The 63617-nt window shown below is 38.0% G+C and overlaps 2 protein-coding genes across 4 annotated transcripts; one reads left to right on the top strand and one right to left on the bottom strand.

The window, feature by feature from the left end:
* Window positions 1-22051: 22051 nt before the first annotated feature.
* Window positions 22052-25048, bottom strand: tmigd1 (transmembrane and immunoglobulin domain containing 1). Of its 3 annotated transcripts, none has more exons than XM_052588218.1 (6): window positions 24873-25048; window positions 24363-24442; window positions 23830-24024; window positions 23064-23348; window positions 22849-22952; window positions 22052-22697 (listed from the first exon to the last, which is right to left on the bottom strand). In XM_052588218.1, exons 2-6 carry the CDS (start codon window positions 24418-24420, stop codon window positions 22680-22682), a joined length of 660 nt encoding a protein of 219 aa, XP_052444178.1. In that variant the 5' UTR covers window positions 24421-24442; window positions 24873-25048; the 3' UTR covers window positions 22052-22679. The 3 variants fall into 3 exon arrangements, with proteins under 3 accessions (XP_052444178.1, XP_052444177.1, XP_052444176.1); XM_052588217.1 differs by having other exon boundaries at window positions 23830-24114; window positions 24873-25047; XM_052588216.1 differs by having other exon boundaries at window positions 23830-24117; window positions 24873-25040.
* A 94-nt stretch (window positions 25049-25142) lies between these two features.
* Window positions 25143-59591, top strand: slc47a1 (solute carrier family 47 member 1). The gene is made up of 17 exons (XM_052588236.1): window positions 25143-28019; window positions 34186-34287; window positions 41440-41508; window positions 42239-42387; window positions 42980-43022; window positions 43993-44037; window positions 44130-44227; window positions 44351-44448; window positions 45400-45513; window positions 46394-46461; window positions 46852-46960; window positions 47072-47147; window positions 47357-47426; window positions 50162-50294; window positions 51421-51515; window positions 51609-51785; window positions 58993-59591. Exons 1-17 carry the CDS (start codon window positions 27849-27851, stop codon window positions 59296-59298), a joined length of 1923 nt encoding a protein of 640 aa, XP_052444196.1. The 5' UTR covers window positions 25143-27848; the 3' UTR covers window positions 59299-59591.
* Window positions 59592-63617: the final 4026 nt, after the last annotated feature.

Genomic DNA, 63617 nt, shown 5'->3' with positions numbered 1-63617 from the left:
AATCAGTCAGCGGGCTAGCAGTATCCGAAAAATTAGGTACAAACTTTCTATAATAACCTGCCAGCCCCAGGAACTGTCTAACCTACTTTTTGGTCTTAGGACTTGGACATGTTGCAACTGCTGCAGTCTTATCAATTTGGGGACGCACCTGTCCATGACCCAAGTGGAAACCCAGATATCTCACTTCCACCCGCCCAATTGCACACTTCTTCAGATTAGCCGTAAGCCCAGCCCTCCTCAGCGTCTTCAGGACCGCTCGCAAATGCTGCATATGTCGCTGCCAATCCCCACTGTAGATGATGATGTCATCCAGGTAGGCGGCAGCATATGCAGCAAGCAGACAGAGAATTTTTTCCATCAGACGCTGAAAAGTGGCTGGAGCCCCGAATAACCCGAACGGAAGATAACTATAGGATACATAGTCATGTCTAGTATTGACATAATCGATTTTTCTTGCTTGATATTGTCCTGACAATCATTTATTTGTAAGATATATCATAATCATGTTATAGGAATCATGTCCAAAATTAGACCCTGTGAGGCAAGAACCACATGGTTGGTAAGATAAACAAATGATTTATGATACCCCAGACTCAAGACCATATCTGATTGGTCAAGGCAACATTTGAGGGGTGGCCAACAAGGAAGTTTAAATACGTTGGACCCCATGAAATTTTGCTTTTAGTCTAGCATTGCTTGTGCTATCAGTCATGCTATTAGTCATGCCTGCTCTTAGCTTTTAGCTTGTAGCTTTGCTACGTAGCTTTAGCTTGTAGCATCTAGCCATGCGGTTAGTCATCATTGTTCTTTGAGCGCGGTTCCAGCGTGCCTGCCTGCTGCTACTATGCCACAATGAGAAGGAACACAACCTAGTCTCGTCAAACTTTATTTCTTTTCTTTTCCGTTTGAGAGTTTCGTGTTCTGAGTTAAGTTTTGTAGCGTCGACCTCGTCTGCGCGTTTGAACTCCAACCAGCCACACAACTCCAGCTTCAGCCAACGCCCAAGCACGGGCTCCCCAAGACGTCACTTCAGCCACTACTGAACTTCCAGCCAATCAGCGACACCGGGATACCCCTTTCAACAGGAGTCCCTTTCACAGCAAAGGAAGGCAACGTATTCCCAGATATTTGTTGTGCTGGTGTATCTAATATTATTTTAACCCCATTGAGGAACTCAATGCGAGCGCTAATTACGTGATTGATGGTTGTTCATGTCTATGCAATTTAACGTATTGCTGTAAACTTGGGATTCCATATTTCCATTCTCTTAAACTCATATTTTCCTAACTTTAGATCTTCCGGCAACTTGTGTGAATGTGTGAGTGCGTGCGTTTATGTGTTAGATTCGTTTATATGTCTTAGATTTATCTAATAAATCCTTATTCATATTGAAAAGAGAAGTATCTTGTGTTTTTGTGCTTACAAGTTAATGTCTTAAACTGCCGATCTTATTACTGTGCTAATTGATAGTGTTTCACTATAGTTTGGATATTAGTATCCAGCGCAGATTTGATGTTAAACGGCTCGTTCACTGAACCGCAGGCGCGTCTCCGTGAACAGCCGTGAAACAGTGATTCTGTTCAAATTTCCTTTAAAATCTTAAATGATTCCCTTTGAGCTAAATTGACCTGTTTCCCTTACATTGAATGGTGGAGAAAATGCGGGCAGTTTAATCTAAATTGTGAGCATAAACCAAGTTATTTAATCTTTGATTTTGCTAAAGGAATGACGGATGAAAAGCTTCCGAGACCTGAGTATGTGTGTGTGTTTGTGTGACGCGTGACGTAAGCAGCGCGCGCCCTCCCGCTTGAATGAAAGGAGCTAGAAGAGACTTTAACTCAAGTCCGTCTCTTCAATGTTAACAGCAGTAAGTGAACTTAAAAGTAAACATCTGAGATCGTACAATAAGGTAGAAATTGAGCGTGTTCCTCATTTGTGTAATGCCTTGTTTTATAGCTGATTTGATTTCACTGCGTGTTCCAGTGTCTCAAACGCTATCTCAGTCACTGTTTGCTGAACGGAGCTAAACTGTTAGTGTTTCAAAAGGGATATAAATCGGTGAATAAAGAATAGTTTTGAGCGGGTTCCTCAATCTATTTATCAAAGTCCCCGTATTCATATTTCATATAGTTTGATTGCCAGTGCGTGTTCCACTGCCGAATCAAATTTGATATTCGACTCCCCTAAGTTAACGTTAAACATTAGAGAACAATGTTTGTCCATTTGTATCCGTTCACAAAGTGAATGCAATCTCGCGTAACACTGCGTGTGTCCGAGAGTAATTTGAATGGGATTGTTTTAAAAGCTTGATCAAGTAAATTTTAACTGTGTACCAACAGCGAAGGAAAACTTTTATGTTTGTGTCCAGAAAAACTGGCACGGAGAATCAAATTGCTGAGATTGATATAATAACTACAGCAGGAAGCTGCTATTTGAATTAAGATAAATTTAACTCTATAAAAACTGAGAGTTTAAGTGCCACATCGCAAAACCAACTGAAAGGCGGTGTTGTTATTTGTACAGTGTTGAAATGAGCCGACATTTCATGTAACATGCTTATCTGTATTTGCAACAATGCAACGATTCATGTGCTAATCCACTAGAATGTGTTTTGGTTGCCATAGTGACGACCGTGACCCGGAAGCCTAACGTACTTCAGGAGCAACTCTGAACTGTGCACGCGCAGTGCACAAACTCCGCGGTGTCGCTAAGCTAACGAAACCATTGCATTTACATTGAAGTCTATACTAAAGCCACTAGCCTCAAAGGTTAGCCGTTAGTATTACCATCCAGTGGTAGAATAATGTGTGTTTGGGCAACGCTGACGTGATTTAACCATTTTAAACATCTTAACTAACACTTGTTAGTCTCTTTCTTTTTATCACTCTCTTTTCTCACTAGACCACTTATTTTCATTTTACTAGAAAGGGAAATACTGACTCACAATTATTAATTGTCAAATTGAAATTTAATTGAAACATTAAATTTATTTGGAAACATTTAAAATTTCCCTCTCAGATCATTTCATATGATCTTTTATTTCTAGTATTCTCTTTTGGGCCTAATTATTTTAGGAATGAATAAGCCTTGAACTTTGGAAGTTAAGTAAACTTATTCTTCCTAATTTATTTATTACCCATCTGAATATATGCTATTCAGACCTTTACTTATTTGAATGCGTTTTACCCCTCTTCCTGTTTTGGTTATACACTTAACCACTATTGTTTTACGTATTGATTTCCTCTTTTTAATTTCATTTTTGCATATTTTGCCCATTTATTAATTTTTTTAATTTTCCTATTTCTTACCATTTCTTTTGTGTATCCTAGCCTGGGAACGACAAACCTGAGCCCTAAAAGGAGACATTGTTATCCCTCACTACGAGTTCAAATAAATTAGAAAGACAACTCTCTTTCACTTAAAGTTTATTTTGTTTGATAAGTTGTGCAGCAACTAACACAACGCTCACCTTGTAGTTCAGATAACCGCTACTGAGACTTACCATCTCCGTCCTCTCTCTCCTTTACTTTCCTCTTCTCTTTTTACATTTGTAGGACATGTAAGAACCATCAATCAATTCTAAGTGAAGTAAATACACAATCGTGCCAAAGACGACGAATCATTCTTATGAATTTGATTGTAATCATCCTCTCATTTGTTCTTCCTAACCTCCCTACATTTGGAAACGCAATCCAAGTTTTAGCATCTCATCCGACGTTGAGATCAATTTAATAGAGATACGTGTTGAGCAACTGTCGCCTTCGCTGACTCCCTGGTGAGCGGTCCAACTGAAAGGTGTACGGTGTCAATCCTGTCAGACTAAGAAAAGAGATATCAGAATTATTATTGTATACTTTTGTCCAAAGCAAGAAATATAATAATATTGTTTACGTTTTTGATAACATTTAATTGGAAAAAATAATTTTCCTCATTTGAAAAACAGAAATTTTGCTTGTCATTTGAATTTGTTTTTCACCTCTGTCTCTCTTTTCCTCTTCCTCATTAGAGTGACAAAGTCTTCGCATCTCTAGTCTACTTAGACACCCTGAGACCAACACAGTCATCACCACATTTCACTAGTGGTTCACAATCACTGATACAACACTTAGTTGTCCCACCACACATAGGCTTTTACTCCACACAGATCTGTGTCAGTCTCTCTTCTCCCCAGCGTGCCAACATGCCGTAGACTGCAGACCCCATTTCCCATGGGGAAGATGTGAACATTTGGCTGAGAGGCATAACAGACAGCCTCACTCCAAAGACATTTGAACTGTTATTATTTTTAATAATAATCCTAATCCTGAGAAGATTCCTGACACAAGATTCAAGCCAGAACAACAACCACGAGGAGCTAGTCAAGATCACGAGCTCACTAAGCTATGCCTTCACAACCCAGCTGAAACTGAGCGACAAGCACATCACCCACCTTCAAGAGGAGCTGACACGTGCTCAACGTCACATAGACAAGCTGGAAGTGAAAGTTCAAAATCAACTCAAAGCACCCAGCGAGAGGGAGCAGGATACAACAGAACAAGTTATGAAGCTCCAAGCAGCCCTGGCAGCAGCTCAGCTCGACCAGCAACATACAACGGCTGCTCAGAAAGACCTGGTAAACAGACTCCAGTATGCCGAACAGCTACTAGAGAAAGCCAAGCTAGACATCAGAAACAAGAACTCTGAAATCAGTGCTTTGAAAGACCACCTTGAAAGGTACAGAACTGAAATGGACAATCTGACCCAACAACTAGATGATACCAACGATGAGCTCTACATGGTCAGAAAAGAACTCCAAAATGCTTACAAGCACAAACTAGAGCCAAGGAAAGAGAAACCTCTCTTAGCCTCATCACTGCTGAGCAGAGCAGAGTCCCACGTCCAAGAACTGGCATATGACGAAAGGAGCGAAGGGCCACAACCCAAAACCTCACCTGCCTTCGCCACACAACCCTTTCCTGCCAACGAAAGAAAACCTCCCATCCAAGGCCTTGAAGCTGCACACGGGATGACAATCAAAGACCTCAACAAGCTGTCTAAAAACATCAGCAGATTCAACCCGAACTCCACAGAGAGCCCCGACATCCAAGCTTACCTGCGAGATATCGAATTTCACCTGGAAGTGAGACCTCATGTGACTGACAGAGACTGGTTATACCTCCTTAGAGCCACGTCCAGTCACGAGGTACGAAACTTTCTAGATCGACAGCCCAGTCAAACCAAGTCAAACTACCAGCGACTTCGTGAGGTCCTGATTAAAGAGTTTACAGACCCAGAGTCTGAACATGGACTGTTAACTGCCTTGGAAACCAAACACGGTCGTCAAGAGACTCCACAAGCTTATTACAACCGACTCCGACAAGCCTACTTTGGTGCACACAACAGCCCTGACCTTGAAGAGGATGTGAACTTCAAAAGCCTCTTCCTAAGAAATCTGCACCCTGGAGTCAGTCACCATCTAGGTGTCATGGCCTGTCCGAACTCCATGACCATCCAACAGTTGCGTGACCTAACACAGAAGGCCTATAACAAGCAGAAGGTGGCCTCAAAGAGAGGTAACAAAACATCCACACTCTTGAACTCTGTCAACAAAGACTCAAGCCTTGCACTGGATGACACCCAGTGGCATCACAACACCAGAGTCTTCCATCAAGAGCACAGAGAACGTGACGCCCATATCGACGACCGCTTTCAGCCCAACTGCTGGAAAAATTCATGGGACAAGCCACGCTTCTCAAGAAACCAAAAGGATAAGAACATCTGGAAACCTAACCAGATATCCAAAGGTAATCAGCTGACTCATCCAAGAGCAACTCGTGTGTGTAAGCGACAACAAAACCCACCTCAGCATCACTCAGACATGCACAGTGCTGAGTATGCACAAGAACATGACCGCTTACCATTAGAAGACACGGAACAAGTCATGGAACAACTAAGAGAGTTCCTTCAAGACAATTTACATGCAGGTGACCACAAATTTGAGTCATGCTCGCTGTGACCAGCGACAGAACGGAAGGCCGGTGATCACCTGGTGCACCACATCAGAGATGACAAGCACCTGTTCAACAACGACCCAGAACGAACAAGTCTTTCACGGCCAACTGCTGGTGAAAAATCTGAGGTACTAAAGGACATCACCTCAGACACCTAACACAGTCACTAACAAACTGTCAAATTAACTCCAACTCCAAGTACCAAACTCCCTGTCTGTGCAACAGCAACCACCAGAGCACAGAAGGTCAGAAAGTCTGCTACAGCCAGAAGGCATCACAAGAAAAATGCAACATAGGAGACAAAGTTTTGAAACTCAGCTTCACACAGCCATGCCAAACTGCCTCCGACTGTCTGCTAAAGAACTTCCTGCCTTGCTGGACTGACCCTCATTAGACCATGGACACGCCCTCATCCAAGCCAAGGATGCTGAGAGCCAGTCTTCAGTGACATGATAGAAAAAGGGGGAGACAACACAGACTTGAACAGATCTGACCACACATGCACTACACCAGTAACACACAACATTACCTACACCCAGAGGTAAACACATCTACTGATAACACAGTCAACAAACATATTCTTCCCACAGGTAGAATATCCAACTTTTAGCGTAACAAAGTTACACATACCCACCATGAAGAAACGTGCAGCCATCCTCACAATAGGTAGAACACCTGACACTAAGTTAAGGTTCACGACACACTAGCTGCACCTGACATCCTAGCTCAATAGTAGTTGTAACACATGCTAGGAAAACCACAGCAGCCTTGTTTTGTTTTGTTCTTCTTTTACCTATCCTTCTCCTTCCCCTCTTTCCTGAGTAGGTGAAACGCCTAGACACCCTGCGAGGGTCGAAGGTCTGATATTAGGATTGACTCGCAACACCTAATATCCGCCAGCCACTCTAAACTGAATGGAAGCCAGAGAGCTCCATGCATGATAGGTCAATCCATTGAATTGAAAATGAAATTACTAGAAAACTAATGGTAAACATGTAAAGTAAGACATCCTAGAAGAACCAAACAAAGTTAACCACAAATTTGATTGATGAATCAAAATAAAAACAATTTCCAAGACGATCTAAACTATCCTCAATGTGCTAAACTACATTGACTAATTGAACTTAACCACGTGTACCTAAATAACCTGATGCCTGCACCAGTACAGTAACTGTCATGGAGGTGTTGTCTTGCTGTTTGCTGTGTTTGTCTGCTTCTTCTGCCTTTGTTTCTCCAGCGATCGACGATGTCTTCACCTAAACACCTCGCCGATCGAAAGGGGGATATATGTAGCAGAAATGAGTCGAACCAGACAAATTAAAGAGTCTATCAGAGCTGTGTGCATTGAAACGAGAGCCGAACTCCTCAGGAAGTCATAAATCAGTTCTAGTGCCACAAGAACCAAGCAAGATAACCAACCAACCAACTTGTTCACACAACAGCTTTCAACATTAACACCAATATAACAATTATTGACAATTTTAATTCGAAGAAGAGATTGTCAAATTTATTGTTCGTGATTGGAATGCAACGCTGGACATCACATGTAAACCCAGGAGATCAAGTTAAATACTTGCATTGACTTCCCCCCAGCCAGTGAAACCAGACTGAAATTCCTAAGGGGGAAGGGCTTTAAACCTTTGTCTTCACAGAAAAGTCCCTTTGCCAGAGAATGGCAAAGAAACTGCTTTTTATACATTATATATGGACCAGAATGAACTCAAAAAGACTTGTAAATGAATCGTTCCATTGCTTAACTCCATATTCATTTATGTGTAACCCACACATTTGACTATCATGTATAATCACTTATTGTGTATGTCTTTTGATAACTATAGGATACATAGTCATGTCTAGTATTGACATAATCGAATTTTCTTGCTTGATATTGTCCTGACAATCATTTATTTGTAAAATATATCATAATCATGTTATAGGAATCATGTCCAAAATTAGACCCTGTGAGGCAAGAACCACATGGTTGGTAAGATAAACAAATGATTTATGATACCCCAGACTCAAGACCATATCTGATTGGTCAAGGCAACATTTGAGGGGTGGCCAACAAGGAAGTTTAAATACGTTTGACCCCATGAAATTTTGCTTTTAGTCTAGCATTGCTTGTGCTATCAGTCATGCGGGCTTTTAGTCTGCTTTTAGTTCCAGCCTTGCTCGTGCTATCAGTCATGCTATTAGTCATGCCTGCTCTTAGCTTTTAGCTTGTAGCTTTGCTACCTAGCTTTAGCTTGTAGCATCTAGCCATGCGGTTAGTCATCATTGTTCTTTGAGCGCGGTTCCAGCGTGCCTGCCTGCTGCTACTATGCCACAATGAGAAGGAACACAACCTAGTCTCGTCAAACTTTATTTCTTTTCTTTTCCGTTTGAGAGTTTCGTGTTCTGAGTTAAGTTTTGTAACGTCGACCTTGTCTGCGCGTTTGAACTCCAACCAGCCACACAACTCCAGCTTCAGCCAACGCCCAAGCACGGGCTCCCCAAGACGTCACTTCAGCCATTACTGAACTTCCAGCCAATCAGCGACACCGGGATACCCCTTTCAACGGGAGTCCCTTTCACAGCAAACGAAGGCAACGTATTCCCAGATATTTGTTGTGCTGGTGTATCTAATAAAATTTTAACCCCATTGAGGAACTCAATGCAAGCGCTAATTACGTGATTATTGGTTGTTCATGTCTATGCAATTGAACGTATTGCTGTAAACTTGGGATTCCATATTTCCATTCTCTTAAACTCATATTTTCCTAACTTTAGATCTTCCTGCAACTTGTGTGAATGTGTGAGTGCGTGCGTTTATGTGTTAGATTAGTTTATATGTCTTAGATTTATCTAATAAATCCTTAATCATATTGAAAAGAGAAGTATCTTGTGTTTTTGTGCTTACAAGTTAATGTCTTAAACTGCCGATCTTGTTACTGTGCTAATTGATAGTGTTTCACTATAGTTTGGATATTAGTATCCAGCGCAGATTTGATGTTAAACAGCTCGTTCACTGAACCGCAGCGCGTCTCCGTGAACAGCCGTGAAACAGTGATTCTGTTCAAATTCCCTTTAAAATCTTAAATGATTCCCTTTGAGCTAAATTGACCTGTTTCCCTTACACATACACTACACACATGTACATGCCGAAGCATGTACATATATATTCAAAGTAAAGAAATGTAAGAACAAATAAGTAAAAAAAATAATAATAATAAAAAATAAATAAATAAATAAATAATAAATAAATAAATTATAAAAGGATTCACATTCTTTGGGTACCTGGTTGAGAGTCCGTTACTCAGTTCGTGTAGGCCATAGAATTACCACACGCAAGTGTCCAACTTAATGTTTTTACGTTTAATGCTACTCCAGTGATGATGATTTTTTTGCTGTTGATAAACCTCTCCACTGCCTGTGGGTCGGCGAAAGACATTTTGGAACCATCGGTTGTAATCTCCAGCCTGGCCGGGAAAAACATTCTGTACTGGATTCCAGCATCACGTAGTTTGGCTTTCACTTGATTAAAGGCTGCTCGTTGTCATCCTACTTCTGGGCTCATATCAGGGAAGATATGAACCTGTGCTCCCTCGAAGGACAGCTTGCCTTTGGACCGGGACAACGACATGATCTTTTCTTTATCCGAGTAGTAGTGAAGCCGGGCGATTATGGGTCGGGGCCGTTCACCCTTACGTGGTTTTGGGGCAAGGCTTCTGTGGGCACGATCAATAAGGATGGGGCCGTCAAAGTTTTCTTCACCAAGCACTTTAGACAAAAACTTGGCCACAAACGCAGTTGGTGTGTTGTTTTCGGACTCCTCTGGTATGTTTAGTATCCTGATGTTTGGCGGCGGCTCCTGTTCTCCATTTTTCCTGAAATTTCTTATGATCAGCAGCAAGAGATTGGCAAGAATTCTCTAGAGCCATGAGCCTGTCAGAAGTGTCGCTGAGGGATTGCTCCATGTCCGCTTTGGTTGTCTCCCGCAAGGATGAGATCTCGTTTCTGTTTTAAGAAATGATCGCATGGTATCTCCGTACGAGTTAAATTCTGATCTCAGCTCAGCCAGCAAACTGCCTAGTGAGATTGGGCTTTCTTCTGTTAGCCCCGTGGCTCCACTAGCTTTAGCACCATCGCTTTTTTCTGCGGTGGCGGCGTGGGACTCGACCTCCAGAGTCGTCTGCGTGTATTGTCTGCCTTTCCTTTGAGACATTTTAATATCACGGACGTTGTGGCTCAGTTTGTTTGAAATTAGATGGACTGGAAAATCAAATTTAAAGAGCCACACAGATGGCAAATCAAAAATTACCTGTATTACAGTGTATGATGTTGCTGTCCATCTGTGTAAACAATGTGCAAATAATTAAACCAAAAAGTACACGATTTATAAAGTTATTGGCTTCTAAAGTAAGGAGTCGACTCTGAATCGCTGAAACGAGTCGTTATAGATTTCAAATCTTTTGCCCATCTCTATGTACTTCACTAGGAGCACTTTGCATAATAATCTCCGCCTACCGTGTTGGGAGAAACGGAACTATGACCTGCCCCACCCCCACACACAGACGCTCTGTTTGGTGTGAGAGCATCATGTCGAGGAGACCGTTTGTTTTATTTTCACTGCCAAAGAATGAAGATCAGAAGAACCAATGGCTAAAATTCATTTTCACCACAATACCAGAGCAGTACAACAAATTCCTTTTGTTGTGTTCACAACATTTCACTGATGACTGCTTTTCTAATCTCGGTGAGTACAGCGGGATTTTCAAAGCGTTTGGCCATAAAAGATGGTTCATTACCATCTTTATTTAGAACAACGAGCATCTCCGAATCACAACGCGAAGTATGATTATGAAGTTATGTGTCTGTTTTCTCCCGAGTGTCTTATCAGTATGTGTGCTTCTGCAGCCTTTGTTTGTGCTGTCATTAAAATGAAGTGTAAATCTGTGAATACTCAACGAAGAGACATGAGAGAGATATCCATAGAAAGCTTGACATGTCTACTTTAAAACTAAACAAGTGCTGCTAACAGATACTCTGTGATAAAGTAATCCATATGAAAACAACGCGATGTCTGTTTTTCATGTCTCCCTTCATTATATCCAATGTGACCACGCCCCCGCGCTGAACGCGCTATTCAGATTCAAACTGCGGCTTGAATACACCCACACAGAAGAAAAAGCAGTGAGGCTGTTCAAGTTTTTTATTTTACTGTTTGCTTCGCGATGAGAGGAATAAGACATAATCCACCCCAAACAGATGCTAACGCATAGTTTACCGTGGAGGTGTGTGCAGAACAACCAATCCAAACTGGTTATGTTAGTTGACCAATCAGAACACAGTATGCTACCGAAAGGTGGGGTTTAAGGAAACTGAATCTTTTGAACAGCTTCGCACGAACCGTTTGGGGATCTCTGAGAATTGAGATAATTTTAAAATGATATTTTGACAAAATGACAATGTTTTTTAACCTTAGATGGATTTAAACCTAATGTACAGGACTTATAAACAGTGATAGGAAGCTTAGAATTTTCATCTTACTGGCTCTTTAATACAATTTACACGGAGCTGGTCCTTCGCTCTGCTCACGCCATACGACCGGAAGCGGAAGTCTTTACCAGACACTTTTATTCAAAGCGACTTACAGTGCAATCAGGCTATAATTTTTTTTTCAGTATGTGTGATTCCAGTATGAGAATTGAACCCAAAAACCTTTGGTGCTGCTAAGGCAGTGCTCTACCACTGAGCCGCAGGAACACATGGGGGATGAGTTAGGTCTGGTGTCACTGAGCGTGAGATCAGTGGCGGTTCGTAGATCTTTCAGAACTTCTGGATCATAACCACCCTCTTCAGTGCAGGTTCTTCAGTGCCTTAGCCTGGTGCACCTGCAGTAATGCCGTAGCATGTAAGGCGGAGGCAGCTTCTCCACAGGACATATAAGCATTGTCGGACAGGCCAGATGTGTAACTGCACACCCCGAGAAACCAGCCTCGAAGGCTCAGGACACGTTGGAGGTTTCCACTAATGCACTAAGTTCATGGCGGGCTGGAAAAGCATAGCTGTCATCTCTAGATCCAATTCAGGCATTGTCACTGTCCTGGAGGGGGGCAGTGGAGCCAAATATTCCTCAGAGAGCTCTTCATCAGATGCAGCGATTGACCTCCATTGGCTCCCTATCAAACATCGTATAGATTTTAAAATATTGCTTATTACTTATAACGCCCTGAATGGTTTAGCACCTCAGTATTTCAATGAGCTCCTTTTACATTATAATCCTCTACGTCCGCTACATTCTCAAAAATCAGGCAATTTGATAATACCTAGAATATCAAAATCAACTGTGGGCAGCAGATCCTTTTCCTGTTTGGTGCCTAAACTCTGGAATAATCTACCTAACATTGTTCAGGAGGCAGACACACTCTTGCAGTTTAAATCTAGATTAAAGACCCATCTCTTTAACCTGGCTTACACATAACATACTAATATGCTTTTAATATCCAAATCCGTTAAAGGATTTTTAGGCTGCATTTATTAGGTAAACCAGAACCGCAAACACTTCCCATAACAGCCTATGTACTTGCTACATCATTAGAAGAATAGCATCTATGCTGATATTTGTCTGTTTCTCTCTTATTCCGAGGTCACCGTAGCCACCAGATCCAGTCTGTATCCAGATCAGAGGGTCACTGCAGTCACCCGGATCCAGTACGTATCCAGACCAGATGGTGGATCAGCACCTAGAAAGGACCTCTACTGCCCTGAAAGACAGCGGAGACCAGGACAACTAGAGCCCCAGATACAGACCCCTGTAAAGACCTTGTCTCAGATGGCCACCAGGACAAGACCACAGGAAACAGATGATTCTTCTGCACAATCTGACTTTGCTGCAGCCTGGAATTAAACTACTGGTTTCGTCTGGTCAGAGGATAACTGCCCCCCCCCCAACTGAGCCTGGTTTCTCCCAAGGTTTTTTTCTCCATTCTGTCACCGATGGAGTTTCAGTTCCTTGCCGCTGTTGCCTCTGGCTTGCTTAGTTGGGGTCACTTCATCTACAGCGATGTTGTTGACTTGATTGCAAATATATGCACAGACACTATTTAACTGAACAGAGATGACATCACTCAATTAAATGATGAACTGCCTTTAACTATCATTTTGCATTATTGACACACTGTTTTCCTAATGAATGTTGTTCAGTTGCTTTGACGCAATGTATTTTGTTTAAAGCGCTATATAAATAAAGGTGACTTGACTTGACTTGACATCTGTTCATGGGTAGGAGCACTTAAGGACTTATCCACGAATGCCACCTGAGCTGGTTTAACAAAGCTTAATGCTATATCCGTGAGCTCGCTGACGTCAGATAAACTTACCTGAAACATGTCCCAGTCTACTTCATCAATAGCCATCTGTAACATGGATTCTGAGTGGGTGGACCAATGCGTCACCACTCTCTGCACCAGGAATCTTGAACAAGCCTTTGTTTATATTCCGGTATGAGGAAAATAGCGGCATGGTCCGATTTGCCGAAAGCCGGTAGTGAGCGAGCTTTGTAGGCATTCTTAAACTGAGTGTAGCAATGATCTAGTGTTTTCGGTCCTCTGGTTGGACAGGATACATGTTGATAAAAATTAGGCATAACCTACCTGTGGTTGGCTTTGTTCAAGTCCCCAGCAACGATAATAGCAGTGTCAGGATGTTTGTTGATGTTACCATTAAGCGCATCGTGAAGCTCAGACAAAGCCAAACTGGTGTCTGCTTGTGGTGGGATATAAACAGTGATGATGATCGATGAAAACTCCAGGGGCAGATAGAATGAGCGGCAAATAATTGATAAATGTTCCAGATGAGGACAAGCAGGAGCACAACAGAGTGGAGATATTCCTGGGGTCACACCGTTTCTTTTTGATCATGAAACACACTCCTCCACCTTTGGATTTACCGGCCTCAGTTGTTCTGTCCATCTGTAAAACAGAGAGGTTTTCAGATGGCATTACAGCAGCGTTGGGAAATGAGGTTGTGAGCCATGTTTCAGACAAACAAAGGATGTTACAGTCCCTAATGTCCCATTGGAAACTTATCCTGGCTCTAAGATGATCCATCTTATTCTCCAAAGTCTGGACATTGACGAGCAGAATTCTCGGCAGAGGAGGGCTGTGTGCTCTTTTCCTTAGTCTGTTGCGAATCCCAGCGCGTTTCCCGCTGTGTTTCTTGATCCGTCGCCTCGGGTGGTTATTCAGGTGGCCATTGTTCATCTCGGTGTTGGAAACAGTAAGGCGGTTCACTCTAAAAAACTTACGCCGGGGGCTCAGCTAGAATATTTTAAGCTCACTTGTGAAAGGGTTAATAAAAGTAACATGGCATCACTGACAAGTTTATGGACTTCTGAATGTTAGATTTTGCACAGCGGAATCTCAGATATGTGTGTGTGTGTGTGAGAGAGCACATTCATCAATTAAAGCCACACATTAACAGATTAAACTGAACCGTTGTAATGCATTGGCACAGTGGTTAACAAGAAAATTGCAAATGGCTGGGCGTGCCAAAAAGGTTGCTGACCCCTGCCCTACAGTAAGACAATGAATGATATGTCTTCTCTTGTTTGGTGGGTGTGTCCATCATGTCAGCACAATCAGCAGTAACATTGGTCTCACAGAATTCAGTGTAGACTATGCAGTATTAAAGAGACAGCTCGCACAATGTATTTAACATCAAACTTTTGAATTTCAAAAGAGTCAAAATTCAACCTTGCTAAAGTATTCGTACTCCTCCTTTTTTTTGGGTTGCTGCCTTTTGTTAAACTGCTTTAAATTACTTTTTTTTTTACATCAGTCTACACTCCATACACCATAATAGTAAAGCCAAAACAGAACTGTCACAACTTTGTAAACAAAGCATTGCTATAAAGCCTAGATCTGTGGAGTGTTGCAGTGATGTGTGTCCAGGGACGTACTGGGACTGAAATTCAGCCCGGGACTTTAAGACGGAGAGGCCTTTTACGCGAGTGCCCTTGTAGCACGAGCAGGATTTTTTGCAGTTATTTTCATTCTAATAGTGTTTTTATGGTATAAAGACAATCAGATTACCTGAAGACCTTCAAGAAACTTTAGGATAACACCTGCCTCCTCAGGTTGTATAAGCAAGTCCACTGCACTGAACACAACCAGGTCAGCAAAACCTAATCTCAGACACATAAGTCACACAGTATACTGCGAACTACCAGCATGTCATGTGTACAGTCAGTCGGAGTGATAAAATAGTTACAAATACTCACACCCACTCATACTCAAAAACTACAATGCAGTCCCATACAATAGAGAGTGTGTGTGTGTGTGTGTGTGTGTGTGTACTCACTTTCAACTCTCCCTGCCTCAGCTTCCCCTGTGCTGGACCCTGTCTCTGCTTACTGATTGTACAGCTACATAACATATGCATGAGAAGAACATGAGTAATAAATATGACAAAGAATAATACATTTTCTAATTCAATCTGTGCTTCAGTCAGGTTATTATCTAGTATGTGGAACTATTGGCATTTTATCCTTTATGTAAATATGTAACATTGTGCTGTATTTTTCTATTTTTGTGTGCGTGTTCTTAATAAAGCTTTGATTGATTGATTGATATGCCTAATATGATTGCCTACCCAGCCCTGCACACTGCCCCTCTACCTGTCTGTTTCCTGCTCTTCTCCTCCTGCTGCTCCTTCTCCTCCTCTCTCCTGCTCCTATTCCTCTCTTCTCCTCCTCCTCTCTCTTCCTGCTGCTGCTGCTCCTCCTCGGGGTATAAGTCTTTGGGCTTTATTTAAGTCTGGGGCTTTATTGTGTCATGCATCCCTGACTATTTATGTATTTTTAATGTATGACAAGCGTGTTGGAAGCGTTTCCAGCCAAAATAGAATAGGAAAAGATGTTTATGTCTTTTTGACACGAATAAATATTAATAAATAACATTTTAATATTTAAGAGTCTCTAGGTTTTGACATAAATGAAGATATAAATGTAATTTAAACAAATGTATCACCAGAGGCTTATTTTTTTATTTTTTTTATTTTTTTTTTTACCAGAGTCTTATCATATTATGTCACCTAGCAGCAGCGCTGCGTCAGACACGTTTCTGGTGTGCAAAGACCAGGCAAAGACATGGAAAACGCTACGCAAACACCACGCAGCTTACACTCAAAAGAAACGCCTCGCTCACGCACAGTCAGCCAGCCAGCGTGTCGCCGCCGCTCGCCGGCCTAATCGTGCACCTGTCCTATCGGTCCTATCCATGCTGCTGGGTCCTTCCTGATCTGCACCTCCTGCCACAGCACCCTTTTCAGTGCGGAAAAGGTCCGTTAATTTGGCACATTTAGCTGCCTCTTGTGCCAACATTTTTTTCTTTTTCATTCTTATTTTTTCGGCCCCACCCATTTCTTTCTCTTCTTTCCTTCGTTTCACCATTTTTACCGTCTGTCTCTGTTGCATTCACACAAACTCAAACCTAACCAAGTAAACTCCTTTGATCGGCGCCTTTGAGCCAATCGGATGTCAGGAAATACGAGGATCAGTCCAAGTTGGGAGGGGCCGCTCGTATCCCCCCTTAAGATTGGAAGTATTGGTTTGGGCCCAGTTTGAAACACACACAGACAGACACAGGCTGTGTCCAAATTCAGGGTCTGCATCCTCCTTAGGATCCTTCCTACCCGGTTGAAGGAGGATGGGTCCTCCGACGACCGCAAAAACCGGAAGTCGGTGTTTGTGAATTTGGACAGCCTACCCTTCTTTCAGTTCCCTCCCTTAACCGTTGCTCATATCCTGTCGCCTAGCAACCGTGACAGCGCCAAGCAAGAAGCGGGTGAAGAGCTCATCGTTCTCTCCCCGGAGCTTTATAAACACTTCTGTCTGCTCTTTCGTCCTTAGAAGCGTTAAAACAGCTTCAATCACTAACAAATAAACTGTGTGTAAGGGGATATTCACACAGGCAGTAAGGAAGAAGCTAGTTTACGAAAGTAAACGTTTTTTTTTTTACATATACACGTACACATGTAAAAAAAAAATGCTTAATGCTAAAACAAAATGCCTAACTAGAAAACCACTGAAAATATATCTTTTTGAAAAGCCAGTTTTAAAAAACATCGAAAATAATACTCCTCCCCCACTCCGCTACCGCTCGCTTCGTCCTGCCGAAAAGAATTATGGGATAGGTAGGACGCGAAAGGATCCATCACACCCATCCTTCGAATTCGGGGAAAAGGAGGACGCATTTGTGGGCCGCATTTGAAGGATCCTACGAATTTGGACAGCCTTCGTCGCGGCGCTGTGACGTAACATCCTTCAAATGCGTCCTCCGAAGGATGTAGACCCTGAATTTGGACACAGCTACACAGCTGCGTTCCGCTGCAGCTGAGCGGCCGGCCACAGGCCGGTACGGAAGGCTTATCATATAAAATAAATAATAATAATAAAAAATAATAATAAAAAATTTGACCACCGGCCGATTCGCCCTTAAATGGACCGGCCGTTCAGGATTGTTCCCGGTATTCCCGATTGCCAATCCGTCCCTGTGTGTGTCCTTCTGTAGATTTATCCTATTTATCCTCCACATATGATCATGGAGCTCTACTAGAGTGACCATCAGGTTTTTGTTCACCACTCAAACCAAAGTCCTTTTTCAATCAATTGCTCAGTTTAGCCAGGAAGCCAGCTCTAGGAAAAGTCCTGGTTGTTTCAAACTTTTCCCATTAAGGGTAACAGAGACTACATGTTTGTGAACCTTCAATAAAGCAGAATGCTTTTCTGACCTCTTCTCCAGATGTGTGGCTTGTTTCTGAGCTTTACAAGTTATTTTGACCACATGGCATGGTTTTTGCTCCGATATGCATTATTAGCTGATTACAAATTGGACCTATCATTGAGACATGTGCCTTTCTAAATCTTACCCATTCAACTGAATTTGCCACAGGTTAACGTCAATCAAAGTGTAGAAACATCTATAAGCAATATGAATGCTCCTGAGCTACATTTCAACTGTCCTAGATAAAGGTATGAATGCTTATGAAATTAAATAATTTAAGTTTCTTTATTTTTAATACATTTGCACAGATGTTAAAAACATGTTTTTTTGCTTTAACATTATGGTATATGGAGTTTAGATTGATGTGGGGGGAAAATGAAGGGGTATGAAAAAATGAAGGGGCACTGTATATTGTTTGCACATGTTTATTTACATTAAAGGGGGGGGGGTGAAATGCTATTTCATGCATACTGAGTTTTTTACACTGTTAAAGAGTTGTATTCCCATGCTAAACATGGTTTCAAAAATTAAGTTGTACGTTTGAAGGAGTATTTTTGTTCCAAAAATACCTCTTCCGGTTTGTCACGAGTTTCGGAAAGTTTTTTTTGAGTATGGGTCTGTGTGACGTTAAATGGAGTGGAATTTCCTTATATGGGTCCTAAGGGCACTTCTCCCGGAAGAGCGTGCGCTCCCGTATAGCAGAGCAGAGCAGAGACATTCTGAGTGAAATGTCACAAAAGAAGTGTGTTTTTGGTTGCGAGGGCAAGACAACCCTGCACAGATTACCAAAAAAAAAACAAAAAAAACATTAAGGGACCAGTGGAAAGAGTTTATTTTTAAAGAGCATCGACAGAGTTGTGCAAGTGTTTTTGTTTGTTCCCTGCATTTTGAAGATGCTTGTTTTACAAACAAGGCCCAGTTTGACGCCGGATTTGCATATCGTTTATTTCTTAAGGATAAAAACTGCTTCAAATATCTCTGTGTTGGTAACTTGGCTATCGGCGCGTAAGCACATCAAGGAGACCCGGGTTCGAGCCCCCGCTCGGAGCGAGTGCGAGGAGCGCCAGAAAGGACCCAGGAGAGAGGGGTTACATAAGCAAATATATACAGTTTCAATACATACAATACATAGACGCTGTTGTAGTCGTTGCTGCAGCTGCTCTTGTTCAGTTTCAGCCTCGGGATCTGATTCTGGATCATAAATAAACTCATTCTTCATAAAAAGAATCTGACTGTTAGCCATGGTTTGTTTTGAATGATGTTTTTTTTTTCCTCACAGTAATGTCACAACTTCCAAACGCTCTCAACGCAAAAGCCTATTTGCGCTTGTGATTCTTTAGCTCCGCCCACACATCACGCCTCCAGCGGCTCGTGTTTTTCTGAAAAAAATCGGCACAGACTATTTTTCTCTTATAAATATAATAAAACTAAAGACTTTTTGGAGATATGAGGGATTCAGTATTTCTCTATAGGTACTCAAGATTGACAGGAGATTGAGTGAAAATTTGCATTTCACCCCCCCCTTTAAAGGCAAGATAACTGAAATAATAAGAGCACAAGTATAGATCTGGAACTTCTTTAAGTCGGTCTAAATATAATTTAGTAATTGCAATGTCTTCTGGTCCAATCAATCACCTTTATTTATATAGTGCTTTAAACAAAATACATTGCGTCAAAGCACTGAACAACATTCATTTGGAAAACAGTGTCTCAATAATGCAAAATGATAGTTAAAGGCAGTTCATCATTGAATTCAGTTATGTCATCTCTGTTCAGTTTAAATAGTGTCTGTGCATTTATTTGCAAGATATCGCTGTAGATGAAGTGACCCCAACTAAGCAAGCCAGAGGCGACAGTGGCAAGGAACCGAAACTCCATCGGTGACAGAATGGAGAAAAAAACCTTAGGAGAAACCAGGCTCAGTTTGGGGGCCAGTTCTCCTCTGACCAGACGAAACCAGTAGTTAAATTCCAGGCTGCAGCAAAGTCAGATTGTGCAGAAGAATCATCTGTTTCCTGTGGTCTTGTCCTGGTGGTCCTCTGAGACAAGGTCTTTACAGGGGATCTGTATCTGGGGCTCTAGTTGTCCTGGTCTCCGCTGTCTTTCAGGGCAGTAGAGGTCCTTTCTAGGTGCTGATCCACCATCTGGTCTGGATACGTACTGGATCCGGGTGACTGCAGTGACCCTCTGATCTGGATACAGACTGGATCTGGTGGCCACGGTGACCTCGGAACAAGAGAGAAACAGACAAATATTAGCGTAGATGCCATTCTTCTAATGATGTAGAAAGTACGGTGTTATGTGAAGTGTTTCCGTTTCTGGTTTACCTAATTAATGCAGCCTAAAAATCCTTTAACGGATTTGGATATTAAAAGCATATTAGTATGTTATGTGTATGCCAGGTTAAAGAGATGGGTCTTTAATCTAGTTTTAAACTACAAGAGTGTGTCTGCCTCCCGAACAATGTTAGGTAGGTTATTCCAGAGTTTAGGCGCCAAATAGGAAAAGGATCTGCCGCCCGCAGTTGATTTTGATATTCTAGGTATTATCAAATTGCCTGAGTTTTGAGAACGTAGCGGACGTAGAGGAGTATAATGTAAAAGGAGCTCATTCAAATACTGAGGTGCTAAACCATTCAGGGCTTTATAAGTAATAAGCAATATTTTAAAATCTATACGATGTTTGATAGGGAGCCAGTGCAGTGTGGACAGGACCGGGCTAATATGATCATACTTCCTGGTTCTAGTAAGAACTCTTGCTGCTGCATTTTGGACTAGCTGTAGTTTGTTTACCAAGCGTGCAGAACAACCACCCAATAAAGCATTACAATAGTCTAACCTTGAAGTCATAAATGCATGGATTAACATTTCTGCTTTTGACATTGAGAGCATAGGCCGTAATTTAGATATATTTTTGAGATGGAAAAATGCAGTTTTACAAATGCTAGAAACGTGGCTTTCTAAGGAAAGATTGCGATCAAGTAGCACACCTAGGTTCCTTACTGATAACGAAGAATTGACAGAGCAACCATCAAGTCTTAGACAGTGTTCTAGGTTATTGCAAGCAGAGTTTTTATGATTAACATCTCTGTTTTTTCTGAATTTAGCAGTAAGAAACAAACAGACAGTGATAGTAAGAAAGATTATAGAGAAAAAATATAAAATAAAAACAGCTACACGGAGCTATGATTAGCTAATGAAGGCCAACAGGAAGTAGAGAAAACACTGTCCATATCCTTTCCTTAGAAAGGTGTGCTAGACAGTGATTAATTTTACATGAATGCTATACATGTTTATATATTTTGCTATTGTATTGTGGAGGGACAATTTCATAAACTTTTCTATACTCCTCTGATTATATAATGGTGAATATTACAATAACATAGCACAACAACAGTGATTAGCAATAATGATACGCATAATTCTCACAATAAAAATAATATGGTCATATAGATCATAACACAGTCTTGAAGGTAAGAAGTGGATTATCCTTCACGTTGGCTCACAATAATTAGGAACCACATCCCTTCACTCGATTGGGATGTTCGCTTTTATTCTGGACGGCAAGGTGTCACACTGTCTAGTCTCTGTTTCCCTGGGTGTCCACTAGTGGGCTCACTTCCCCTTAGGCACTTCACCCTAGGCACTAAAATTCCTCTAGTCTGGTCCTGTCTTCACAGTAATTGCACTCCTGTTAATTGCATCAGGTGCAGTAACTTTATTGTCATTAGCCTCCCTATAAATACCAGTCTTTTCCTGTTGTTTGTATTGAGTCCTTACCCTTCGTGTTATCAGTCTTCTCGTCATCCGAGATTCTCCTTCGTCTTCTCATCTTCCGAGATTCAACCTAACCTCTCGTCTTCCGAGTTCCCTTTCCTGTTCCCTTCTTTGTTTTTTGTTTGTTTATTTTGGACTGTCTGTTTTGGCTTTGACCTTGGCTTGTTCGACTACGATTTGGATTACCCTTGTACAATAAACATCTGCAATTGGATCTACTCTCTCCTGTGTCTCTCTGGTACACGAATCGTCACAAGGGGGCAGTGACTGTAACATTGAGCATATTTTGCAGTATTAAACAAGTATTAATACCGATTTCATCAGGCTCTGAAAATTCTTCAAAAAGAACACAAATAATGGCCTTCTCAGCTACCATAGTTGCAGCTCTTGCGCCATTAGAACAGTGTTCAGTGCACTACCATTTACGTTTAAAAAAATGTTTTGCACCGAGCAACCCTGAAATTGGTACGTCAGAGAAAGGAAACATTCTAAATGTGCAGTTAGGTCTGTTCAACAAATCTGAAATATTATACAATTTTTATTTGTCTCAGCATTTAACTTGACATGCAATGTACAATGCAAACAGTGAAAATAGCCTACCTAAACCTTATTAGAATAAAATGGAACATTTCTTTATGATTACAACCACATATTGCTTATGATCTAAGTGGATGGTTAAAGGTTAATGACTTCTAAGTACACTTAACAGGCCAATTTATGCAATAAAAATCTTGCCCCTGAGAATGTAAAATATCCTGCAATTCACTTTAATGAGATTGTTTTACTGTCGCTAACAAATGCACCCATCAATTTAGGTGTGTCTTTGCTGGCTCAGAGACAAAATATAAAGTCTTTTTTAATGCAATTGCTCAATAACCTTGGAATCCGAGAAGAAACACACAATGAAATCATCAACAAAAAAACAAAAAAATCACAATAAAGATTTGTTTAACAGACATCTATTCACATTCTAATTTAACAATAAAAAAACAAAGGGTTCTAAGCAGGAATGAAAGGAGATGTTTGTTTTTTGTTCAAATTTTTATTTAAGATTGGTGTCCCATTTTGAAGTCCAGTAATGATCTTCTCCATGCTTAACATCTCAAATAGCTGTGGTTTGAATTCTTGAGAATTCCATGTGGAGATGTTCAGTTTGGTTTAATGCACTATAGGACACCAAAAAGACAAAGCCTTTTTAATTTGTTTCAATAGTTTAAGGCAAAAAAAAAAAAGTAATATAAACAACTTTTATTTTAGACATGGCCACTGTCTTTTTTTATTTTTTATTTTTTTTAATCAAAACTGAAGCTGACTTACCTTAATAATTTTATTCCTTCTAGAAATGAGTGCGAATACAATTGTACATAAAACCACCACCACTCCAGCAATTGTGGGTCCTACAGGGAACCTTAGCACTTTATCTAAGGGAAAAGAAAGTTGAATATACCTTTCAAAAATGTAATATAATTTATAAAAGTAAAACAGACTACAAAACATCAAAGTTCAAATAAGGATAAAACAGGACAACAAACCTTGAACCATAACAGTAAAGGTCCTGCCCATAATTCCATAGACAGATGAATTAACTTCACATGTGTACGTTCCTTGATGTACATCACGCTTAGTTTTTGTGATTGATAACCTAGCATTAATGCCATTATTAGTTGTTATGTAACTGCCAGAGGTCAGATCCAGAACTTCACCATCCTTTTTCCAAGCCACAGTTACTGGTGGGTTGGCACGGACATCACAGGACAGAACAACATCACTTGTTTCTTCAACAAATACTTCCTTAGTGTCATTAAGGTCTGGGGGATCTGTAATATAATGGCATTCAAAGCTTAAAATAAAACAGTGCTCGACAATTCTGCTTACTATTTTATTTTGCCAACATCCAAAGTTAAAAACCAGCAATTTTTCACCAGCCACTCACATATTGCAACAGCATATTCATCACAAGAGTTTGGCTCAGTTCCATTCTAGTTTATTTTTGAGAAATGGTCCAGATTCCAATCCAAGGCCCATTTAAAGTTTCAAAGTTAGTTTAAAACACTTTCATTAATAACTAATTTAAAGCATGTTTATTGTTTAAACTGTAACACTGTTTAGGGTTTAGAGGCCCATTGTCACAATGAAGTTGTAAAAATGGATATAACCTTAACATTCCTTAACATATAACAATGTGCATTTAATGAAAATAGATTCCTTGCGGAGTTCATGCTGAAACTGCAGAACAGAAATTAAATGTATACCAATGTTTTAGTTTACTTATATTCCCCCAAGTAACATTAAACTTACACTGGACGTCAAACTCGATGGAGCTGTTTACACTTGCATCAGCCTTCAGCTGACAGATAAAGACAGCTCCATTGTCCTCTTTAGTGACAGGCTGTACGCACAGACTACTTCTGGACCGGCGGTTTTCTTCTGCCAGGTTCACCTGGACACCGTTGCGGAACCACTGCAATTCATTTTGGTTGGATGGGTCAATACCTTCATCAATAATACAAGTCAGAGTGAGAGTTTTCTCAATCTCTGTCCGAAGCAAGTTCCCGGTGGCAAGTGGACATGACTCAATGGTGACTGCTGTTTAGAAAAAATTAACTATTGAGCAATTCGTTCAGGCATAAGAAACTAAAACTGTTGCAGTACTGGTTAATACCCTGTATATGTCCTATAATAATAATCAGGTTAAATATATAATTATACTCTAAAGGTTAAAACACTCTTTCTGTTTTGATATACTAAACAACATTTGGTGAAATGTTAGAACAAGCAGTATTTGGATCTCCTTTGAAGCATGAGACTTTGAAAATGTAGTAATACATTACCTTTTACTTGACTGACAAGGCACATCAGGAACAAAGAAACACTAACAGATACTTTCATCTTTGAACATCTGCCAGATATCCTGAATAACAAAAAGATATCTAAACAAGTCTGGAAAATGTATAAGAAAGTCTTATTTATGGAATGATTTATGGAACTGAATAAATAAATTAATATCTTGCCAGAAATATTTAAGAAAATAATCTAATATATATATAATCTAATATTCCTTGCAGAATCCAAGGAAGGTGGTACCTGAGAGCATGAGAGTGAAAATGGAGAAAAAAAAACACAGCACAAAAGATCGCGGACCGTAACATATATATATATAATATATATATACAAGTTTTGGACAACATGAGGGTAAGTAAATCATTGCAAGATTTTACATTTTTCAGTGTACACTATGCTTTTAATCATTTCTGGCAGTTGCAAAGTCATTTAATAGAAAATGTGAAATCTTAAATGCGTTCTCAGAAATTCATAGCAACTTTTGAGTACTATTTACTTACCAAAGCTTTGTGCGACAGTTCTCTGGAAAATGCCAAATCCAAAGGTTGCATGAAGGCTAGAGAGGCTTGTGTCTTCACTCCAATGCTTTATATTATGTCACTTTACTGCACTTAACAGGAATTGAAATCACCTCCCCTCACGGTCACAGACCTTTTAGTGTTGTGCAAAAATAGGCTGAATGGCTGAAGTGTCATCTCTATCTCTCCAGAAGGAATTGGAAGGATGAAAAGAGAGAAATCCTATAAAGATATAATCTCACATTCATAAAACATTTGTGATAAGACAAATTGAATGTCCTATAATGGATGGCAATGCCAAAAGCATTAAATATAAATATATATAACCCAACCCAAGTGAATCATAAATTCTTTCAGTGTTTAAACTGTATGTGATATCTGTGTTGAGTGAAGGTGACACAGGGTAATGTTTTATTTTTATTTTTTTTGTACTGCAAATAATGTTACAGTAAAATAAAATTTGATAGAAATACTGTTATCTAAAAGGAACATTAGACTATTTCTGAAAATAGGCTCATTTTCAACTCCTCTACCATTTTCGAAATCCGGTTAATCCATCTCCAGGTCTGGCAGTAGCACATTTAGCTTAGCTTAGCATTGTTCATTGAATCTTATTAGACCGTAAGCATCTCACTCAAAAATTACCAGAGAGTTTCGATATATTTCTTATTTAAAACTCAACGAATTTTGCTGCCACATGGGTTCAGCAGATGCAGTGATATTATGCAGTGCCTAAAAATAGTTCCTGTATTGCTGCAACTACATAATATCACATAATATCACATAAATGCATTATATCACAGCACCTACTACACCTGTGGTATGTCAACAAAGTTCATTGGTTATTACGCCGTAGTGTATAGGTGATGAATGAGTGTATAGTTCTTAGCCATATCAGCCTAGAAAATCTCACGATGTAACTACAGAAGAATCAAGTTTTAAATAGGAAAAATATCTAAACTCTTTGGTTAAAACATGCATTAGGGTTTTTACATAATATAACGATGGGCAGGCACTGATTATTATCCACCAGGGGGCCCAGTTTGACCATTGTAAGCTAATGATGTTAATGATAAAATAAAAATTTGACTGATGTATTGCTCTCTCTCTCTCTCTCTCTCTCACACACACACACAGACACACACACACACACACACACAGACACACATAAACACACAAATAATACTAAGGTTAAGTGCACTTAGTTATTTGTATAATTTGTATATAAGTTATTATTTATCGTAATTTGAGAATGATAAAAAGAACATCTTCAAAGGAGGCAGGAACATGTGACCCTCTGTACAAAGAGTCACATCATCAGTTTGAATAATTAGTTTGTTTTATTAGTGAGTTTTAAACTTGTCAAATCAGTTTTAAATTTAACTTTATTATTTTCCCACTAATAATTTGTCTTTTTTGTCATAACATATAAAATTTTATTTATGCTTGAACAGCATCAATATGCACTATAGAATGCAGTTACTGAATCAGCGTCAAAGGTTGATGCATGAACATTCAGAGGAAAGAATTTGAGAACATGTCAAAAGAGACATTATTACACATACATAAACACATAATTGACTGTCTTTGCTTAAAAATGTGAGTGTATTCATGTCAGATCATACTATACATGTACTTTATGTATGCATTCATTCATACTGTATGTGGCAAGCATTTGTATAAGCGAAGATAAAAAAAAAATGTATTGCATGTTAGTTCATTCCTTCTATTCCCTCCCATTCCGCCTTTCAGTCTTTAGCATTTCTTACTGCATATCAGATAAGAAATGGATAACTTGCAAAGGAAAGGCTAAAGGTTGTTCTAATTTGCTACCCACAGAGATGTACATACATACTGTGCATGACTTAGAACACACAAATAAAGACTTTTGCACATTTTGTACGTTAGATCCTAACAAGTTATTATTATTATTTTTATTTTTTTATGCAGAATATTAAATGTTTCTTTACATACAATAATTACAAATTTATTTTTTCTTTATTTTTTAAAGATTCTTAAAGCAATTTTATTATTAATATTATATCTCATTACATTATGAATCTTTGTTCAGTAACAAACATGTAGCTTTAATAATATATGAACACACTTTTTTGAATAGTTACAAAGAGTCTAGTTTAGTAAATAATCAGCACAGGTTGTGTAAGACTAGGTTGACAGAGGTTAAGCATTACTGTTTTACTGAATGGGCAAGTTAATGACCAAAGGTTGCGTGTGATATGCCAACCATGACTTCTTGTGCTGGAGATCCATGGCAAGCTACCAAGAGGTTATGTGCCTGTATATTACAAATAAGGATTTTTAGGTGATCTAAGTGATTTAGTTTGCCAAACATTAAAACACATTTTATACTACACAAAAATTTTCTAACAAATATGATCCTTGTGGGATTCAAACCTTAACAGTCTAGACGTGGTTTAGCAAGTATATAATTTACTTAACTCCAAATTTACATGTTAAAGACCTCTTTATGGATCATCTTTCCCAAAGTAAAGCTTTTTCTGCTCATTATGCTGCATTAAAAAGCTGACAACTTAGAAAGCAATGCTCTAACATGGGTTCCTCAAAGGAACAGCAATCTGTTATTTACACAGGCATTCCTGATAAGATTACCGCTGCGTTTAAGAAGTATGAAAGGCTAACCTGCCCCTTACAGCCCCCAAAGAGCTGCTGTAATCGCTACAGGGAATAATAAAGAGCTTGCTTGTGACCTGCCTCTCTTGGGCTCCCTCAGTGACTGAAGGCAGTAGGTTACTTAATCAGGGTCTCAGCACTATTTGATTGTTTCTGCCTCCATGGACTGATAACAACATTTTTGGAAAAATCACTGCTGGAGAGAAGCTGTCTCATTCCTATATTGCTTTTATTATTTTTACTCTGTTATTTTATTCCCACTCTCTCTTCATTCTTTTCTCTTATTTTCTTGCACTCAACGGCTGAATGGATAAAGCTGGTATGCCTGAGGCTTGCGGGCCCCTGGCAAGCCATGAACAAATCACAGAAACAACAGCACCTAGTTCTAAACTCTTCTGCTGCAGTCGTGTGCGTCGCTGGGTTCCCCTGGCCTACAGAGAGGAGCTCAACCATGTCCTGCGCCTGTCAGGGCCCCTGGTGAGTCCTCTTTTTGTTCCATGTCTCTTCCATGTACTCCACAAGTGCTGCAACTCACATTAAACTTTAAATACAAAAGCTTTGCCAGCTAAATCTGGTTATGGGGTGATGGTTGGTTTTAACCTATGTCTGTAACTTAAGTTACTGTTGGAGTTAGTATAGTATTTTCTTTTTCTTTTTTATAATTGATGATGATGTAAATGATGGCTCCTGTTTAATAGTTGTGAAGAGTGCTTGTCTGAGAGTCAAAGTGAATTTCTGTGGTCTGTCCCTCACTTTTGGTAATTCTTGATTTTTTGTTATCCTTGTCTGTTTCAATAAATAAATAAATAAAATTAACCATAAAAAAACCTTTAAAAACATATCCCAACACATACACAGTATACTGTAAAAAATTGTGCCGTTAAATAACAGTAATTTACTGGCAGCAGGGGTGCCAGTAAAGTACTTTTAATTTACAGCTTTCAACCATTAATTTACCACTCTTATTTTCTGACAGTATTTTACCGTAAATTCTACCATGGAAATTAACTCCACTCCCACTGCTTCAAACAGTTCGAGTTTAAAAAGTAGCATTCCTATGATGATAGTACTATGAACTTCTTTCATTTGAGTCCACTGAGAAGGAATATTTCTTAATATAAAACTGCAAACACTTTATGTGTAATAGTAAAGTAACCAAATGCATGACTTTTACTCAGATCACTGCAGCTCACACATATGTGCTGAAATACTTAACACAGAGATCACCACTGTATCAGGAGAATCCACATTTACTGTCTTTATATAAAGCAACAAAAGATCAGAATTTGTGGCTCATCATTGACTGAAGCACAGGCTCTACTCTCCAGCACAATGGTGAACGACAAAACTACATTAAACTAACAGATCTCTCTTATGCAAACACACACTAATACAGTTGAGTTCAGTATTTACGCTCTTTATCAGTGTATGATTTTGCATATTTTTTTTGTATGGATGTTCACAAATATTTTAGTTAAATTAACTTTTTTTCATTTGGTAATCCTGACATTTACATTTTACAGTATATTACTGTTTTTCCTTGACTTAACGGCAACAAACTGTAGAAAAACACTTTTTTTGCTGGCAACCGTTAATTTACGGCAACAAACTGCACACTGTAAAAAAATTTGCCGTTAAATAACAGTAATTTTCTGGCAGCAGGGGTGCCAGTAAAGTACTGTTAATTTACAGCTCTTAACCATTAATTTACCGCTCCTATTTCTTAACAGTATTTTACCGTAAATTCTACCATGGAAATTAACTCCACTCCCACTGCTTCAAACAGTTCGAGTTTTTAAAACTAGCATTCCTACGATGTTAGTACTATGAACTTATTTCATTTGAGTCCACTGAGAAGGAATATTTCTTAATATAACGATGCAAACACTTAATGTGCAGTAATAAAGTAACTAAATACATGACTTTTACTCAAATCACTGTAGCTCATTGTCAGCTATAGCACACATGTATGTGCTGAAGTACTTAACACAGAGATCATCACTGTATCGGCGACTCCACATTTACTGTGTTTATATAAAGCAGCAGAAGATCAGAATTTGTGGCTCATCATTGACTGAAGCACAGGCTCTACTCTCCAGCACAATGGTGAACAACCAAACTACATTAAACTAAACGATCTCTCTTGTGCAAACACACATTAATACAGTCAAGTTCAGTATTTACTCTCATTATCAGTGTATGACTTTGCCTAATTTTTCTATGGATGTTTACAAATATTTTAGTTAAATTAACTTTTTTTTTCATTTGGTAAATCTGACGTTTACATTTTACAGTATATTACTGTTTTTCCTTGACTTAACGGCAACAAACTGTAGAAAAACACTTTTTTTGCTGGCAAACATTTATTTACGGCAAGAAACAGTAGAAAAACAGTCATTTACTGGCAGCAGGGGTGCCAGTAAATAACTGTTTTTCTACAGTTTGTTTCCTGTAAATTAATTACAGTTTATTACTGTTAAATTATGTTCAATGCTGTTTTTTCTTCATCTTAAATCTTTAACCCTTTAAACCCCACAAGAAAATCCTCAGTTTTAAATGAACACTTATAATGTGTGCACACTACAGAGTGTTAGAGTAACACCGAATCAGTGAAGTTAATGAGATAATTCGGTGATTAATTGATGATTGAGCATTAGTGATAAACACCTGCAGAATCACTGAAGCAAAGAGAAACACAAGAACTACAAATTACTTCAACCACAGCCTTAGATGAAATCAACTGAATAAAAGAATACATCAAATCTCTCAAGATCTGATTAAACAACTACTAAAACAGCTTCACCAGATTCACATTACTTACCAGACTGACTTTATTTCTGTCAGATGTCTACAGAAGAACTTATGGAGAGTTAAATAGGTTTAGGTGTTTTTTTCACTACCATGATGGAGATCAGTGTTTACTTTAGTTGGGCTCTTGAACGTGACTTTTCAACAATTAAGGTTTTTTTTTTTTTTTTTTTTTTACATGCTATAACAATGCGCCTTTGGAACCTGTTATAGCAAAACAAAAGTACACAGAAGCAAAAAAATCTGATGTTGTTTATAGATTGACAAGAACAAATACTATTATTTCTGATCTAATCCCATGTCTCTTCTCTTATTGATACTACAGCATAAGGAACACTGCTGAGCCATAAGTTATAAAAGACTGTTAAGAAAATTTCACTCATAATAAAAAAAAAAACCTTTGCTGAAATTTAGACAGAAACATCAAGAATCAGCGTATGAATCACAGCAATGGTGACAATCCATAAAATAAATGAACAGATCAGTTCTGAACATCACAACACATGCTACTAAAACTTAAAACAAATGCAAAATGATAAGCACATAAGAATTCAAGAAAATAAGTGAACAATTCAGTGGCATAATTTATTCATGCCGCAATGCATGCTGGGAGTCATGGATGAGTTTTATCCTGTGCTGGTACCCAGCATGCATTGCATCATAAACCTTTTGATTGTCACCATTGTTGAGATTAATATGCTGATTGTTGATGTCTCTCTTTCAGTGTTGTGAGGACTGCTGCCCAAAATATTTAAAGCTCAAAAATCCATATCCAGATAATCACATTACCGTTCAATCTTATAAATTTGAAGAAACAAACAAAAGAAAAGTGTTATTCACTCACATATTTCAACACCAAATTATTATTTGACTATTATAACAACAAGTCAGTCTAGTAGATCATGCCTGACAGAAACAGTCATAATCACTTGATCATCAAGATTAATATTGCTGTAATAGATGTATCATAAAGATACAAATATAGCAATGAAACAAAAGTTGAAGTACAAAAGTCAAGGGTCAGGAGCCCAACTAAAGCAAACACTGATCTCCACAATGGTGATGCTAAACGAAACTAAGATTATCATCTACACCTCTGTAATTCTCAATAAGATCTTTTGATCTCTGATCTCTGATCTGATAGAAATAAAGTCAGTCCGGTTAGTAATGAGTGAAGTTGATAAAGCTGTTTGTTGATTGTTTAAATCTTCAGTTGATTTCATCTAAAGATGTGGCTGAAGTCAGTTGTATTTCTTGTGTTTGTCTTGTTTCTTTTTTCTTCAGTGATTCTACTCATTAACAGCAGCTGTTGATCATTGTCTGAATTCACTCATTAGTTTTCATTCTCTCTGTTAGGTGGACTATATTAGTAAACTCATGTAGGGAATAGTGAATGAGGGAGTATGGTGTGATTTGAAACACAGCCGCTGAGTGTCGACTTTGAACGTTGTTAATTTACGATATATAGCAGCAGGCTACCTTCTCGAAAACGATGAATATTACCCAGAATGCACTGTTTTACTGAAAAACAGTATGTTACTGTCGAAATTTGGCCGTTTTTTTACAGCGATTTTTAACAGTGCAGAAAAACTGGCAGGGGTGCCAGTAAATAACTGTTTTTCTACAGTTTGTTTCCTGTAAATTAATTACAGTTTATTACTGTTAAATTATGTTTCATGCTGTTTTTTCTTCATCTTAAATCTTTAACCCTTTAAACCCCACAACAAAATCCTCAGTTTTAAATGAACACTTATAATGTGTGCACACTACAGAGTGTTTGAGTAACGCTGTATCAGTGAAGTTAATGAGATAATTCTGTGATTAATTGATGATTGAGCATTAGTGATGAACACCTGCTATTAACAAACAAAATTACTAAAAGAAAGAGAAACACAAGGACTACAACTGACTTGAGCCATTGCCTTAGATGAAATCAATTGAAATAAAATAATTCATCAAATCTCTAAAGATCTGATTAAACAACTCCTAAAACAGCTTCACCAGATTCAAATTACTAACCAGACTGACTTTATTTCTGTCAGATGTCTACAGAAGATATTATTGAGAGTTAAATAGGTTTAGGTGTTTTTTTTTTCACTACCATGATGGAGATCAGTGTTTACTTTAGTTGGGCTCTTGAATCTGACCTTTCAACAACTAGAGTTTTTTTTTTTTTTTTTGCATGCTATAACAATGCATCTTTGGAACTTGTTATTGCAAAAAAAGAAAAAAAGAAATGAACAGAAGAAAAAAAAGCTGGTATTGTTGTTTATAGATTGACAAGAACAAACACTATTATTTCTGCTCCAATCCCATGTCCCTTATCTTATTGAATATTGATACTGCAGCAAGATAAGAAACATTTCTGAGCCTTAAGTTATGAAAGACTGTTAAGAAAATTTTGCTCATAAAAAAAAAAAAAAAACCTTTGCTGAAATTTAGACAGAAACATCAATAATCAGCGTATGAATCACAACAATGGTGACAATCCACAAAATAAATAAACAGATAAGTTCTGAACATTACAATACATGCTACTAAACTTAAGACAAAAGCAAAATTATAAGCACACAAGAACTGAAGAAAATAAGTGAATAATTCAGCACCATAATTTATTCATGCCGCAATGCATGCTGGGAGTCATGGATGAGTTTTATCCTGTGCTGGTACCCAGCATGCATTGCATCATTAACCTTTTGATTGTCACCATTTTTGAGATTCATATGCGGATTGTTGATGTCTCTCTTTGAGTGTTGCGGTCTCTGCCCAAAATATTTAAAACTCAAACTGTCGTTAAATCCATATGTTCAGATTATCTCATTATTGTTTGTTCTCATAAAATTAAAGAAACAAAAAAATTGTGTAATTCACTCACATATTTCAAAATAAAATTAATATTTGACTATTACAGCAACACTTTAAGCAAGTCTAGTAGATAATGCCTGACAGAAACAGCCATAACCACTTGACCATTAACATTAATATTGCTGTAACAGATGTACCATAAAAACACAAATACAGCAATGAAATAAAATTTAAAATACAAAAGTTAAGGGTCAGGAGCTCAACTAAAGCAAACACTGATCTCCACAATGGTGATGCTAAACGAAACTAACATTATCATCTAAATCTCTGTAATTCTCAGTAAGATCTTTTGATCTCTGATCTCTGATCTGATAGAAATAGTCTGGTTAGTAATGAGTGAAGTTGATAAAGCTGTTTGTTGATTGTTTAAATCTTCAGTTGATTTCATCTAAGGCTGTGGCTGAAGTCAGTTGTAATTCATGTGTTTGTCTTGTTTCTTTTTTCTTCAGTGATTCTACTCGTTAACAGCAGCTGTTGATCAGTGTCTGAATTCACTCATTAGTTTTCATTCTCTCTGTCAGGTGGACTATATTAGTAAACTCATGTAAGGAATAGTGAATGAGGGTGTAGGGTGTGATTTGAAACACAGCCGCTGAGTGTCGACTTTGAATGTTGTTAATTTACGATACATCGCAGCAGGCTACCTTCTCGAAAATGATAAATATTACCCAGAATGCACCGTTTAAATGAAAAACAGTATGTTATTGTCAAAATTTGGCCATTTTTTTACAGCGATTTTTAACAGTGTATATAAATTCATTTTTGGTTTTTATTTTAAAAGTGGAATTGTTTTCCATATAAATGATATTTATGACATTTTTTGTATTTATTTCATATTAAAACTAATATTGGTTTTGATGGGCATAACCTGGAGTTCAAATAGTCTAGTGTAGGACTGGTGAATATATCTGTTTTCTTTTTTTTTTACACTCATGTTCCCTGTTGATATCTGCATTTTCATCATCCACAGCTCATCTCCAGGATCCTAAACTTTCTACTGCCATTTGTCATCACGATATTCTGTGGTCACCTAGGAAATTCTGAATTGGCTGGATATGCCTTGGCCTCTGCGGTAATTCATCCACCATATAATGTATCTGTCAGAAGAAAAAACTTTTTTGCAAAAACTATACTTTGAGAGGTACAAAAAATTGCCAATGGGGCAGTACTTTCAAATAATAGAATAGAATAACAATGAAAATGTACACTTTTGTACCTTATCTGCCCTGTAGGATTGTATATTAGTGCCGTAATTCTCCTGAAATTCAGTAAATTCAGTACAGAATTGAAGGTAATGCCCCAGTGACAGCGACAAGTACAGTTATTCTGTCAGTTTACTTTTATTTTATTTTATTTTAAAACATTACTTTCAGATATTACATCTCTCTGATAATAAAATATATTATTATATTTAAAATGTTAAAATCCATCTTACGCTAAAGACCCTCATATATTTCACTGAAAAATCTAAAGCCTCAGTATCTTATCATATTTGTTTTATTTTATTTATTCACATTCGACTAACATCACTGATGTTAACACAGGGAAAATGTGTATCAAATACCTCACAGATCCAAACGAGGTAAATAATGTTTTTATGTTGTGATTAACCTGTTAAATGTCACCCCGTCCTGTATACGGGACGCCTACGTTGACTATACTATATTACAATCAAATTTAATCTAATCTTGACAAACTATATATCGTTGGAAAGGTCTAAGACTCCCAAATATATATTATACCAATATTTTTTGTTAAAAATTATGTAGGAAAAGTAATAGATTAATTTATGACAAGAGTGCACCCTCAGAAATCTACATTACAAAAGGAGCTTTGACCTTTGTTGCCTTTTTCTCTATCACATTTTAGAAATCATCAGAAGTTATATATCACTTGAAAACATAAAATCTCAAAATTCATCCTTCAAAACCCATTTTAAAATCAGACATTGCATTACCATGTAAATGGCACATCAGAATCATGTTACAAAATGTTTTCAGACATGAAATATAAAAATTTAGGTGTGTATCATGCACATTCAAGTCTATCTTCAAAAACATGACTGACAGTTATCAGGTTAAAAGATAGTCAACACTAAACGTTAGTGAAACCCTAACAAGTCACATTTTTTTTTACAAAAGTGCTCTCATTATAACGTTAGCCTATATGACAGTAGTTATTAATGTTCAGCATTTCTGTTTTGAGCTGCGCGCACTAAAGATGACCAGTAGAGTGAGCATTTATATAGCACATTTTTAATCATTGGGATTAAACTCATAATTTCATGTAATAATTAATAATAATAATAATTCCTTACATTTATTTAGGCACTTTTCTAGGCACTCAAAGGGCTTTACATAGACAGGGGGTATCTCCTCATCCACCACCAGTGTGCAGCATCCACCTGGATGATGCGACGGCAGCCATAGTGCGCCAGAACGCCCACCACACACCAGCTTACTGGTGGAGAAGAGACAGAGTGATGAAGCCAATCAGCGGATATGGGGATTGTTAGGAGGCCATGATGGTCAGAGGCCAATGGGCGAATTTAGCCAGGATGCCGAGGCCTCTACTCTTTTCGAAAGACATCCTGGGATTTTTAATGACCACAGAGAGTCAGGACCTCGGTTTAACGTCTCATCCGAAGGACGGTGAATAGAATTCGCTTCGTTATTTATACAACATAATGTTGATATTTGGACTTTATAGGCTATCTGCAAAAAGAGCCTGAATGCAAATGAACGTGTCTGTGCGGTTCTGAATGCAAACTCCTTTTGTGGACGTGTTCTTCACGAAACAATGTGCAGAAACACGGCAGCTAAATTCTAAACATTCATGGCGTTTTATTATAATGGTGGTCTCATTATAATGGTATGGGTGTGACAGTCCTGTCATAGTTATTAATGTTCTGCTTTGTAGTTTGACCTGCTCGTGCTGTGCGCTAAGAGATATCACCGTAGTACTACAATGAAGCGCTTGACTCAATAGGCTACCAAATGCATCTTAAATGAGGTAAATAATATATTCACAATATATATACACCGGCTGAAATGTTTTGAAATCACTTGTACCCTACCTGTTAGAAAAATCAATTCTCTGCCTATGTCAGTGTGAATCTTGGTAAAGTTTAAAAGTAAAGTTTTTAGCAAATGTCTTCTGGCCAGATCCAGGCCACACAATCACTTTTCCCTCGGCACAAGTGCAGCAAAGAATGACAGCCCTGAAGTGGCGCAGAACTGGATTAAAGACTAGGGCCACACATGGGCCATAACTGGCCTGAATCTCAGCCAGTTAATCACCCTTAACTGGCCCTGAACTGGGCCAAAAGAGGTTTTATTTTTGGTTTATTATATTTAATAATATAAATAAAATAATAATAATAATGATAAATAAAAACAATAATTGACTCCTCTAACAAGTAAGAAAAAAACGTACATAGTTCTTAAGAAACTTGTTGTTCTTACTGTTATCAGTGAGTTTAAGAGATTTTAAGAGATTTTGTGTTTGTGAATAAACAATTTACAATGCAGCACAAAGAAATAAACAACACTATCAATAACATAGTCTCTCCCAGAAAAATAGAGAAACATATCCATCAATTAAAATTTTAAATCATAATTGATAAAGTGAGGAAGATAACAACCCAAGCTCTCCCAAAAATACACAGAGAGGTCAGAGAGATCAACAAAAGAGGCAATTTGTGAGTTGGTTGGATAAACATTATGAAGAATCTTAAAGTGTACATCTCTAATTTAATTAGACATGCAATATTTCTCTGGGAGTAACCACACCCTCTTCCAGTGAATACTGTCAAAAAAAATATTCCAGAAAGATTTACATCGAGGGGATGTGTAAACTGTGTAATGTAACAATAGCTTTATAAGTTTAGTATTCAATTTTTTATCAATAAGGCTAACTCCATCCAATAAAAGTTTGTGCATAATTGTTTTTCTCTCATTGAAGAAAAGATGTGTTTTAAATAAATGCACATAACTTGGAGACAAAGCTTTGATGACAGAATTGAAAGTCCTAGCAGGCAGAGGAAAATTATACAAAGTCATAAATTCCAGTATACTGCCATCAGTTTTAAATAAATTCAAAACAAAAACAATACCTCTATCATACCTCTTATCCATAAAAAATTATATTGAACCTTGAAAAAATTATTCCACAGAATTTCTTTGAGGGGAGAAAAATTGTGCACATAACACAATTTCCAAGCAAGTAAAACTTGTTGGTGAAATTTGGAGAGAGAAATTGGTAATATAGAAGGGGTGAAATTACATTTTAAAAGAAACTCTGGAGATTGTAACAAATTGGGGCAGTTGGGACATAGTACCAAACAGAACCATTATAGCAAATAATTTTTTTTTTTCTTGTATGTGAAAAAGTAAGTAATTGGCAAAGCAATCTATCTTTAGTAAGGAAAATCCCCATGTACTTGATACAGTTTTTTACAGGTATATGGTGCATCGAAGGTTGTTGAGTGTCATACAGACAGAATAGTTCACACTTTGATACATTTAAATATAAGCCTGAAGCTTCAGAAAAATAATTAATAATATTGATACACAGGGGAATTTGACTTTGGTCTTTAAGAAATATAGTTGTATCATCAGCTAGTTGAGAGATTTTAAATTATTTACCAAAAATAGAAATACCTTCTAAACTGGGATTTTTTAAAATAACAATTGATGACAATTCAACGGCTAACATAAAAAGAAATGGGCAAATGGGGCAACCTTGGCGCACTCCCCCGTCACAATTAAAGCGTTTAGTAGTTTGAAAACCAACCATAACTAAAGCGTTAATGTCATTATAAAGCATGCTCACCATGTTGATAAAAGTACATCCAAAACCAAAAAGACTAAGAGATTTAAGCAAAAATTGGTGTTCTAAGGAATCAAATGTTTTATAAAAATCCAAAAACATTATAATAGCTTCTGAATCAATATTCTCTGAATAATCAATAAGATCAAGAACTAATCTTATGTTAGAGCTAATATGCCTATTTTTCATAAATCCATTTTGTGTTTCGCCAACTATTAAGGCCAGATTTTAATCGAACTGCCAGAATTAAAGCAAGTAGTTTATAATCAACATTTAATAGTGATATAGGTCTCCAGTTTTCAATTAAAAGTGGGTCTTTATCAGTATTGGGGATCAAGGAAATAAGACCCTGCTTCATTGAGGGAGTCATCTCTCCTTTTTTAATGCAGTCTTTCAACAAACTATGCAGAGGTTGCTTTAAGATGTCCCAAAAATGTAAATAAAATTCAACAGATAAGCCATCAGTATCTGGAGATTTTCCCTTCTTCATAGATTTCAGTGCATCCTCCATTTCAACTATAGAGATACCAGAATTACAAGTTGCTTAAAGTCATCCTTAATACCTGAAATTTTATCACAAATACTCAAAAGAAACTCGTCAGAAGTGTACAGTTTTCTATAAAAAGAGTAAACCAAAGTTGAAACATTCCTGGATCTGTACATAAAACACTATTAATGTTTAAAGCAGAGAGAATATGTCTTTTTACGATTTCTTTTTTCAAGAGCAAAAAAGTAATTAATGTTTCTTTCGGCCTTCTCGATCCATTTTGCTCTAGAGTGTATTAAAGCAACCTTAGCAGTTTCTGTGTACATATTTTCAATTTGCAAATGACGTGCTCATTTTTACCACATCCTCTTAACTGGGATTTTCATTCTGCATTAACACACTTAATCTATGAATAAGTTCTAATTCTTTAATGTTTTTTTCTCTTTTGATTTGCTTACTTCTATTAAAAGCAAGGTCTCTAACTGTAAATTTAAAAAACTCCCAGCTAGAGCCAGGGTTCTCAGTATTACTAGAGTATTACTTAGAATTAGCCAGTTGAATTATACTATCATTAAAATAGGCGTCTTCCTAAAGACAACTGTTAAATTTCCAGTAACCCCTGGTTCTATTTAACTTACTGTTAAGATTCAAGATTCAAATAAATTAACATGTAGTCAGCAAACAGGGCAAACTGAGGATTGACAGTATGGATATCTTTCAAATAGCATGAGAAATGAGAAAAAGCTTTCTAGCTTTAAGTGATCCTGATTTGTTCGACCAAGTAAAGCCTCTAAAACCAGAGTTAAAGAAACGCCAAGCATCTACCACTGAAAGATTTTCACACAACCATAAAATAATATTATCATGTGAATTAGAGGTAGTTCTTTTAGGAAATCTATCACGTGCATCGTCAGGGGTTTCATTAAAATCTCCAGCTATAATCAAATAAGCATTATTAAAACGACTTTGTAGATTGAATTACCCCACTGAGTTTTCCAGAAATTGTTGTCCGATTCACAAGAATGACTGTCTTGGACAAAAATAAAATCTGCATTACTTCGTTTACAATACAGAAATAAAGCTGGGTTGAGCGTACTGCACAGACTCAAACTGAGCTTGATGATGTAGATGTCACGTGAGCAACCTGTCTGACAATTGTAAGTCTTCTGATCACTGTGCCAAGAGAAATCTGAATCACCCACCAAATCTTGCAGAGAAGGCGAGTGTGAACAGGAGCAAGTATTTTTATAACTGATCTCCCTTGACTTTATGCCTCCACGTCCCCCTGATAGCCTCATAGACAGTAAAACATTGCCTGTGAGCTTCTCCTCCTGGTTATGCCGCAATCGTTAGCCTATTTTTACAAAAACTGCTTCTATGGTAATGGAGCCTTTTATACATTTTTGTGTTTCTTTAGAAATAATTAATGGACAAATGGAGTCTTTAAACACTTCAGATGTAAAGTTATTCGCAGTCAAAGTAATGCCAAAATGAATGGGAGTCAATGGAATGCTAACAGCAGGTGGGAGTCCGCTAGCCAATGACGAGCGCCCAGGGCTGCTTCAATAAAATATGAAACCCTGCCCCCCTTGTTGAATCCAATGGCGTCGCTGTGTCCATTTATTTTACTGTCTATGGCTCAAACAAACATACAGTGACATCTGGTGGCCAACCGTGTTCAAAACACGCATTACCGGAAACACGGCATGTCGTAATCTTTGACGAAACCGGCGAAAGCCAATGAGCGTTTGATATCGTTGCAGTAAAACTTGTTGTAAAACTTCTTAATGGCAATTTTTTCAATTGTTACTATAGCTACAGAGGAAGGAGATACATATCGCTGATGAATGTGGTTTGTGATTTGGATCTGTTCCTCACACCAAGCATCACATGGAAACAGAGGATTTAAATCACGATCATTTTATTTAATGCTTGTGCATGGCAGCATACTAATAAAAATTATGTGCCCCATGGAAAAACAAATAAATATTACAAGATAATAGTTAAATGATCTCTCTCTATCTCTCTCTCTCTTCATGTAAGGATTCTAAGATTATTTGTACCAAGAATAATAATATAAAATGTAATAAAATTGTAATTAAGTGCAGTTTAATGCACTTGACTGATTTTCTTAATTTTGAAATGATAATGTTTCATTCTGTTTTGATTTGCCATTTCAAAGACTTCATTTTAACAATACTACACTTCATTAAAATGTCTGTGATTATTTAACCATTATCATGCAATATTGTATTTATCTTGTTTATCATGGGTCACATAATATGCTGCCAGATCTTAGCCTGATTTGGGCCACATATCACCTGACTGATCTGGCCCACACGCCTCCCACCAACAATCGGCCCAGATATTGTTTGCCGGATCCCCGCCGTGCCGTCATTTCCACACATGGCCCAGCTGTGGCTGAAAGGGTACATGCCATTGCAGACATTAGGCCAGCAGTGCCAGCTTGAGGCCACATTTGTGCCAAGTCTGTTTGCTATGTGGGTTCTACGTGAAATCAGACATTTGAGCGCTCATAACATCCTGCAAATATTAGACTATGACATTGGTAGTCGAATCAGGCTCCTGAATCGAAGCATCAAATATTGGACTATGACATTGGTAGTCAAATCAGGCTCCTGTGAATTGAAGCATCAAATCGTTGAGTATTTGGGGTCACCCCTAATATATATATATATATATATATATAATTTTTTGTTTGTTGGTTTGTTTTTGTTTGTTTGTTTTTGTTTTTTGGGAGACCAAGACTAATTCCTGTTTCAAGGAGTGCTTCTGAAGTTGATCCAATTGAAAATCCAATATCTGTATCTCCATGAAGGAAGCAGTGTGATATAAGGAGAGAGTGTTTGGTAATTGCACTGCTAAATCATCATTTGTCTCCCTCAGACTATTAATGTGACCACAACAGCCACAGGATGCGGTCTGGCCCTCGCATGTGACACACTAGTCTCTCAGGTAGTCTTAACTGATGCGGACTTAAACATGGTTCAAGGAATGATATGTGTTACCCTGCCAGCAGATATGCAGCAGATATGCTTAATAGCCCATTGTTTGTATAATACCCTCAAAACCTAGTTTTTAGGTGGTTGTATTTCTGACATTGGCAGGTTGTACATTGAGAGATCAAACAATTCACTTATTAATTATACTTTTTTGAGCATTTATTTATATCGCCATTAAAATCTCAACCAACATGCAAAATATCTTACTAACTTAATACTACTATTTAAATCTGCCTAAAATGCTCTCACCCCCAGGCCAAAAGAGAAATATCCACAGATAAAGTACTGTTTACAAGTGAAAATATAAATATAAAACTATTGTAAAAAAAAAAAAATATATATATATTTTGATGTAATAAAACAGCAGGGATATGGACTTTCTGGGGGAAGCAGTATTATGAATCACATACACATATTTTGACCATTTAAATTTTTATGTTAAAGTGCCTTAATGACTGGAATTGTAAATTCAATTCAATGATCCATTTGTGAGCGAATTATGTAATGCTACATAATTCACATTTGTTTTGATGAAAAAACAAGCTCATCTACTTTGATGATCTGAGGTAAAATTTCAGCAAATTTTCATTTTTGGGTGAACCAACCTTAATTTTGCACATCTAGAGTTTTTTGGCATTAAGTTAACCTATATTATGAACTAATTATCTATTGTTGATGTCCAGACATTTGGCAGTAAGAACCTTAAGTGTGTGGGGGAGATTCTCCAGAGAAGCATTCTTATCCTCTTACTCTTCTGCCTGCCATGCTGGGCCATACTCATCAATGCTGAGTCAATACTACTCACCCTGAGGCAAGAGCCAGAGGTGGCCAGGTCAGACTGATCCAGTACTAGATTATTAAATCAGAACTTTTAGTATGGTACCTATTACCATATTATGATATTACCATACAAATTATTATTATTATTAGTTTTTTCTTTAGATAGAGGATCATATTTATGTAGTGAAAGCAGTGTGTTGTGCCAGAAGAACAGAATATCACTATACGTCTTTAAATTTTGAGAGAATTAAAGCTTCTGAGAAATAGGCTACAAAGAGCTGTAGGTCTGTGGAATAAATTTATAAATGTAAATCTACATAGGTCTGCATATGACCTATAAGTTTATATAATTGAGGACTGCAGTATTAGTTGGGTAGTTTTTGCATCACTTCAGGATGCATCCAAATTAATTTCATGTTAGAAAATAAAGCACATTTAAGTACATGATTGTAATACTAAAATTACTTTTTTCTAACAAGGGATATAATGGTTTTACACACGCACACACACAAAACATTTGATTTGTGCTTTAATGCTTAAAAAAAAGTAATAGGACACCAAATTCTATCCTATTTATGGAGTGTCAATGATCCTGCTTTTTTGGGGTACCACACTGTTCATAGACTCTTATGCTCCTTTTTCAGCACTGCACAGCTGTATGTTATGGCTTTCCTCCCTGCTGTTCCTGTAAGTATAACAACATTTGTACAAAAATAACACAACTGTGGATGTACTTTCATCTCTGTGTTGGCCTTGTTATCTAGAGTATAATTTCAAATGCAATGCTCTCTTGGCAGGTCTTCTAACCAGTTCTATCAAACCTTTACAATTAATCCAGAACGTGGCAGCAAGATTAATTTTAAATGAGCCAAAAAGACTCCACGTCACACCTCTGTTTATCAATTTGCACTGGCAACCAATAGCTACTCGCATAAAATTCAAGGCATTGATGTTTGCCTACAAAACCACCACTGGCTCTGCACCCCTTTTCCTAAATTCATTACTTCAGACTTGTGTGCCCTCTAGAAGCTTTCGTTCTGCAAGTGAATATCGCTTGATTGTGCCATCCCAAAGAAGCACAAAATCACATTTACAGACTTTTCAATGAAATGTTCCCTCCTGGTGGGATGACCTTCCCAACTCAATACGAGCAGCTAAGTCCTTAGCCATCTTCAAGAATCTGCTAAAAACACATATCTTCCATTTTTATTTGACCCTCTAACTCTAGAATTCTCTATTCTATTTCTATTTTTCTATTCTGTATTTTTTTCTTTCTACTTATTATATTATAAAAATAAAAAAACCTTGCTATGTGTACTTTGTAAAGCTAACTGAGACTTGTTATAGAACTTGTATATCTTTGCTTTGCTTTCTTTATTTTTTTCTCTCTTTTTTAATTTTTTTGATTGTCCTCGCTTTGAATAAAAGCATCTGCTAAATGACTAAATGTAAATGTAATATGCATTTTGTCTACACTTGTGCTGCTCACACTTCAGGACAATTTTTTGGTCATTAACCAAAATGTTTCCTGTCGAATTCTTTATTATGTTCAAGACGTACATTTTAAACAGCCTAGCCACACATACAGTCACTGTCACAAGCTTCCCTAATGCTGACAGTACTGATGACTTTTACTGTCCATTCTTCAATTTCCTAGGCCATGTTTCTGCACCATCTGCAGGTGTCTTATCTGCAAAACCAGGTACAACCTCTCAGTAAGCACAAGATTCTGCACTGGACAAAAGACAGCAAAATATATATAAACACAAAAGATAATGTATTGTCATATTTCAGGGCATCATCCTGCCACAGCTGTACACAGCAGTTGCTGCCAATGTTTTAAATGTAGCAACAAACTACATCCTTCTTCACTCAATGAAACTGGGAGTGATGTATGTATGATTACTGCTAATTTTATCAATACTAAACAGCAGTACATGCTTTATAGATTTGTGATGACCATAAGCCAGGAAATAAATTATCTTTAGTATAAGCAGTTGCTTGTGTCTCTGCAGGGGTTCTGCTGCAGCCAACAGTGTTTCACAGATCTCCATCTGCCTCTTGCTGTTTGCTTACATACGCTGGAAAAAGCTGCATTTGAACACCTGGGGTGGTGAGGAATATATGGAGAGCTGCACACACAGAGACACTCAAGTTTGCTTTTATGTCATTATGGGGTCACTTACTCTACTTATACAATTTTTACATTAAGCCAACTATAATTATCATACACTAAGAGGGTGTTCACATTCAACATTGACAAAGTGATACATTTTTAATGGCTGTGAGTTAAAGAGACATTAACAATGCAACAATGTTAGAGGAGCTACAATGTATACAAATGAGCAGCAATTTATGCAGAGACTACAAGTGGGAGTGCAGTCAGTGATGCCTCATCTGATATATTTGAATACAATAGTAAAATAAGACCTACAGTAGCACTGATACTGGAATTGAAGCTAATTTCAGACCAAAGGCCGAGAACATTATCCAATGCAAATTATAACGATAACAATAATATATATTTTTAAACTAATTTAAAAGAACACCAGAATCCTCACCACAATGATAACAATACCGGCATAGAGAAATTATATTGTTGGAACCAATTTAATTTAATTTAATTTAATTTAATTTAATTTAATTTAATTTTTACCAGCTCAGCTGATGAATAAATATTGAAACATATGACTATTGGATCTATAACCATGCAGGATCTGAGAATGATTTTAATTATAGGTCGATTTGCCTGAGTTAACTCTTCTCCAAAGGTCGAAAGGACTCAGTTAACAGTGCCTCAGAATCAATTTTGCTTGGCAATTTTCCAGTGACAGAAAATACTTAGTTGTTTATTTGTGAGGCTGTTTTCCCAAATGTCCAAATCCCACAATGACCACTGTAAATAGGAAAACATAAAAAAAAAACATATACAGTAGATAACAAATGCAATTATTCTGCATAGCTAGTCAGTCAATGATGACAAGAGATATGTACTGTATACTGTATGAGTAGTCTTGCTGTTGCGATTAAAAGAATGTGTGTTTGCCTTTGTCGCCCTCTACAGGCTGGTCTACTGCAGCACTGCAGGAGTGGGGCTCTTACATGAAACTGGCTATTCCCAGCACTCTCATGCTCTGTTTTGAGTGGTGGGTCTATGATATTGGAGGTTTCCTTGCAGGTGTGTAGATGTGTGAAGTAGGTTTCACATATCTGTGTTCTCTTGTATTTCTTATTAACTGTAATAGTAACATATTTTAATAAATCATGCTTTTATGGCCCATGTATGATATGGGAGAATACAGAGCTCATAATCACAATTAAAAAAAGAAAGAAAGAAAGAAAAACAAACACCACCCCAGTTTTATTCAGAGACCCAACATGATCGAGTTATGCTATTTGGTGCAGTTGCTGATATTTATGACCAAAAAGTAAAATGAAATTTTTATGTAATTTAATGTAAATCAATTAGATATTTTAACTATAATCAAGTGAACCTAAGTTGTTTCAATTCATTCTGAAACAATTCTAACAATATGAAAGGTATTCTTACATTTACTTATTAAGATATGTAAGGATTACACAAAAAGACGTGTACCACAACCTGAAGGTGAGCATTTTTACAATTGTACTAAAAGATGTTTATCAAAAAAATAAAAATCAGATGACAGAAGACTGAATGGAAGACTGTGTATAACAGGTTTTGAACAAATTGAGGCTTTAGACATTTCCATATAAAATATAATACAGTAGGGTTTATAGGGTTAAAATATTCCTACTGGTCTTCAACCAAAGTCCCTCTGCAATCACGTTAAATACCTGACAGACAGTTTTTCGTTAATCTTTTTATTCCCCCAGGTGGAAGTGCACAATTGTTTTGCAGTTGTTTTATAATCTCATAAATTGCCTTACTACATTTGAGTTGTACAATGCCACAATCAGACAAAAATAAATATTTTAAAACTATATAGCTAATGAACGCTATATAAATAAAGGTGACTAACATATAATTAAATGACATCCATTCATACTTTTATGTTTTTCCCCCTGATGATTGGCAGGAATGATGGGGGAGGTGGATCTTGCTGCTCAACATGTGTTGCTGGAGCTGGGGGCCATTACTTACATGGTAAGATCATCATCATTATTTTTTTTTATAGTTATCACCCTTAATGTGAAAGAACTTTCATTATCAATACTGAAGAAAAAGGGGAGATGATTTGAGATCTTTTTAAGGACTTAATGTCTAACCGAGGCAGAAGTCTCTATAACAAAGCTTTTCCTGCAAGTTTGACATGGACAAACCTTTTGTTATTGTTAGGTTTCAAAGATTCACCTCAGTTGTTTGTAATGCTCCAAAACAATTACCACAACTTTATCGCTACCTACTGGTCTAATATGGTAACCTTCAAAAATTGTCTGCAACAGATGCTTTACAAACAAATTATCCTGTTAAATTCTATTTGTTAATTTTAATGTGTGAACATTTGCTTCTTTAATAAAAATATTTTATGTTCAGTTTCCATTAGGTGTGCACGCGGCCGCTTGTGTGCGTGTGGGAAATGCGCTGGGAGCTGGAGACACTAACAGGGCCCTGATCACAAGTAAAGTTACTCTTATGATCTCAGGTCAGTAGAATATAGATATACACAGTGCTAACAATAAAGTTTAGTAAACAGTATATAACTTACAATAAGCATCCAGAAGGAAAGTTCCTTTAAACCTTCACTGCATTGCAGGAGTTTTGGCTATTTTACAGGGAATCGTGATGGGTTCCTCAAAGTCAGTAGTGGGATACATCTTCACTTCTGATGAGTATGTTTGTTTCTCTCATAACTAATACACACATTATTGGGTTATGATAAAACTAGGATTATTATAGATGAAGTGATATCATGATCATTTTCTTCGTAAGATAAATAAAAGTATCAGGATGACAGATAAATCAATGCTAATTTTAGCAATGAGAGTGAAGCTTTTCTTTTGTTGTTTTGCAGTTCTCACTTCTTGATTTAATCTAACAGGAGCATAGTGAAAATTGTCTCGGAAATTCTCACCCTGTACGTTTTCCTGCAGTTTTTTGATGCTCTCGTGGTAAGTTTGAATTGTTTTATAATTTTTATGCATTCAAAGGAAGGGTACACAAATTAATAATTTTAATACATATATTCTTTGTGATTGAACTTCAGGTCATATACTTTAACTGGCATTGTGTTATATTCTGTCTTCCATCATTACAGTAGCTATGAGTGATAAACTTGTTTTCCTTTCAGTCGGTCACTCTCGATGCCATGTCGGCAACCGACGAATATGGGATATCGCTTTGATAGACCAATCTACTTTGAGTGTAAACTAAATGAGCCAATGCACATTGGCATGCAATTATTGCATCCTGCTACCGCTGATCACTGCGTGAGTATAAGAAGGCAGCAGGTGCAATTCTTCTGGCGTTCTGCTTACCTTGACTGTGTCTACGGTGAACTGCGAGTTCAGCACGCTCTAGGAAGCTTCCTGTGTTGGCCGGACGGTGCTACAGTGGTGGTCGTTCCAGTATCAAATGGGTTGCACACTTCAGGCTGCACTATCCCCTGTCGTGTGGCAAGCGGCCATCTCCCCTGTGCGTCTCAGCACTGAAAGAGCATTCCTAAAAGAACAAATTCTCTCTAAAAGAGCTCCACGGGTGCGTCTTTTTAAAGACGTCATTTTAAGGATGCCATTTCACCCGTGCGTTTCTGGGTGCGGTCGTTACCTGGCACCGGGTGATGGTCACGATTCCTTCCCGGGCCTGTAGGCATTCGTCTGGTCTGACCAGCAGTGCCTATGCAGCTTGCGGGGAAGCTGCTTCCGCCTTACACGCCATGGCGTTACTGCAGGTGCACCAGGCTAAGGCACTGAAGGACCTGCACAAGGGTTATCACGACCCAGAAGTTCTAAAGGAACTCCGAACCGCCACTGATCTCACGCTCCGAGCGACGAAGGTCACCGCAAGTTCCCTGGGTCATGCGATGTCCATGCTTGTGGTCCAGGAGAGCCATCTCTGGCTGTGTCTGGCAGACATGAGGGACTCCGACAAGGTCCGGTTCCTCAATTCCCCTGTGTCCCAGACCGGCCTATTGGGGGGCGTGACCACCCTTGTGAAGGTCCTTCAGTTCCTACAAGCTCCGGACCTCACTCATCCTCCTCCTTCACCAGATGGCAGCAGCGGGCAGTTCGAGAGCGTCAACAAAGGCCCTACTCATGCACCCTCTGCCAACCCGTGGAACCAGGTGAGCCGTGCACCCCACACCACACTCCGGCCAAGCTGCCCAAGTTGGGTCCCTGTGTTCCACCTCGCTGCCCCACTGCGGGTACGGCTGTGGTTCCGCTGGTCCCACTTGTATGGATTTTAAGCGCCTGGTCAGTGCTACCCAGCCCGTCTTGCTGGCTTCTGCGGACCATCAGCCTTGGCTATGTGATTCGGTCCTCGCTGAGGCAGAGGATCTCTTCTCTTGGTATGGAGTTGGATTTGGTCGCACAGACAGCACGCCTCACAGAGGAACGTGCACGGTCAGTGTTACCCTAAGGTGCTACGTAGACCGGACACAAAGCTTCAGCTCTTTGTCTGTTATGGAGGCCGTCAGAAGGGGAGTGCCGTCTCTAAGCAGAGGATGGCCCACTGGATTGTGGATGCCATAACCCTGGCTAATCATGCTCAGGGTGTGCCCTTCCCGTTCAGGCTCACTAAACTAGAAGTGTTGCATCCTCCTGGGCGCTGGCTCGTGGCACCTCATTGACAGATATTTGTAGAGCTGCGGGCTGGGCGACCCTTAACACATTCGCTAGGTTCTATAGCCTTCGTGTAAGGCTGGTATCCTCCTGTGTTCTCACCTCAAACGGGTAGTGGCACTGAGAGGCCCTGCTTAGTGTCGGCTTGCTTAAACTGCTCCAGAGTGTCCGTACTGTAGACCCTGTTGAGATCCTCCATCACCCTAAGTTGCTGGATGCGACGGAACGTCCTGCGCCAGACCTTCATGATGAATCCATAAGAACCATGGAAGGGTGGGTTCCATATTGAGACCTAATCGGTACTCGTATGTGTATAGTCCACGGTATAGCCTTAGAGCCCGTGTTTCCCCGGCAGACTTCTGCCTTCCCAAGAGGGTTTTAATCACCTCAAATTTCTCAGTATACTCCTAAACGGATGCTATATGTGTATTTGCCTCCGAGACCTCCTTCGGGAAGGATGGGGCTTCCACAGTGTCCCGGTTCCAAGCGGTACTACAAGTACTACCAGTTCCAGTGAAGTAGTACTTTGACAACAGTGAGTGGGGCTACTTGTTCTGATCCCCGGCCTACACCTAATAGGGGCGCAGGCGGCTCGCACAGGGCACTGGAAGGGGCAGCACCCATGGCGCTTTGACAGGGATCCCATATTCGTCTCCGTTACATATGGTAACCCTCGTTCCCTGAAGGAGGGAACGGAGACGCCACATCCCGTCGCCATGGTTGCTGTACCGCCGCTAAGCTGCCGGGTCCCCGGCTTGGCTCCTCAGCTAAAAACTGGTATGCATTGCACCTGCTGCCTTCTTATATTCACGCAGTGATCAGCAGCAGCTGGATGCAATAATTGCATGCCAATGTGCATTGGCTCGTTTAGTTTACACTCAAAGTAGATTGGTCTATCGAAGTGATTTCCCATATTCGTCGGACACAGACGTAGTGTCTCCGTTCCCTCCTTCAGGGAACGAGGGTTACCATACGTACCCGGACGTTTTGTGAAACTATGTAATTTACTGATTACGCTGAAGTCTCAATATCTCTACAACAGACTAGTTTGTCTTGTCTTTTAGTGTGTGTGTTCAGGGATTCTTCTGGGTGCTGGGAAGCAGAAGATAGCAGCATTGTCCAACTTGATCTGTTACTACTGCATTGGGTTACCAGTAGGAATATCACTGATGTTTCTGGCCAAGCTCAGGATACTTGGTACCCTTTCTTAATTCCTATTTTCAAAAAAGAATATCAAGCCAATCCAGATCTTTAATTCCATTAAGATATGTGGCATCCCAGTTTTGCCCTGCAGTTTAGTTTTAAATCTTTTCCTTTTTCCAGACCGAACTTAAGTTAATACTTTTACTCAGTAAGGATGCATTAAATTGAAAAGTAACAGTAACGACTATATGATTTTTTTATAAAAAATGTCTCAATTCATCAAAGAATTCTAAAAATAATAAATAGTAACTAAATTAATATATAAATATTTTGTGGTAAAATAAGAAATATTTTTGAGTATCAAATCATTTTTTTAAGGATTATGTGACACGGAATACTGGAGTAATGATTGATGAAAGGTCAGCTTTGCCACCAAATAAATAAATAACATTTTAAAATACATTAGTATAGAAAAATATTTTAAACTGTATAACTCTTTCACAGTATTACTATTTTAATGTAGTTTAGATCAAATAAATGCAGCCTCGGTGAAAAACATTAAAACATCTTACCAACCACAAACTTCTATAGACTATATTGGTCATATGCACCTTTAATATTGCCTAAAGAATCCAAAGATGTTTGACCAATAACATGCAGGTATTGGACATAATCAACCAATCATGGGGCTGTGCGTGAGAAAGTGAGATCAAAAGTAATGATCAGAGCGATGCAAATATTTTTGTTCGTTCATACAAAGTTGGTGCAAGAGCGATTCGAAAGCATAATGAGTCATCTACTCTGTTCACACAATGATCAACCAGCAATGTGCAAACAGCCAATACCTGGATATTTTAGGCAATATTAAAATCCTGGCCAGGATGTGTCATGTATGAATGGAACATATGGCCACCCTATTTCTAAACACCAATCCACACTAACAAAACAAATTGAGTAAATTCAGGAAACCAAATTTTATACTACAGTACTGCTACTACTACTACTAAAGTTGTCAAAACTATAAAGGCAATATGTTTTTGTACAAAACAATTTCAATACATAACCTGAACACATCAAGACTTGTTATTGTTAGTGAGTCAGGACCGGTCAGATAGCATTTGCTTCCCATGACTTGTTATAAACTTGAAACATGTCCCATTTTCATTTCCCACTCATTCAGGTCTGTGGCTTGGCCTCTTGATTTGTGTCATTATTCAGACCTGTTTCTTCATCACTCTCATCTTCAAGCTCAACTGGAAGAGAGTTACTGAGAAGGTAAGACATAACAAATAAAACCTGTGTGGTCAGGTCAAGCCACCATTATGTAAGAGTGTCTAAAGTGATAATGTTGACTAATGTCTTCCTTAGGCTCAGAAACGTGCAGGGAAACATGCAAAGGTAGTGTCTGTTCAAAAGGCACCATCGATAGGACAGTCAGTCCTTGATACGCTTGTTTCTGAAAGGCAGGAGAACGATGAGCAAGAACCTGATACTGGAGCATCAGCAAGTATCTCTGAACCTTGGGATGACATAACTGGAAACAAAGTAAGTGCTACAGAAATCCCAGCATCCAGGGTTTCCCAAACTGGGGTTTTCAGAGTTAAGGCAGAGGGTTTGTGATTTGATGAAATTATAATCATTAATTTTATAAATTATATTACAAAATTGATTAAATAAAAGCCTGAGATTTGATTAAATGATGCTACATGTTTCAATGCGAAGCAAAACTTTGTTCACATCTCTTAAATTTGGGAACATAACATTCTATTTATTTATACATTCACATAATTTACAACATTTTTGTGGGTTTACAGCATTTCAGCAGTGTTCTACCAAAATAAAATATTTATATATTAATTATATATATTAAAATTAATATATTTTAAATGTTTAAAGTTTGAGGATTTGGATGTTGGAAAGTGAAGAATTTAACATTAGTATTGTAACTTGTAAATTACATTATAATAATGAACAAATATTAATTTATATTTTCCAGTACAATTGTTTACAGCAGGAATCTATTGCTGTCTTCATTTCTGTAATAAGAGTTGAAACTTTTTATCTATTTACTTGCATGTTGAGTAACAAATAGCCAACATCAGAGAACCATAAACATGCAAATGTGTTGTTAAATTACTAATACATAAAAAAATATAAAAATAATAGTTCACCCAAAAATGAAAAATTTTAATTGAAATGTCCTTATCCTCAGGCTATCCAAGAGGTAGATGAGTTTGTTTCTTCATAAAAATAGATTTGGAGAAATGTATCATTACATCGCTTGCTTACCCCTCTGGGGTTCTTCATTTATGAGTCACACTCAGGACCTTCGGGTCAAAAATGACCCAGAGGGCGGGATTCAGGTATACTTTTTTTCAGTAAAATCAATCAAATGTATTTTTGTTCAATAATATTTTTTCTTTCTTTTTTGGTGTTTTGAGAGAATTTTATGATAATAATGAATTTTTATGCAATAATTATGATCCATTTTTTCCCATTGAATATAATAGAAAATTTATATATATATATATGTATTTTTATTTTTATTAATGCTGTATTTTATTTTAAAGTACAGCCAAGGCCTATAGAAAACAATTTTTGAAATTAGATTGGTGCCATCTGGTGGACAAATTAAGCATTTTTATCATGCAATAGCACATTTTTACCACTATAGAGAATGTACAGCTCTCTGTAGAAAGGCTTGTGAATTCTAGTGATTTTTGCACATATTTGCCTATTTATTTCAGGTTGTGGATTTTAATATATAATCACAGATTCTCAAAGACTATTTTTGTCAAGTTTTTTTTTTTTTTTTTTTTTTTTGGTTGATTTAAATGGTAATTTCAAGTGCCAGTTTTACTTTATAATACAGTCAAACCTGAACATTGCACTAGAAAGAGAACAAATGGAAAGCATTTTGTTACCCATTGTTTTAATTCTAACTTAATAAAAAACATTACATTATTTAAATCATAACATATTTTTATTTACCTTTTATTATAAACATTTCCATTAAAATTATTTTTTGCAATTCAATGAACAGTAACTCTTCAAAATTGCCAACAGCAATTATGAACAAAAAACAAAAATAACAGCAAACGTATAATCATTTTCAAACAGTACATGTAAATGGAAAATAGAAAAATAAAAAAGTGTTTTAAATATTATCATAACTAAATATTTACATATTATTATGTCCATATTATTTAATAAACAAATGCTGTGATTGGCTTTTTGTTTTCATAAACAAGTGCTGCAATACGCCTGAAGGTTACTAGGGAAGAATTCCATCCTTTGATCTTACTCTCCGTGTGTGCATGTGTGTGTGTGTGTGTGTGTGTGTGTGTGTGTGCGTGTTCAAGAGAGAGAGAGACATAGTATGTGAGTTTTGAATTTTGGACCCAATGTCTCCCCTTTATTTTATTTATTGATTTTATTTCACATATTCTCATATTTCTCTGTTACAGGCTCACCAGTCTAGTATTTCCTTGTGTGTGTGTGTGTGTGTGTGTGTGTGTGTCAACAGATGCTGTGATTGGCTTCTTGATTTTATAAACAGGTGCTGCAATAGGCCTGGAGGATACTAGGGAAGAATTCCATCCTTTGACCTTACTCTGTTTGTGCGTGTGTGCGTGCGTGCGTGCGTGCGTGCGTGCGTGCGTGCGCATGTGCTTGTGTGTGTGTTTGTGTGTGTTCAAGAGAGAGACATGGTGTGTGACTTTTGCATTTTGGATCCAATGTCTCCCCTTTATTTGATTCATTGATTTTATTTCACATATTCTCTCATTTCTCTGTTACAGTTTCACCAGTCTCATATTCCCTGTGTGTGTGTGTGTGTGTGTGTTTGTGTGTGTGTGTGAGTGTGTCTATTTTGCAACCTTGATGGCTTACAGCCTCATGCTTTCATTGCTGTGCACTTTATTTCTTACATTGATGAATAATTGCTTTTATTTCACACATTTCAAAATCAGCTTTTGCAATGACACACTTTCATTTGTGTGTGCGTGTGTTTTTGTGTGTATAAGTGTGTGTGTGTGTGTGAATTTTTTTTGTCTGTTTTGCACTCTTGATGTTTTAGAGATTCACCCCTTCACTGTTGTGTGCTTTTTTTCTGCATTGTGGCTGATTTGTAGATTGTACACACAAAATAACTCAGTATTTTCATATTTTTGCCAATTTCCCATTCATTTCCTATGGCGGGTCATTTTTGACCCGAAGACCCTGAGTGTGACTATTTTTTTTACGACCACTTAGACTTTTAAAATCCTGTCCCCAATTTTTTTGGGTGTTCATATACCAAGTACCAAAAAAGTCACCAAGTTTCGGACCATTCCGATGAAGCTACGATTTGTAACATTTTTAAAAAAAAAAATTTCGGGTCATAAATGACCGAAGAACCCCAGAGGGTTACCAGTAGATTCTCTGCAATGAAAGGGTGCCGTCAAAATGAAAGTCCAACAGCTGATCAATCACAAAAATTCACAACATGACTCCATTGTTGTTTAAAGGGGTGGTTCACGGTTTTTTTTCTTGGCATGAGTGTGTTAATGGGGTGCAGTCTAACATGTGTTCCCTTTCAGTCAGTCACATCAACATTACGTCAGTGACTGACGAAATTGTGGATCTCGCTAGAGACACGAATCACCTTCGGGTGTTAACAAAACGAGCCAATTAATATTGTCGTGCTAGATTTGCATCGTGCACCCAGCCCTGCGGGTATAAAAGGAGTGCGTGTGGTCACACAAACAGCTTTTCGCTTCAGAGCCAAGCCTTCAGCTTCCTGAGCAGAGTGTCGTCAAGACAAGCCGATCGACGAGTGTTGGTGTTATGGCGTGTCAGCGGGGGTTGCCAGTGCTGCTGCCTTTTTTCAGCGTGCTGCAGCTCTCATTCTGCGGTCACGCTGCAAATCTTCTTGGGCGCTTCAACACTTCAGTGTTTAAAGTACTAGAAGAGCAATTACTAAAAGAGCTCCACAAGTGACAGGGCGTCTTTTAAAAGATGTCTTTCCACTCGTGCATTTCTGGATGTAGTCACTTCTTGGCTCCATCTGATGGTCACGATCGCTGCATCTCGTGCCTGCCCGCATATCAAATGTCCTCTGGCCCCGTTCCGGGCCACACAATCACTTTTCCCTCGTCCCAAGTATTGCAAAGAATGACGGCCCTGAAGTGGCCCAGAACTGCATTAAAGACTAGAGCCACACATGGGCCATATCCAGCCCGAAACTCAGCCAGTTAATCACCCTTAACTAGTTTTATTATTGGTTACCCAATCTCAGCCTTAAGTACTGAGCCACACCTAAGCTTTATATAGCCCAGACCCAACCCAAACAGCTAGCAGTTTCAGCCCAGGTATGGCCCGCATCGATTTCACGCAGGCCAGATGTGGGCTGGACATGGGCCAACACTATATGCTGTCTGGGAATACAGAATCTAAATATTTCATATTATTGCCTTGAATATTACTACAATCACAATTATTAATTTTGTGACATGCTTTGGTAAACCAGACAGCAACAGTGTTGGCCCAAATCCGGCCCACATCTGGCCTGCATGAAATCCATGCAGGGCACATGTGGGCCAGATCTGGGACGACACTGCTTGCTGTCTGGGAATGTACACACAAACTATGCCAATAAAGGACATTAAACTGAATAGAAAATCAGACTTAAATCCCACACATCATGTAACTGTGCATAAAAAAAAAAATTGGTTGCATTGGTTTTTCTATTTATTTTTATAACGAACAAATCAAACAATATAGAGTGAGTGTATAATGTATACTGTCTATAAGATTAGTTAGTTAGTTAAGTTTATTTAGATAGGGACAGATCCAAATGACAGTCATCTGGTGCATGTATCATAATGTTTTTAGCTAAAGCTAATTTACAACACTTGTCCCTAGTAGGGATTTTTGGTAAAAAAAAAAAAAACAAACAAAAAAAAACCTTTACCATCAACATTAATAAAAGAACTGGAAAGAAAAAGGATAGAAAAGAGAAACGTAACAGATAGACACATGTAACTTATTCATAATAATTGCAGATGTTTCAAAGAGCAGTACCACAGTAATCCAAATGATGATGCTTTTCAGTTGCAGTCCTCTCAGTCAGAATATAATAGAATCGTGAGGAGCAGGGAATAATTTAAATTGTTAAACGCTGAAAATACTATACCGATCCACTCTGTCAAAGTGCATGATTCAGTTTGCCAAGCGTCCTCTCAAGTTCCTGCGCATCCTGAACTGGGCCCTTCACAAGCGCCCGTTCAGGATGTTAACACAGAGACGTATCCTTCAATGCATTCGTCCACGAGACTGGTTCGCAGTGATCGACCTGAAGGACGTGTACTTTCATGTTTCATGTACATATATCAGTACAAGGACCTTTCCTTCAGGTTGTTCCTGTCGCGTTACCTCCTATGCGCAGGATGTGGTTCCACAACTGGTGTGGGGGGACTTGCTGGCTTTCTCAGGGCACTGGAGGGGGTCAGAAATAGTGGCGTTTTCCATACGGATCCCCGATTTCGTCAGTCACTGACGTAACGTTGACGTGACTGACTGAAAGGGAACACCTCCCTTGCGTATTTAACCCTTGTTCCCTGAAGGAGGGAACGGAGACATTACGTTCCGTCGCCACAGTTGTTGTACCACGGCTGTACGGCCGGGGGAAACCATCTCGGCTCCTCAGCAAAAAAATGTTTGTGCAAATCTCGCATGCCAATGTTCATTGGCTCATTTTGTTAACACTCGAAGGCAATTCGTCTCTCTAGCGAGATCCCCGATTTCATCAGTCACTGACGTCTCCGTTCCCTCCTTCAGGGGAAGTTACATACTGTACTTAACCGAGACGTTAATGCTTTGCTAAAACTATTTTTCATATTATTTACCTTTATTCCACACCATTCTGTCCCTTCTCTGAGAAGAACACTGATCATTTCCTGTTTTTATAAAGCCACTCTCTCAGAAATAGGTGATGTGCCCTGATTGGTGAGCTAGCACATTTTGTGGTGATTGAACTGCCTCTAGTGGTCTAAACATCCCACCCCCTCACCTCAGCAGCATGTACTCTGGTTGTATTGTAGACTATAGGGTCATTAATATCACTTGTCAGTTTAAGCCCGATTGAGAAGCAGAGGATATTATTGAAGAGGATTGTGTGGAACCTGTACAAGCACAGCTTTTAATGATAGGCCTATGTTTTTTTGTTTGTTGTTGTCTTATACTTTTAGATACACTGTTATTTGTAAATGCTACTGCTTATGTTAGCTTTTAATATATGGTTTTATCCTGATTAAAGCTTTAATACAGTATGGCAACTGCACACACGCCCATGTTTAATGCTTCTCATATGTGAAAATAAGTGTATAATTCAAACAGTGCATTGTTGGATTGAGCTGAATGAGAGAGATGCAGACCATAAAACCAGTTATTTCTCTATATAAACAGGCAATTAAGATATTTAAAAAAAAAAAAAAACAATGAGATGGCATCATTGTGATATCATAAAAAAGCAAGTTTTTTACTTTAGAATTGTTTTTACATTTTAGTATTTTGAAATTGACTTTTAATTGTTTGAACAACTGTGTGTCACCACTGTTCTCTGGCCTCATGGAGAGGTGTCAGGGCTCTTTTAGACCTTCCACCAGAGGCTCAGTTAGTGGGGATTGTGTGCTTCCGAAGTGTAGAACATCTTTTGGACAGTCTAGCTTCTCCTTCAGAGGGGCTTCACTATGGAACTCTCTTCCCATTGGATTCATATTGCAGAACAATATTAACATCTTCACCAGAGAGCTCAAACAGTGGCTTAAATCGGGCCAAAGTTGTTCTCATGTGTAAATTGTGCCGTGTTTTGTTTAACAGTGTGTGTTTTCTGTTGTAAAAGCCCCTATGTACAGGTGTTGAAAATTAGCACATGTGCTATAACACTTCAAACAATGCATCTGGTTTGTCCAGTGTTATTGCTATGTCCATATGAAATAAATAAATAGATAAATTGTGCAGAGCAGCGGATGCTAAGAACAGTAGTAAGAACCGCTGCTTTAGAACATTGATTTTGAAACTTGTGAATCCATTACAATCATTAAAAGACAGAATCGTGATTCATATTTGAATAGATTTTTATGTGCACCTCTAGTTTTCTCTTCCTCTTTTCTAAAGCAGCGTAGCATGGCCTCGCCCCCTTTGCTGCCTTTTCCTGAGGGTGGGGTTTATCTGGGTTTGTTACATCACAAACCCGGGAGTAACATCTTGTAGTCCCTACCAGCCGTTATTTTAGGCATTAAACTGCCAGAATTGTAAAAGATGATATCTCCATTTGCAATGAACTTCCATTGCACAGTAACTAACGCTAAAAAAGTGACATCACAATCAACCACCCGTTTAAGTTAACGAGATGAAAAGCTGTGTTTGTAATAAATCCATCAAGACATTTTTTTAACTTCAAATAAAAAAAATAGCTTTCTCCAATGAAAAGCTTATGAAAAGTTTTGTCTGAAAACTGATCTACACCTTCTGGCCTGAGGGTGAGTACATTTTAAGCTGTTTAAAATTTTTGGGTGAACTTTTTCTTTAATTTAAATTCTCAGGGGGTACTTCAGTATCTATTTTACGTCTAAAGGGTTCGGCTGATGAAAAAGTTTGGGAACCCCTGCCAATCACCAAGTCATTCACGTGTGTCCTGAAATTTAAACTATTCTCAAATCCCGGTGATGATAGATAGCTTCAGTAATTACATTATGCCTTCCTTCTTTAGTCCCAGCTAACAAGTAATAGTCCTGAAGTGGCCGGCTTTGTCCAAGTGAGCACCCAAGATCAGAGTAAACTAGTGATGGCGAGTGAAAATGGAGAAACCCAACCTAAAGTCTTGCTCTCTACGAACCAGCTTGTGCTCAGACGAGGACTTACGCTGTTGACCACTGTTCTGATCCTGATAGCTGGAGTCGCTGTGCACGTAGCTTGTCCTATTCCAAAGTCTTTAGGTACTCATCAAAGCAATTTAACAATTGATTCAAGAAATGTTTCCACTTCTAACATCTTCCTCAACACCACATTGAGCTAACTCTTACGTGATCCATCTTAACATGTTCCCAATTCTTCAGTGTTATTTAAGAAAAAAATAAATAATGCATCTCTGCCAGCTTTTTCAACCTACCACTAATAACAGTTGAAGGGTTATGAAAGAGCACTTCTCTCGACGTACATTATTCAGTACCATGGACTTCTTCAAATCTGGGACACACTCCAAACCCAGCTGTGAAGTCCAAAATACAGCTATGTGAGCCCTTGATGCCTTCAGTGTGACTCTACAATTTTCATAGTCATGAAAATAAAGAAAACTCTTTGAATGAGAAAGTGTGTCCAAACTTTTGGTCTGTACTGTATATATATATATATATATATATATATATATATATATATATATATATATATATATATATATATATATATATACTGTATGTATATATAATGGGATTGAAGGAAAATGGTTGATATTTTCCTGATAACAGTTCTAAACACTTTTGCCCTGATTCAGCATGTGCATGGACCCACACACACATGTGGACACACTCTAGACTTAATCATCAGAAAGTTCTAAACATTTCATCCATTGTTATTAAGGACGTAGCACTATCTGATCACTTCTGTATTTTCTTTGATATATTGATCTCTGCTACCACGGAATCTAGATCTGTCTCTGTCATAAGGTGATGCATAAACTAGAACACAAGTGTACTATTTATGGAGGCTATATGTTTAACACCAAGCATTTGTGCAGATTCTTTAGATATTCTCCTGGATTCTTTCAACTCAAAAGTTAAGAATGTTATTGATGATATTGCTCCAATAAGAGTCAGTAAGAAAACAAACAGACAGAAATCAGTTTGGAGAAGATCAACAGCAGTTCAGACTTTGAAAAGACAATGCAGAAAAGCTGAGCAGATGTGGCGGAAGACAAAACTTGAAATTGAATATAGTACCTATAAAGACAGCCTTCATGCTTTTAATGTGAAACTAGCCACAGCTAGACAGAATTTCTTCTCAGACCTTATAAACAGTAACTTAAACAACACTCATACTCTTTTTGCCACTGTTGAGTGTCTGATAAACTCCCCAAGTCAAATTCACAGTGAAAAGCTATCAGACAGAAAATGAGTTGAGTTTGCTTCCTTCTTTTCTGAGAAGGTCATCAATATCAGGAAGGTGATTAGCACATCCTCAAGTAATGCAGAGGTCAGACAGATTTGGACACTATATCAAAAAAATACTGTGTCTATTTTTGAAGCAATTGATAGCAACGTTTTGGAAAAAATAGTGCAGCACCTAAAATCGTCAACCTGCTATCTTGACACATTTCCCACAATTTTCAATCTGGTTTCCAACTGCATCACAGCACAGAGACAGCACTCATTAAGATAATATATTATATTCGCTTAAAATTGTGACTCTGGCAAAATGTCGCTGCTGGAATTGCTAGATCTAAGTGCTGTGTTTGACACTGTTGTTCATAACATACTACTAGAGAGACTGAAAAACTGGATAGGGTTTCCACCGAAATTACCCGGAACATTTGTACCAGGAAATTTTCCCCCCAGACTTGTTGCTTTCCGCATTTCCACCGTGGTGTAAAGTACCGGGAAGATTAGGCAAATAGACTGGTGACGCAGGTCTGCGCGTGTTTCTCAATACAAAGTATGCTGATTTTGGATGTGCATCCTCGGTAGTTCAGACTTTGTGCATTCGACCCGGGAGTGTTTTGTCCACAATGACTCAAATCCGGTACATCTGCAAACAGCAGCGTATTTGATAACTTCAGTCAGATGACCATGACTATTGCAATGTTCCTCTCTGTATATTTACAATAAAATGAAATATGATATCAAATACCACTGCCTCCTTTCGTTTTCATTTAAACATAATAACAGCTGCAGAAATGTACTTAGTTCAGGAATATGTGTATATATACAGCCATTACAATGAAACTAATTATTATATAAATTTGCCTTTTTTATTTTCATTTTAACATATAGATAAATTGAATACAGGCTATAATATAATACTAATTATATTTTAAGTTTAACCACTTAAGAGACATCAAATCCAGCGGCACACATCAGAAAGTCTAGCCAATGAGAGGCTTCTCTCGGCGGATAGATGATCACTAAGCCCAGCTGATCGCGTGGAGAAACATTTTTAAATAGGCGCTGTCTTTATATATAAACCAAAGATTTGAGTTTTAAACAACTACATTCTTGTCTGAAATAGTTTTAAAGTTATATTTCATGACACAATAATAGTAATATTTTGAAAATTATCCGAATAAATGGTGGTTGAATTCAACCAATGCTGCGTGAACTCAACCAATCAGGATGTTTAGCGCCCAAGTCCCGCCCCCGTAAGTTCCAGAACTTTGAAAAAGTACCACCTCGCCAGCAGGGACTTTCTGAGGGGCATTTTTTTTTACCCGGAACTTTATTTAGTTCCTGGTTCCTGCAGTGGAAACACACAAAGTACCAGTCCAAAGTCCCTAGTTCCAGGGTAAAGTTCCTGCAGTGGAAACACGGCATATGTGAGTCTAGGAGAGCATAAGTCTAAGTGGAAGTCCATGACATGGACCCACAAGGCTCAATTCTTGCATCGCTCTTGTTTAGCCTGTATATGCTTCCACTAAGTCAAATAATGAGAAAGAACCAAATTGCCTATCACAGCTATGCTAATGATACCCAGATTTACCTAGCCTTATCTCCAAATAACTACAGCCCCATTGACTCGCTCAGCCAATGCATTGATGAAATTAATAGTTGGATGTGCCAGAAATCTCTTCAGTTAAACAAGGATAAAACTGTCATCAAAAAGGCATTGCATTTGGAAACAAAGATGAAGTTTTTAAGGTGAATGCATACCTTGACTCTAGGGGTCAAACAACAAAAAATCAAGTCAGGAATCTTAGTGTGATTCTGGAGACAGACCTTAGTTTCAGTAGTCATGTCAAAGCAGTAACTAAATCAGCATACTATCATCTAAAAACATTGCAAGAATTGTTTTGTTTCTAGCCACGACTTGGAAAACTTGTTGGACTATTGTAATGGGCTCTTCACCGGCCTTCCCAAGTAGACCAATAGACACCTGCAGCTCATCCAGAATGCTGCTGCTGCCAGGATTCTGACTAGAACCAGAAAATCTGAGCATATCACACCAGTCCTCGGGTCCTTACACTGGCTTACAGTTACATTTAGAATTGATTTTAAAGTACTTTTACTTGTCTAAAAGTCACTCAATGACCTAGGACTGAAATACATTGCAGATATGTTCACTGAATATAAACCTGATAGACCATTCAGATCATTAGGATTTGAGTCAAGTTAGAAATATCAAAGGCCTGCTGTTGGAATCATCTTCCAGAAGAGATCAGATGTGCTAAAACACTTCACATTTAAATTTATACTTAAAACTAATCTGTTTAGCAGTGCATTTATTGAATGAGCACTGTGCGATGTCCGAACTGATTGCACTGTAGTTTACATATTCACTGTCATTTTCTATTTCCATTTCCATTTCTAAATGTTTTTAAATAATTATTTTAAAGCATTTTTTAATCATTTCCAAAGTTTTAAAATTGCTTGTTTTATTTTATTTTTTCTTCATGATTATTTTACTTTCTTTTATGTAAACCACTTTGAATTACCATTGTGTATGAAAGGTTCTATATAAATAAACTTGCCTTACCTTGCCTTGCCTTCTCCATACAGCTTTCACCATTGTTTACATACAGTATCATGCTGTCCACAACTTTTGTGTCACCAAGGTAACATACATTTTAATCCTGTTTTGAAAAAGTAATCATATTGCATAAACGTTTTTAGTTTAGTTGTTCACATATGTCCGCATACTAAAGACACTTTGGCAGAGAGTTTGTCTTGTTCTGGGTCTCCAGCTCCAAGTGCATTCCCCACTTTCACAGTGGCTGCTATTACAAATCCTATTGGAAATGTAAAAGTAAGAATAATAAATGTATAAATGACAAAAAAAGCAACTTCTGAGTGATTCAAATATATTTTTTTCACAGATGTTCATAAACAGAACTGTTGAAACTGTTTTTCTTTTGATATTTGATCTAAAATTACTTTTGATGACTAATTTTACAAGCACTTTGGACTATATTTAATCTCAATTATATGATGGATTAAGACTATGGCAGCAGCTGTTACAGATGTTTGACCTCAAACAACCCCCTTTCTTACAATGGATATTTTCCCATAAGCAATTGATATTTTATGCTTTTCACTTCTGGGAATTTTTATAAAACATTTAAACATCTTATGAACTGTCCATTATGCAAAAATTCATATCACAAAATAGAATTTATTGTGGTCACCAACT

This window comes from Carassius gibelio, chromosome B21 (genome assembly GCF_023724105.1).
Source record: "Carassius gibelio isolate Cgi1373 ecotype wild population from Czech Republic chromosome B21, carGib1.2-hapl.c, whole genome shotgun sequence".
Classification (NCBI taxonomy): Eukaryota; Metazoa; Chordata; class Actinopteri; order Cypriniformes; family Cyprinidae; genus Carassius; species Carassius gibelio.
The sequence above is the reverse complement of the archived record's forward strand: the minus strand, read 5'-3'. Positions and strand labels throughout refer to the sequence as shown.

Coding starts and splice junctions, on each gene's coding strand:
- tmigd1 (XM_052588216.1), bottom strand. CDS start 24,420: ATGAAAGTATCTGTTAGTGTTTCTTTGTTCCTGATGTGCCTTGTCAGT. Junction 24,118..24,362: donor CCTTGTCAGTCAAGTAAAAG/GTAATGTATTAC, acceptor TTTTCTAAACAG/CAGTCACCATTGAGTCATGT. Junction 22,953..23,063: donor CTTTACTGTTATGGTTCAAG/GTTTGTTGTCCT, acceptor CTTTTCCCTTAG/ATAAAGTGCTAAGGTTCCCT.
- slc47a1 (XM_052588236.1), top strand. CDS start 27,849: ATGGATAAAGCTGGTATGCCTGAGGCTTGCGGGCCCCTGGCAAGCCAT. Junction 28,020..34,185: donor TGCGCCTGTCAGGGCCCCTG/GTGAGTCCTCTT, acceptor CATCATCCACAG/CTCATCTCCAGGATCCTAAA. Junction 44,449..45,399: donor GCATTTGAACACCTGGGGTG/GTGAGGAATATA, acceptor CGCCCTCTACAG/GCTGGTCTACTGCAGCACTG.